This window comes from Ovis canadensis, chromosome 2 (genome assembly GCF_042477335.2).
Source record: "Ovis canadensis isolate MfBH-ARS-UI-01 breed Bighorn chromosome 2, ARS-UI_OviCan_v2, whole genome shotgun sequence".
Lineage (NCBI taxonomy): Eukaryota > Metazoa > Chordata > Mammalia > Artiodactyla > Bovidae > Ovis > Ovis canadensis.
Window position 1 is genome coordinate 132322616 of NC_091246.1, and position 72089 is coordinate 132394704.

General features: G+C 37.2%; 1 protein-coding gene across 3 annotated transcripts; it reads right to left on the minus strand.

The window, feature by feature from the left end:
* Positions 1-3203: 3203 nt before the first annotated feature.
* DNAJC10 (DnaJ heat shock protein family (Hsp40) member C10) lies at positions 3204-49816 on the minus strand. Of its 3 annotated transcripts, none has more exons than XM_069577045.1 (24): positions 49399-49816; positions 48665-48719; positions 47149-47498; positions 45448-45610; positions 43905-43955; positions 38520-38602; positions 38156-38287; positions 37547-37640; positions 36456-36533; positions 31392-31435; positions 30606-30743; positions 26363-26452; positions 25468-25581; positions 23914-24028; positions 18132-18259; positions 17709-17825; positions 13762-13863; positions 12135-12290; positions 11054-11187; positions 10022-10075; positions 9592-9739; positions 6159-6278; positions 4421-4525; positions 3204-3324 (listed from the first exon to the last, which is right to left on the minus strand). In XM_069577045.1, the coding sequence occupies exons 3-24, from the start codon at positions 47350-47352 to the stop codon at positions 3313-3315; spliced, it is 2382 nt and encodes a 793-aa protein (XP_069433146.1). In that variant the 5' UTR covers positions 47353-47498; positions 48665-48719; positions 49399-49816; the 3' UTR covers positions 3204-3312. The 3 variants fall into 3 exon arrangements, with proteins under 3 accessions (XP_069433146.1, XP_069433147.1, XP_069433148.1); XM_069577046.1 differs by having other exon boundaries at positions 49291-49776; XM_069577047.1 differs by having other exon boundaries at positions 49372-49750.
* Positions 49817-72089: the final 22273 nt, after the last annotated feature.

Consider the following 72089-nt stretch of genomic DNA (forward strand, 5'->3'; position numbering starts at 1 on the left):
ATTCTGGACTTCTTTCAGAGAGCACTGTTCTGTATGCAGCTATTATTTAATTTGTCCATGGGAGGAGGTGAATTTGGGAGTCATCTTGTACTGGAACCTACTATTTTTCCTACTGAGCTATTTTACTTATCCACTTTTGAATCTTAGGCAAACAAACTAATTTAGAGCAGAACAGAACTTTTCAAATATGATTACAAATTTTCAGAGCAGGCTGCTAAATCATCCACTCCAGTGACAAGATAATGCAACCAAATGATCAAGACACCACATTTCGGGATTTATTATTGAAATGGCCCTGTTTGACATCAGCCTCCATCCATTATTCTGGTGAGTTACTGCTCATAAAATATACCCATCAAGGAGACAGCTGTCCCTTGAATAATGTGGGGGTGAGGAGTGCCAACCTCCAGCAGTCAAAAACTCATGTATAACTTCATAGAGTTGGCACTATGTATCTGAAATTCTGCATTTCTGGATTCAGCCAACCATGGATTACGTACTGTAGAACCTATTTATTGAAAAAGATCTGTATGTGACTGAACCTGTGGTTTTGAAAGGTCAATTGTTGTTGAGTCACTCAGTCATGTCTGATTCTTTGCGACCTAAATGCAAGTCGAATGTTAAATATATATATATAAAAGACTCAAGTCAGTAAATCACTAATATTTTTTACATATGATCAATAATTTATACTCAGCATGGTAGCTGACCTACAAATGTTGCACTGATGTACAAGCACTGAAGTGACTTCGTACTAAGTCACTTCAGTGGCGCTCGTGTGACCCTACGGACTGTAACAGCCCACCAGGTTCCTCTTCCACGGGATTCTCCAAGCAAGAATACTGGAGTGGGTTATCATTTCCTTCTCCAGGGGACCTTCCCAACCTGGGCATCGGACCTGTCTCTCTTACATCTCCTGCATTGGCAGGTGGGTTCTTTACCACTAGCGCCACCTGGGAAGCCTGAAAATATGGAACACTTAATGAATTTGCATGTCATTGTTGTGCAGTTGCCATTAAAACCTTTAATTCTCCCCGCTGTCTTTAAATACCCAATGATACTGATATGATTGCAGACAGTTCTGATGTATGTTACTTTTATCATACATATTACTTAATATGTCTCCCAGGTAGCCCTGGTTTTTGAGCTAATTCCACAGGCACTTACTTAGACCTAATTATAAGATAGATAATATTTACTATTTCATTTACTCCAGTACTCTTGCCTGGAAAATCCCATGGACGGAGGAGCCAGGTAGGCTGCAGTCCATGGGGTCGCTAAGAGTTGGACACGACTGAGCATCTTCACTTTCACTTTTCACTTTCATGCACTGGAGAGGGAAATGGCAACCCACTCCAGTATTCTTGCCTGAGAATCCCAGGGACGGGGGAGCCTGGTGGGCTGCCGTCTATGGGGCCCCACAGAGTCGGACATGACTGAATCGACTTAGCAGTAGCAGTTACTACCTATAAGATGTTTTTCAACAAGTAAGTATGTAATTCTTTATATAGATAATAGTATAGGTGCCTATAAGCTTGTTTATGGATTCTGTCAGAACTGTGAACAGACAGACAGTAAGGAGACACGGCTAAGTCTTGTGTTTAGTTTACTTTTGCACACTCCTCAGTGTCCAGCATGGTACTTGTACAAGTTCAGTAAATATTAACAAAACCTCTCTAGCCATTCCACTTTGGAATTCTTGTAGAAACAAGTCAGTTTTTGAAAACCTTCTAGTGTTTGTAAATTTAATAAATGAAATGCACTTGCCATTACTAATCATAAGTTTAAAAAAAAAAGCTGAGTTAAGATTAAGGTTAGAAGTGGTGACTGGTATGTGCTTACATGCATAAAGTGGAATTCAAAAGGAGTTAAAAGATACACAAGAAATAATATGGGAGAGTATATGAAGAATAAGGTTAGACTTGACAATGAAAAAAAAACTGATCACTTTTTGGATAAGTTGCAGTTGTAAATTAAACCTTTATGAGGACATTTTGGGGAATGGGGTAAAGTGCTATTAAAAAAAACACCAAAAACTCTCCCAATATAATAAAGCATAATTCAAATAGGTTTATGGGGAAATTTTAAGTTTTTAAATAATTTGTTGACCTCTGGATTAACTGGGATTTTTACCATTTCATATACTCTGCAATATAACTAAATAATTACATGTTACAATGTTTTGTTAACGTGTAAGGAAAAAGTAATTGGATTCTTTGAGTATGAACCACCAAGAAATGAAAAGATCGCATTCTTAGATGTTTATACTTGATGTTCTTATAGAAATAACTTCAGTTATGCCAATATTTACCTGAAAATGGCAGCCTCCAACAGTAAATATTTGAAATAACCATAGTATCATTATGAGTTATAGTGAAACAAACAAAATTTTTCCTTCTTGACTAATAAAGTTTGGAAGAGTGAAAAACCACAACTATGAAGGAAAAAAGGCAGATGTAAATGAAGGACGCACATCAAAGCCCCGGAGCTAAAAATGAATTATTAGAAAGACGCTTCAAAAAATCAATTACCATCACATGGAAAAACTACTATGAAAGTAGCTCAAAAAATAAATGGAACACTTATCTTTAAAACATAGAAATACTTGAGATACTTTACAATGCCCAGTTTACTATATATATATATATATATACATATATATTCCCCCCTTCAGGTATTTATGAATACTGTATAAGTCAATAGGATTTGTTGACTTACTGTTAGAAAAATTTCTCATATGTGAAAAATTACAACCAATTATTCAACCTTTAGAAAGATGGTTTCCCCACATTTAGAATGTTTTTTTAAATGAAGTGATACACGGTCAGGGCATCAATATTTTTTAGAACAGGTGACTGAAAACCAAGTTCTCTTTATAGGCCAGCTCCAAAATGTTAAGTGATAAAATACACTTTTAGCACTCAGGCCAGCCAGCCTAAACACCTTTCTGGGAGTCAGCAATGTGTGGCCCACAGGCTGAATGTGGCTTGTGGCCTATTTGTACACAGCCCTGAGTTGAGAATGGTTTTTACATTTTTTAAGGGGTTGTAAACAAAACCAAACCAGAGAATATGTAACAAAAAACCATAGATGGTCTACAGAGCCTAAAATATTTATATTTATGATCTGGCCGTTTATAGAAAAGTCTGCAGACCTTTCATTTATATCAATGTTGTACAGAATTCAGGCAGTGCAATTACAAGTCCAAGATAAGGTTCATTTATTCCCATCATGAATATAAGTAACTTTCTGAAAAGGTATCTTCTGATGTCATCTGTCGATTTCTCTTCAATTTTTTCTCCATTTTCAACATTACAGTTCGTCCTACAATAACAATGTAAAAGTGATTGAATTCCTCTCTCTTAAACATCTAATGTTAAAAGGTAAAAATAATTGACCTAAATTTTACTTTTTCAAAAATAATTACTTAATATTCTTATTTTATAGATCACGTGAAGTATACCTTGTCTAACAGTGGGAAAAGGGTATCTCACAATTCTCACTTGCCCATGGCATGTAATACCATTACTGTAACTTACCACACTTTCAAAGTCATCCTTTGGCATGCTCTTTAACTTCAGTTATTCTACTTTTGACTAATAATGTTTGATTTCAAATGTCTAACTTGAGCTAAAAGTCAGAATTCTAAAGATAAAACATTGTGAGAAAACTAACATAGCCAAAATGTCAGAAATTTTTGTTCATGAAAATGGAAAAAAATACTTTCATTTCTATCTTTTAGATAGAAAAGATAGAAATTTTAGATAAAATAGAATTCTTGAAGTAGGCTGTAAGCTTCATATGTGACGGTCTATCATTCTGATATGGCTTTATAAAGGCAGACTCTCTAGCCTTCTAGCAGCTGTGTTATTCTTTTGTCCTTTCACCTTATAGGGGAAAGAATCCAAGAAACCTAATATGTGAATGTATTAAATTCTACTCAGAAAGCATTCTAGCATTTGTAAACTTGCTGGTCTGTTTCTAAGTGTGTTTTACAATGATACTGATTTTAAAAAAGGAAAACATGAATAGCCCTCTTCAGAAGAGCAAGAAAGAGGCTGACAGATTAGTAATTCAAGGGGGTGGGGCAGGTCAAGATGAATATGGATTCTAATATATCCTGACTATACCAAGAACAAAACAAAACTTGCTCTCCAAAAGGTGTTTTAAGGCTCAAATCAATGCTTTTACATTTGAACAAAATTTATGACCATAGTTACTGTTTTTCTGTTAAAATGGTTTTACTTGTCCAAATTTCTAAGCATTTCAGAAGCTACATTCTGATTGTCATAGTTTCCGAAGAAAAAGTTTCTAACCTTACTGTTTTTTGAAGCTTCATTTTACTGTTTGATACATATAATGTACAGTAAGAACACATTTAAATAATGTTGTCAAAGTCAGTTCTAGATTTAGTCCTTACCTTATCTCTTTTTTCATGATTTTGGAGCTTTTCCAATTTTTCAAATATTAAGGTAGCAATCTCTTTTGCATCTCTGGAATCTATTTGCTCTCCCCAAGTATTTCTCTAAAATTGAAAATACTCTTCTTATAACCTTTTAAGTATCTTATCAAAACATGACATTTCCACCTAAGAAACTTGATTAAATGTTTAAAACTTAAACTTCTTCAAGGAAATGCTGCTGGCAAAAGCAATCAACCAATAACTTACCAGAAATAAACACTAACAATACTGTTATGGAAAAATGTAAATTAACTAATTGGTTAAAATGCATTGCTAACTCCAAATGCCTCAAAACATCTAAACTGTGTAAGAAAAGATGTCCCCAGAGGACTCAAAACATTCTGAAGTCACTGGTTGGCAGACAAAACTTTAACCAACTACAACAATGCAAAGCCATGTATTTCCTGGGTCAGGTCAGTACATCCAGGTCTGTTTATTCTGGATCTGGAGCCACCAGTTTCCTTCTTCCTGGTCGAACTTCAAACTGTATGCTAGCATTCTGTTTCTGTGAATAGCTGCTCACCTAGTTGGTACTTCTCACTTTGATCTTTATTCTGCTGTGGCCTTGTCTGCTAGACTTCTGGATTCTACCCCTGCCTTTCCATTTGGACATATGGTGACATCATGTTTTCAAACAGTTCCCTGTATGGCCTGGTTAATTCTGTGACTGCTCATTAATAAGACGCCTATTTATGTATCTAATTCTCAAGGTGTTCTGAGAACTCGGAAGCCAGAGGAATGAAGATTCAGGCTCTGGTATAAAGTCCTTTATTCTGAGTTCTGCTTACTCCAGACTGTTAAGAGTCCTTCCTCATAAATCAGAATCCTTGATTGAAACATGTAGGTGTCTGACAAGTCTAGAATTCTGAAATTTATCATCTAGTTTCTTTAGCTCTGTTTCAAAGTGTATTATAATCACAAATAAATTACACAAGATCTTAATCTTATATACTTTCTCAAAAGGTATGTATCAAAACATTTGAAATTATTTATCTCAATGTTTTACCAGAAAATGTATGCATAACAAATACTTGTCTATCACAGCTTTATTGTCAAAGTGTCTTAGTCTTTTACTTGGGAAGATAGCACAGGTCATGAATCCTTTCGGTTAGCAGTTACACTGGCTGAAGGGTATACACTTTTGTATCAATGACCATAAAGACCCAGGTCTAATGGGTTAGACTGTCTTTAAAAAAACCACAGTATCAGTGGCCCCAAAAAGGAAATTAATGAATCACAAAATCCTAACTTTAATAGTCTAAACCATTAATGCATATTCCTCAAGATAAATTTTCAGGTACTAAGGCTATTTCAGTTAGGACATCATTCTCTTTTTTTCTTTTTCTTTCCTGGAAGAACTAATCATAAAGGTAATATATGCTAATTCTATAAAAATAGGAAACACAAAACTTCCCAGAAAACAATTACCTTGAATTCCACCACCCACACAAAACCACTATTAGTGTTTTGGTATGTCTATTTAGTAGTTCCCTATTCATGAGTACAGAAACTTTAAGGCACTGGAGACCATCATCTCAATGGTGAGGCAGAAAAAAATTTTAAAATCACTTCGTGTGTATGTGAAAAGCAGCTGTTTCAGTGGCACGCAACACAGTGGGAAACGACAAAAGGAAAGAAACTAGGAAAAAAGTGTTACCTGCTAAAGAAAAGGGACACAGCGGAAGCGTGTACTTACCTTTGCCCTTTCATAAGGGTACAGTCTCACAGTCGGATAGGCTCTGATCCCAGCTTTCTGGCAGGTCTGAGCATAAGCCTGACAGTCTACTTTTCCAGCTTTCACTTTTCCTTTAATCGTCTGAAAAAATAACATGCTTTGCTATTATTCTCTTTGGTATCTACTACTCTGGCAACCACAGAGCAATATGATACTAAAAATTCTAAATATTTATAAATCCAAGGATTTGTTACTTTAAAAACCCCAAACCAAAACAACATAGTTTTAACCTTTTCAATTTAAACAAGACTGCTTCCAAATTCTTACTAGCTCTGAACTCTTATTTACCTAGTATGGCCCCTCCAATAGCAAATAAACTCTCTTTTGCCTTATCAAGAAAATTGAGACGCTTTACCCTGAAGAACCTCACCTTCTTCCTGTCACCCACAAACGTCTGAGATTCTGTCTTTCTGTTCCTATCTCTGGTCTCATCTGCTGAGGCGGGCAACTTCCTCCCATGGAAGGCTGACTATCTCAACATTCTCCCTCCCCGTCAGAGCTCTTACTCACTAGTGAGCATATACTGTTGTTGTTTAGCATATATACATATGATTAAAGAATCCCTTCCTTAATGGCACTGATTCCTCTAACTGCCACCATGCTGCTGTTTTTTTAAAAAATTTATTCCTTGACCATTTCCCCATCATCTACTTATTATCAACACATTTTGCTAGCTTCTGTTCTCACTGCTCCCTCTGCTGAAACTGCTGTCAGTTCACCAATGACCAAACTCAGTGAACACTGTCAGTCTTCTCAGTGAGTGTCTGACACGACTGGCCACTCCTTTCTCGCCTCTTTCCTTTCCCGGCACTTATCACTAGTCTCTTGGCTACCCGATTCCTCTGGTTACTGTTCTCCATTTCCAGCAAGGGGCACTCCTCCCACACCTGCCCCTCGAAATGCCCAACCACAGTTCCGTATCTCATCAGCAATTTTTTCCACTGTGAACAATCTCCCAGGGAGATTTTATACGTCTATATGCTGCTGAACCCCAACATTCCCTTGACTGCAGTCAACTATGTACTGGCCTGTCTCACCTAAAGCACCTTAAAGATACCATTTCTAAAATGACTCCTTTCCCCCTTAACCTACTATCCCTTCTGTCCTACTATTCACTTAATTCAGGCCAGAAACTAGGGCCACGCTAGACTCCTTTTTCTCCTACACTTATCACAAATAAACACTAACTAAATCCTCGTCATTCTTCTCTCTCCATTTGTTCCATTCTTTGTATGACCACTGCCATAATCCTGGTTCAGGTTATCATCTCTCACTTCAGGACAATTAAAATATCCCGGCCACCTCTAATTTTGCCCCCAAGGCTGGGGTACTAAAGGCACACTAACTTGTGCTAGGGCACCAGCAAGGCTGTGTGCAGAAGCACGCGTGCGTGCACACACACACACACACACACTCAGTGAAGGTCAGAGCAATCTAGCCGGCTTGTACTCCCAGGTACAGGAGGACACTATACTGTTTTTGGTGCTCTGGTCTTTCTCTTGTCTTGACGGCCCAGGTTCAGTCCGTTCAATGTGATCCTTCTACAACATAAAATGGATCCTGACATATCCAACAGTTCTCCTCCCATGCTTCTGTAGAATACTTTCTGAACAGTATGAGAGCAGTGAGGAAAAGTGTGCAGTGTGAAGAGTGCAGGCAAGCTGACCAAACCATCTTCTCCTTGCCTAAGAGCCTCAGTTCTGGCCACGCCCCTTTTGTCTTTATCCTCTGGTGACACTGGACCAACAGAAGAAAAGAACTTGCTCCACTGTCTGTCTGTCTTGCATCTCCGCAAATTCTGTCTTCTCTTTAGAGTACCCTTGAGTCAACCCTTCCAAGTGCCATAGTCCTAGCCATATTGCAATTCTCATCTCAAATACTACCTTTTCTGTGGAGCCTTCTGTCTCCTCGCGTGACTCTGATCTGCTCCCCATACTCTTGTTTTGCTCTAATTTCACTATAGTAAAGATCCTACTGATTTACATATATTTGCATTTTACCTTCCCACTAGATTAAAACCTCATTTAAAAAACATGCAATGTTCATCTTTCCATTTTTTCAGCCCTAATGTTTCACATAGTGTTTTTTACTTGGTGCTCAGGATTTGCTGAATGACCGTTTAAATAATTTTCTGCTATATTCAAGATACATCTGCATTACAAAATAGCTAAATTAAGTTTTTCAGTACTTAGATAAGGGAATAAAACATTTTTGTTAGGATTATCGGAGAAAAAGCAGCATAAGAGGAAAAAAGATATAAGTAGGAAAAAAAAAAGAAGAACCTTTTATTTCAAAAACCAGTCAATAACTAAAACAATCTCTTGTGATTCCATAGGATGTTTGAAATCTCTTTGGATGCTCAGCTTTTGCTTCAGACTGGTGGAACTAGTGCTGGCTTTCTCATTCTAATGAACGTTTTGTAGCCAAAGGCAAAATTCCTTGAGAATTCCAAAATTCCCCTTGAGTTGGGGAAGCTAACCATTTAGGACTTGTGACAGAAACACCAAAATAAACTGCATTTACTTTCATTTTGTAAGTGTTTATCGAGTTTAGACACCAGGGATATACAGATAGGTAAGGCATATACTGCTTTCAAGAAGCTCACACTTTATGGAGGAGATAGATATAGTTAACATACAATGTATAAGCATACTGAAGGGGATACTAGGAAGGGGAAATCCCACTGGAGGGATACAGAAATCCCACTGGAGCTGGGTTTTGTAGATTAGGAACAAAAAACAATCCAGATGAGTAAAGTAAGAAAAATGCATTTTAGAGAGGGAATAGCATGTCCGTAAAAGCACTTGTTCAGAGAACATGGAGTACCTTGTTCTGCCTGGAGTATAAGGTCAGGGAGAAGGAAAAAGCTAAAGAGGTCAGAAGGGTCAGATTACAGAGTTGTAATCAAGAACGCATGTCAAGAAATGTGGTTAACAGAAAGCTAGAGAAGGCAATATTTCAGAAAGATCACTAGGGTGGAACTGAAGAAGGAAGACTGGCAATATGAGACTAGTTAAGAGGTGCATATAACAAAGTCTAGATGATGAAGGCATGACCAAAAGGCTAGCAGTGGGATGACAGATTTCAAAGAAGTTTAGGAGACTGAACTAACAGGATCTAGTGACTGCCTTGAGGGCAGCAGGAAGAAAATAAAGAACAAGGGAAGAAGCGAGGTTTCTGGCTAGTTCGGTTAAGCAGATGTTTTCAATCAAGATAGGTAGGTAGTTACAAGCTTGAGTGAAGAAGCAATCTACTGCAAAGATTAAAATCACAGAAATGGAACAGAGTTTTTAAATTCAGAGGAAACTCTTAAGGAAAAATTATTATTTACAAATTCTTATTATTAAAGCATGAGTGTGACTACAACTTATTTAACTAGAAAGATAAGACTTACCCTAGCCAAGAGCTCAAACTCTGGAGCAAAGTTCTGGCAAGGTCCACACCAAGGAGCATAGAAATCAACCACCCAATGGTTTTTCCCTTGTAAAACCTTTTCATTGAAAGTCTGAGGTGTTAGATCTATAGATGCTTGAGGTAAAAATCTGTGACAAGGGATCAAAATTATTTATTATACAAGTCAAAGCAAACATCTAGAAGAGACTATTGCAAATCTTTATAAGTTAAAAATAGACTTCAAAGAATGACAATATAATAAAGCATAACCTTATCTTGGTAAATTACAGTCTTTCCTAAGTGCTAGAACTTTCCTAAGTTAAGTGTTACTTTAAAGTGCTAGAACCTTAACTGAGTAAATTTAGCCACAGACATAAGAGGAAGGTAAAGAACATTGAATATAATTTATACAATTATACATAATTACTCACCCTAGACCCCAGATTCTTAGGGAATAAGCATCTCTATTCCAACCATTGTAACTACTGAAAGAAGAAAAATATGTAAGTTGTAAACAGTTATTTCTATTGTTGGGTATGTTCAGAAAACCATCCTTTTGTAGCAATTTAAAAGTTTAGTTGACTGACTTTATCTGGCACCTCTTATACCTTAGCCGCAAATACTAAGCTTACAAGGTGTACATGGTTCTCCAAACGTATTTTTCTCTAGTATCGACGTTTTTGTGTGTGTGCATGTGCTCAAAACAGACCTAAATGTTTAGATGTCTGCTGGACATCTCCCACAGACCTACAGTAATGGCAAAACTCAAAACCTCCAAGGCTTTGGTTCTGAAACCTGTACCTTGGTTATTACAGTCTGTCAAACTCCTATCCACTTTTTAAGACACATGTCAAAAGGGACAGCATAAATGCAGCCTCATGATTTCCTCATGGCTGTAATACCTTTCTCTGAAATCCATGGTCCATTTTTACTTTTTAATAATATTTATTCTATTCTGTCTTGTATTTGAGTTTCCTACTTGAAATGTCATATGGTGCTGTTGAAACAGCATGGGTGATACCCATCTGAGCTCAAAGCCCAACCTCAAACCTTCGCAGCTGTGTGACTTGGGAAAGTTATCCCAGGTCTGTGAAACAGTTTACTTCTCTGTAATAGTAGGAAGGGTAATAATTCTTACTTCTCAAGAGTATGTGTGAAAATACAAGTGGAAATAATGCGAGCAAAAAGACTCTAGTACAGTACCTGAATCCAAAGAGGGGCTTAATAAATGTTCCTCCCCTCATCTTCTTTCCTAGACTGTCAACCTCACAATCGGTGGGCCCATTCAGTTAGTTCACTTTGTGCTTTGTAAATTCCTCATTCCCACACTATTTTAAATAAGGTGTGGGCTCTCCTAAAGCACTGGGTAGTTTAACTTTTATTTAGTTAGGATAACTTTAAAATTTTAACTGTATAAAAATAAATGATTATATTAATGCCTTCAAATTTTAGAGAATACTTACTGATATTCATAAGCTTTATTTGATTTTGGGGGAAAAAATCTTATCTCAGGATATCTCCGAACATTTTCTTGGGCACAAAAAGAATGGTACTGTTGGCAGTCTATACTGCCCACATTGATCAGTCCAATTAATGTCTATAAAAGAAAAAGAAATATGACTAGATCAAAGTAATTAAATTACCTCATAACAATTTTTTATGTTTACAATAGAGAAGTAGTTACTGTGAGATGGTTATTATATTATTTATCAGTGATTTTTGCCAAATACAAATGGTTAAGGGCTTAAAACATAATAGAACATTTACATTAATGAATTGGAAATCTAATTTTGTAGTCAAAAACTTACTAGAATTATTGTAGACTAAATAATTGATTTCATTCATCTATTACATGGGGAAAATTATGTATATCTAAAATCTGATGTGTCAGAAACCAAGAACTAATGAATTTCTTTGCAACAGTACTTCAAAATTATTTTTAAAATGGAAATGTGGATTGCAGATAGCATACTGAGTCATGCCCGAATTTGAAAATTTTATTGAAAAGAGCAGAAAATTAGTATGAATTTAAATACTAGAAAGAATGTTAACTCTTAGGTTTATTCATTTTTTACCTTATAAATAAATAAAATAATAATTGCATTTTCCATTCTGGTATTTAAATAATTTGTTTCCAATCTTTCATGATTTATAATGCTCTGTAGGAAATTTAAAAATCTAACTATTTCATTGATCAAGGCCATTTTTTTTTCTTTATCATCTTATAATACTGTGAAGAAACTATTTCTAAGCTCTAAAAATGAAGAAGTAGAAAAAATATTAATAGGAAACAAAAAGGATCTTTGTGTTGATGTTGGCAGAAATTTGGTCAAACCCAGTGACACAGAAAAAAGGGTCATTATTGTATACTATTCAGTTCCAGACAGAAGTAGAGTTGAAATCTAATTGTTTTATAAAAAAAACGATCAAAACTCTTATTAAGTGACAATCTAGAGGTAGGTTCATTCACTGCAGTTTCAAAGTAATTGTTAAATAAACATTCTTAGTAAATGTTAAAACTTAAAGTAAATTATTTTACTATACCCGGGCCATTCTTTTCCATTCTGGCATTAAGACTTGACATGGATGACACCATGGAGAATAGAAATCAACCATCCAGACTTCATCATGCTTTCTTTGTTTAACCAGTTCGTTGAAAGTGGTAGGTGTCAAAGAGATCACTGAAGGATTCATAAGATCCTAAAGAGAATACACCGTTCATTGTAACAGATATAAAAAAGACTAGTTCACGTATTCTTGGGCAAATTGTTGGTATATGTCACTTGGAAAAGTTTCTGCTTTTGAATAATCAAAGGATACATTAGAATATTTAAAGAGAATCTATAGTGGATTATCTTAAAAAAGGAAGAAATGATCCTTCATTTACATTTTAAGTTTGGATTCTGCTCGTCAGTCTTATTAAATCAAGGAACATTTTCTTATTTCTATGTATCACTAAAACCATCTTAGGCAGAGAAAAGTGGCAACATTAATTAAGGTTGTGGGTAGATGAGCCAAGAGTTTCAAGAGCTGCCCAGATGTCTACATAGGCCACATAGTTCTTTTTGGAACCAATAATTGGTTTGGAAAGGATCCTTTAATTATTAATGGAAAGTCTACTATCCTATTTTTCTGACATTCCCACTTGAGATACTGCACAATCTCAGATCACTTGCTCCAAATGTCGTCTTGTTAATAACAAGCTTCACTCTATCATGACTGGGTAATACTAATCATGTTAGCGTCCCTGGGGACACAAACAACACAAAAAGCTATTATTTTTCAGGAGGAGGAAAAGAGTAGGACAGAGGCTGGGAGGGCAACTGCTTAGATAATAAGCTATAATTGTTCATTTTTTGTTAGGAGTCCGCTGTTAACTATTTTAGTCAATTAAGATTAGTAGCGATTTAAAAAAAAGGGGGATGCTCTAGTAGAATACTTCTGGGCTAATAACACAGCAGGCTTGGCATAAGCTGTTAAGGCATGCAGAAGCCTTCCATTGGTGGCTGAGGTAAGACTGTCCTTAGCCACGTATTTCTTGGAATTATCCAAGAATGGGATTCAGTGCTATCTAATCTATATGGGACCAAAAAGAAATAATCTGTGGTAGATTAGAGAAAACAGGGGCGGGGAGAGGGGTGACAAGGCTTTATGTAAAATTTTTAATTTCACGTATTCAATAAATAATTGTGTCCACCAAGTACAAGGCACCATACTAGGTAACAAACAAAACACACACTGGCTAAGAACTCTGAGAATAAGTCTATTAATAAAAGAGTAGAGAATTTAAAAAATAATTTTGTCAGAAGATGTTTTTGGCATAAAAATCGCAGCACGCCAGGCCCCCCTGTCCATCACCAACTCCTGGAGTTCACCCAAACTCATGTGCATCAGGTCAGTGATGCCATCCAGCCATCTCATCCTCTGTCGTCCCCTTTTCCTCCTGCCCCCAACCCCTCCCAGCATCAGAGTCTTTTCCAATGAGTCAACTCTTCGCATGAGGTGGCCAAAGTATTGGAGTTTCAGCCTTAGCATCAGTCCTTCCAATGACACCCAGGACTGGTCTCCTTTAGGATGGACTGGTTGGATCTCCTTGCATTACTAAATACTCATATAAAGTATATACATACATGGAAGGATTTGTAACTATATAGGCTGTAAGTTAAAATACCTCTACGAACTCCAAGATCTGTTCAGCAGAGTGATGTCCTTCATATTCATGAATGTTGGACTGGTTGAATACCACTGTTGTTGGATAAGCCTGAATGTTATACTGTTTGGAATGAAAATACAAATTAAACATAAGGTTCTATATATTTTACCTATTTGCTTCAAATTTATAACCAGTTTGCTTTAAGCAACAACAACACGATTTTTAAAGACTCAATGCCTAACTGATGACTGAAAAATTTTAGCCTAGCCAAATATAACAAAGGAAATAGATTTACTGCTGTATCCTGAGCAGCTGATTCTTATGTACAGTTACTCAATTCGTCATAAAATCCATAGGCACTGAAACACTGAGAAGTGAGCATGGGCATTTGTGAGTGCAGTCCCCTCCTACTTGCCTGAACCAGGGTGGGTGGGTGGATGGGGATATGAGCAGATGGCTCTAGTTTGAGTGTTTTTTTTTTTTTTAAACCAAAATAAACACTCCAATTTGTTCAGAAGTAGAAGAAAATCAAGGACATAAAAATAGCAGAATAAGGAAAATAATAATCCATGTGTACACAGCCATTTTTAGAGAATTATGAATCATGTGCTAAAAATGAGGTCACTTTTTATTCTTTGCTCAGAACAGCTTTTATGGTATGTGTGTATATATGTATATATATATATAAACCACTATAATTTCCTTCCTCAGAATTAACATGAGCACTAATTCAGGAAGCACTTCTCAAGCTTTTTATTTTTTAGAAGGTTATAAACAGATCCCTATCTCTAAATTTGCTGTAGCTGAACTCTGCATCCTCAATGCTGACAAGCACTCATTAGCAAACTGAACTTCAAAAATAGTTTTAGAAAAAGCAATGCAAATATTTACCAAACTTTTGTAAATGAGCACAAATAACCCGTTAGATGGAAAAAACCATTTATCTAACATTTGACAAGTCCTTACTATGTGTTAAGCACCCTTTTAGCACTGAAATGTAGTTTCTCATCTGTTCCTCACAACAATTCTATTTGGAAGTTAAAATTACTGAATCAACTTTATAGACGAGGAAACTGAGGTACTGAGAGGCTCAGTGATTTGATGAAGGTTAACCAATCAGTGAGTAAGGAATCCTGGCCTCTATTCCAGGTGAATTTGATACAACAGGTTTAACTATCTACACTCTGCTTAATTATCTACAGACAATTAAAAACTGAGATGAAAAGTAGAAAAACTATAGGAATTCAAATTACTGTTGAATACAATTCTTCATTTTTGCTTAGCAACTTTTCAAAGTCCCATACAAGACATTTAAAACCAAAGGCCTTATTTATTTCATTTTTTAAACTCATTTTAATGAAATTTCAAACATGATATAGAGAGATTCATTTAACAAATACATATCTCTACCACTACATTTAAGGATGATTAACTTTTCTGCCGTTCTGGCAGATTTTTGGAGGTTCTCCTTTATGATCCCATTTCCTTCCCTTCCTGATGCTAGGAGTAACCAATATTCTGAAATACGCATGTCTGCAATCCACTGATGTTTTACACTTTTGCTACAGCCATGTGTATTCCTAAACAGTACACTGTGATGTCTGAGCACTTATAAACTTTCTATAATTCCTCTGTATACTATTCTACAGTCTGCTTTTTTCATTATAGTCTTGAGATTTACCAAACATTCTGGTAAAGACAGATCTAGTTTTAAATCCCCTATGATTATTCTATTGTGTGACTGGATACTTTATTTATTTATGTACTTGCTACTACTTGTCAGCTAAAATTTTTAAATTTGATGGAGGGAGGGTATATGATCACTGCAATGGTTTGTACTTTCTTGAGGACCAGTGAAGTTGAACGTTTTTTACATTTATTGAATTTCTGCCTTTATAAAAGGTAGAAATTTCTGCCTTTATAAAAGGTAGAAATTTCTGCCTTTATAATAAACCTCCTCATTCTTTTGTTATTTTAAAAAACTGATCTGTAGTCTTTAAACACTCTGGACAGTGAGGCTTTGTCAGCTGTATGTGCCGCAAATACTTCCTCAGTCTGTTTGTTTCGACTTCATGTCTTTTTCTTTGGCAACAGTTTTAACATTCAATGAAACTAAAAATCATTCATAACTTTTATCCTCAGTGTGTATGTGCACTGACAGGCATGAGGGTCTCTGTGGAATGAAATTCTTCTTCACATAGATGCATAAAGATTTCACCCTACATTTACTTATATTATGCTTTTAAAACACAGTGCTTTCTTGAAAAACTGAAGTATAGTTGATTTACAACATTGGGTAGGCTTCAGTTCTACAGCAAAATGATTTCATTATATATATATGTATTTCAGATTATTTTCCATTATGGGTTATTACCACATATTGAATATAATTCCCTGTGCTGTACACTGTCTTTGTTGCTTCTTTTATGTGTAGTAGTGTGTATCTGTTAATCTCATAATTGTAACTTGTCACCTCAGGCTTTGGTAACAATGTTTTCTTTCTTTGTGAGCATGTCTCTATTTTGTATACAGGCTGATTTGTATAATTTTTAACATTCCACATATAAGTGATATCATATCATATTTGGCTTTCTCTGTCTGACTGACTTCCCCAAGTATAATATTCTCTGGCCAAGTAATATCCCATTGTGCATACAAACACAACCCCCACATCTTAAGCCAACTGTCTGCTGATAGCCACTTGGGTTGTTTTCATATCATGGCTATTGTAAACAGTGCTTCTATGAACTGTATCTCTTCAAATTAGAATTTGTTTTTTTTGGATATGTACCCAGGGTTAGGATTGCTGGATCATATGGTAGCTCTATTTTTAGTTTTTTAAGGAACCTTGATATGCTCCATAGTGGCTGTACCAATTTATATTCCCATCAACAGTATAGGAGGGCTCATTTTTCTCTATACCGTCTTCAGGGTTTACTGTCTGTAGACGTTTGGGTGACAGCCATTCTAACTAATGTGAGGTGATACTGTTGTAATTTATATTTCTCTAATAACCAGAGTTGAACAACTTTCTATAGGCCTGTTGGCTATCTGTATGTCTTCATAATAATAATTACTGAAAATCATCAGAAATTCAGTGTTCAAGTTTCTCCAATTATCTTTTTTTGAGTTGGTCTGTTTGAATACAAGGCCTGAACACTGTATTTGAACAATAGTCTTATCAGTCTTTTTAATATCTTTTTTCCTTCTTTCAATGTGTATGTCCAGTAAACTGCCATTTTGTCCTAAAAAGTTCTCTACATGCTGGGATTTGAAGATTGTATGCATGCCCCCATATCACTTAATATGTCCCGTCACTGAATTTCTTATACACTAATATCTGTAGGCTTGATCTGATTTAGGATTCCCCCCCAAGAATATTTTATAATTTCTATTTCTTCCTAAACTGAAGAGTAAATTTTTATTAACCTAAGAAAGTACATTGTGTAAATAAAGGTTTAAAAAACCCTGTTTAATTTCTATTAACTACACTTAGAAGACAAAGAATAAAAACTATAGGTTGCCAAAAAGAAAGCATAATATAAGTGTTAGTTGCTTGATGCTGTCCGACTCTGCAACCCCATGGACTATAGTCCGCCAGGCTCCTCTGTCCACAGACAAGAATATTGGAGTGGGTAGCCACTCCCTTCTCTAGGGCATCTTCCTGACCCAGGGTTCAAACCCGGGTCTCCTGCATTGCAGGCAGATTCTTTACCATCTGAGCGACCAGACACGCCCATAGGTTGCAAAAAGGTAATATTAAAAAACAACAACAACAACAAAAAACCCACCTTATTTATGTTTAATTCAATCATAATTTTATATCATTTTGATGAAATTATTTAAGTAATATGTTACTACTCTAAATGTTAGATGTACTTTTGAAAGTTATTTTATTGGTTTAAGGTGAGGCTGCTGAAACATTTTACAAAAACATTAGAATAAATATTTGTACTTTGCCTTACCATGTTACAGAGTCCTTCGTGAACTGTACAATCTAATGTACCAAACTTAAGCTGACCATAAAGATGCTTTGATGCTTTTCGCAGCTCTGGCAATAAAGCTCGACATGGTGGACACCACTATTGAAGAAAAAAAATATTCATAAGCACCAAGCCAAATGAAACCGAAAAACCACGTATTTTTTGCAACAAGCAATATGCTAAGATAAACAATATTTATTACAGTGACAAATCTTAAGCATTTATACACTCAGTCCTTGGAAGGGCGAGTATGTCAGCCTTCCTTAAAAACAGTATGTGACAGTGGCCAAACTGAGTAACATGATTCTAACACACATTCTTCAAGGTTACCGAGAAAATGGTTTTTCTTTTGTCACAACAACAGAAAGCCTGAAAATGTGGAAATGACAGATAAACATAACTTACAGGGGCAAAAAAATCAACTAGCCATGGTTCTTTTTCATTGGCAGGAAAATTTTGAGGTCCAAGTGTGGTAACATGAGAGTTGACACTTTCCTTGGCAAAGGCAAGTATGTCATATAGAATCTTCTTTCCTTTGAAACAGAGAAAGAAGAGAAAAGTTAAAATCTACATTTTGTCTTTTTATCCACAGAAACACTTCAAAGCTTTTATACTTGAAATACTGAAGAGAAGATAAACTTATGAACCAGTTGATTTGGTGGAGGTTTTGGTGTTCTGTATACTATGTAACTTTGCTCTGCCAGAGAAACCTTTGCTTTACACTCTGCTTCTTGCAGGATCAGATATAACGTCAAGACCTCTTCGAAAAGTTCCTTCATCCTCGGAGGGAGAATTATTTCCTGCCAACGTTCTTGGAGTGCTTTTTGCTTGCCTGAACTACTGTTATGGCCTAACTTTGAAGTCTGTTTCTTCAACCTAGACTTCTCTTATGAATTCAAGACCTGAGTTACCCAGTGGAAATATTTACCTGGATGTCATATGAACATTTCAAACAAAATATCACAAATCAAAGTTGAGTTATTCTCCCCTAAACTCGCTCCTTTTCTCACCGTTCCTACCTTGACAATAGTGTAATCACCCACTAGGTGCTCAATAAGATTTCCTAGAGTGGTTCTTGCCTTCTCTCTTTGCCTGTCTGTCACAGCTCCAACCATTCTATCTCTTACCATCTCCAATCCCGATTTAGGCTACTGCCTAAATGTAGTCTAGCCTATTGAAATAAGCAAGCTGGTCTTTCTATTCTGCCTTCCTTAACTAATTCATTTTCTACATTGCTACCAGAGGCAAGTTACAAAAACATTAATCTGATCGTGTGGTCCCCTTGCTTAAAGAATATACTCCGTGGCTTCACAAATACTAGCTTTCTTAGGACCAGGACATAATCCATCTTCTCATGCGTCCTCTGATTTATTCATTCAATAGTTAAGTAAAGCACCTACTATGTGTCAGGTCCTGTTTTAAATGTCATAGCGCACGCAAAAGAAAAGATACATACTTTCTCCTTAGGGAGTTCATAGGCCAACAGAAAAGAAACATTTCATAAATATGTGAACAGTGATAAATGAAACCACATTGTCCTGCTTTTTCCTCACTCTTTACCTACTGCTGCTTGAATTGCTTCATAAATTATTCACTTTTGGACAAGGTCATCCTCACCTAAGGCTTCAGTTACCAACGAAAGAGTTTTAGCCCAGACTCTTCTCCTGAGACCAGGCCTATATTCAACTGTGAACGAGGGGTGTGCACTTCATGTCACCTCCTCCCCCAGTGTTCTTTCTTACAGAATGGTGCCATCAGTCACTCAGTCGCCAAGTCAGAAACTTGAGTTTCCTTTTCTTATCTCCCTACATTTAAACACAATCATCAAGTTATACTGATTTTGCATTCATTTAAAAACTGTCTACTTCTCTTCATCTACATTACCAATCTTGTCTTGGTAATGACTACATCAGACTTCTACTTGCTTCCTCTCCCTCCAATTCTAGGCAGCCAGTTAACTTTCTAAAACGTAGAACAGTTAAGTCACATCTCTGCTTAAATCCATGAAAGCCATTGCTCTGTCTCCAGGACAGAGTCCAAACTACTTTATTACCTGACAGATGAAACACACAGTTGGGACCCCAGTGCCATTTCCAGCCTTAAGTCTCATTCCTTTTCACACTCCACATTCCAGTTATCCTAAAAATTCTTGCCTTCTAAGAATAAATAAGGCTCTCTTATTTCAGAGTCTAAGAATACACTTACTGGTTCCTGTGCTTGGAACATATTTAACACCTCTTTGTATAACCATTACTTCTACTTAGATCTCGATGAAGAGACTGCTTTCTCTAACCTCAGAAAATTATTCCATCTATGTATTCTTCCTAAGTGTAACCCATACTCATTTTAGGGTAGGTATCTCCAAGATCGCCGTCAATGACCCATACCACTGTTGTACCACAGTTGGTGTATATAATCAATAGAATATGGTGAGTGTGCTGGTTTATACTGTCTGAGATCAGATTATAAGAGATATCATTGCTTTTGTGTATGTGTGTCTCTCTGATCATTCATTCTGGGATAAGTAAGCAGCCCCTCAGAGAGGTCCACCTGGTGGGGAGCCGAGGCCTCCTGGCTATGCCATAAGTCAGTTTGGAGCCAAATCTGCCAGCCACAGCCCAATCTTCAGATGACTATAGTCCTTACCCACTGGGGCTGCAACCTCATGAGTAAACCCAAGCCAGAACCACTCAGCTAAGCTGTTCTCAGCTTCCTGAACACTAGAAACTGTGTTGAGTTAATAAATGTTCATTGTTTTAAACTGCTCAGTTTATCAATGGAGAAAAGACAATCTTCTTTAACAAGTGGTGTTGGGCAAACTGGTCAACCACTTGTAAAAGAATGAAACTAGAACACTTTCTAACACCGCACACAAAAACAAACTCAAAATGGATTAAAGATCTAAACGTAAGACCAGAAACTATGAAACTCCTAGAGAACATAGGCAAAACACTCTGACATAAATCACAGCAGGACCTTCTATGACCCACCTCCCAGAGTAATGGAAATAAAAGCAAAAATAAACAAAAGGACCTAATTAAACTTAAAAGTTTTGCACAACAAAGGAAACTATAAGCAAGGTGAAAAGACAGCCTTCAGAATGGGAGAAGATAATAGCAAATGAAGCAACTGACAAAGAACTAATCTCAAAAATATACAAGCAGCTCCTGCAGTTCAATTCCAAAAAAATAAACAACCCAATCAAAAAATGGGCCAAGGAACTAAAGAGACATTTCTCCAAAGAAGACATACAGATGGCTAACAAACATGAAAAGATGGTCAACATCACTATTTATCAGCAAAATGCAAATCAAAACCACAATGAGGTACTGGTCAGAATGGCTGCTATCCAAAAGTCTATAAGCAATAAATGCTGGAGAGGGTGTGGATAAAAGGGAACCCTCTTACACTGTTGGTGGGAATGCAAACTAGTACAGCCACTATGGAGAACAGTGTGGAGATTCCTGAAAAAACTGGAAATAGAACTGCCTTATGACCCAGTAATCCCACTGCTGGGCATACACGCTGAGGAAACCAGAATTGAAAGAGACATGTGTACCCCAATGTTCATCGCAGCACTGTTTATAATAGCCAGGACATGGAAACAACCCAGATGTCCATCAGCAGATGAATGGATAAGAAAGCTGTGGTACATATACACAATGGAGTATTACTCAGGCATTAAAAAGAATACATGTGAATCAGTTCTAATGAAGTGGATGAAACTGGAGCCTATTATACAGAGTGAAGTAAGCCAGAAAGAAAAACACCAATACAGTATATTAATGCATATATATGGAATTTTATAAGATGGTTAATGATGGCTCTATATGCGAGACAGCAAAAGGGACACAGATGTATAGAACAGTCTTTTGGACTCTGTGGGAGAGGGCGAGGGTGGGATGATTTGAGAGGGTAGCACTGAAATGTGTATATTATCATATGCGAAGTGGACTGCTGGTCCAGGTTCAAGGCATGAGACAGGGTGCTCAGGGCTGGTGCACTGGGATGACCCTGAGGGATGGGATGGGATGAGGGGGGAGGTGGGTTCTGGATGGGGAACACATGTGCACCCGTGGCTGATTCATGTTGATGTATGGCAAAAACCAACACAATATTGTAAAGTAATTAGCCTCCAATTAAAATAAATAATTAAAAAATGTTTTGCATTTTCTAGTATGAACAAAAAAACAAGTAAATCAACTGCTAAGTTTTGGGGGTAATTTACTACTTGGAAGTAGATTAATGCTCCTCATGCCAGACATTTAAAAAGTTGCCCAGCTACTTGTCTGTTTTCTCTACCTCATAATGTTCTTTAAGAGAGAGATTAAGGTTAGTACCTATTCTTTGCCTACTCTCTAATATTGTACCTGGCACATAAATCCAAAGAAATAATACAAGTAATGCTGTAAAGTTAGTGACAACACACAAAAGGAAGCACTTGGGTATTCATGGTATATTCCATGGGAGGAAATGCTTTAAGTGAAGTTTCGAAGGGTGACTCGGAGTTTGCTAAATATCTTGAGGGTCAGGAAGTAATGATTACAATGCAAGAGGAAGAAAAATCTGTGTAAGGCACAGGAGTGAAAGAACATGCTATTTTCAATGATTCACAAGTAGCTAGAGCTAAAATTATTTGCAGGGGCAGAGGTGGGAGATGAGGCTGGAAAACCAGGCAGAGGCAGGTTAACTTTTAACTTAACAACTATTTACTGAATTCCTGTTATGCACAGCCATTCTAGGTGCTGGAAATACAGTGGGGACCGAGACAAAGTCATTGCTCCTACACTAGGGGATCTGAAGTTTATTCCTAACGAGATCAGCAGACTCAAGGCAGAAAAGAGACATACGAAGGCTCCACGTATTCTATGGTAATAAATCTGCAAAGAAAACAGTTAATTGCAAAGAAAAAATGCTACGAGGCAGATAATTATACTGGAGGATATTAGACAAGATGGAGATGATGGACCTGGAATAAGGCAGTAAGCACAGACTAGAGAAGGAATCTAAGAATTATGTCAGAGGCAGAAAAGAACAGAACAGTAAGAAACCTTAGGTCATTTCCAGCACTTTCACGAGGTGGCATAGTTTAGTGCAGCTCTAAGTCTAGGCTTCGGAGTCAGACATATTTGGATACAAAATCTACCTTCGCCAGTTATTTTATCTTTCTGAGCCTAAGTTTTCTGCCTTGTTGTGAAGATATACATGGATATGCACAATATGCAATTACCTTTAGGAAAACATCTCATTTATAAAAAACACTGAGTGAACAGTAGTTACTGTTAAATTTATCTTGTCATCTTTGCTCACATAGTTCCTTCAGTCTAGGGAACCTCACTTGTTTTCTTATATTTGCCTGGGGAAACTGAGTATTCAAATGTCACCTTAATTCAAATATCACCTCCTGATGCAAAGGTCTCTTTATTTGATCTTCTATTTATAATGGCTATTACAATGTCCTTCATATTTTCTTAAAAATCTCCCTTTTCTCACTATCCCCGCACTAGATATTTTAAACTTCCTGAGAGCAGAGTCCTATCTTACCATTTTGCATTCCTAACACCTATAAGAATGCTTGTCACGTTACAGGCATAGTCTCAGTATCTGTTATTTACTAACTGTTAGTAGTTTGTGTCTATCTTTTGCTACACTTGACCTTTTTCAGGACAGAGACAATGATGTAAACCAAACTTCAGGAATTGGAACTGCATGATGCAGGGCTAACGTCCTGAACAAGCTGAAATGCAGAAATACAAATTCAAAATTCAAGAATACTAACAACGCACTTAACGGAGATGTTTGGTCATCAAGTGTTGGAAAAACATCTAATAGACTACCTAGAAATTGCCCATAATGGTTGAGATGCTATATTAGGTACACTGAAATGGAAATAATAGGTATTGCTTATTTTTGTCAACCAGCAAGACCCTTAAATTCTTTACTAGCCTGACAAGTCACTAGAGTTCTTACTGAAACACTGATCAAAATATTAGGTAGAAAAAAGGATTTTAAAAAGAATAAAGAAGATAAAATAACTATATATAATTCAAAATATCTTTCCCTTCAAGCAACATTTACTAATAAATGAAAGCAAAGTTATTTTAAAATAATCATGTCCATATAAAACAAGGTAAACGGTAAAATTAAAAAATGAAGAAATTTTTAAATCATTTTTTCCCCTTCTTACCATGATGAATTTCAAATTCTTTGGTTCCCTGTCCTTTAAATACCGCTAGACATGGCTGAAAAACATAGAAGTTACTACAGACGTCTGGTGCAGAGGAACAGTCAAACTTGCCAACCTAAAGGAAAGAGAAAATTCAATATGTAGAAAAGAAAATCTTATCCATTCAATTAAATATTCGTAAGGATAATCCGAAAATGACATTTCTATAAAAACAACACAGCTTCTAAACAAGTTAATGGACCATGAAAATAAGAAACAGGAATCATTAGTTTACATTTAACACTGAAACTACATTTAGGATAGATAATGCCTCTTGGAGATCTCAAAAACCTGAGAGGAAATTACCAAGAAAATATTAAGTTGTTTATGAAGCCCATCCTTCTAAAAACTTAGAGGATATTTATATTATCTTGACAAGGGGGAGAGAAAGAACGTCTTAAGACCGTAGAAGCAGAAATATTTCATACAGTGTGGGAACAAACCTAGTATGCAAATGATAAACCAAGAAAAATATTTGCAGCATTTAAGATAGAGGATTTCTATTAAGAAATAAAGGATAAACATCCCATCAGGAGAAAGAAAATGGGGCAGAGACATACATAGAAAATAAAATAGAAAGCAAATATATAACAATGAGTATTATTAACATATCACTTTTGGCCTATCCAAACAGTGCTGATTATAAAGAATGGTAATACCAGGGCTGGCTCTGGTGCAGAGAAGAAATGGGTCACTCCCATGCTGTCAGTAAGAAGGAAGGCTCTGATAATGAGGATAAAAAACTTCTAAGAAAATATAACCTTGGTTCAAAAAATTCCTCATAGTGCATTTTTCCAGGGCATCTTTTTTGATATAAAAATGGAAACAACTTAAAGTCATCAGTAAGAGAGACTAGGTTAAACAATCATAGTGTAGCCATACAGTGAGATGACGACTGATACATATACCTACACAAAAATACACATATCAATATATATTACACTGGTATGTAGAAGTTTCTAATCACTAGATGGAAAATTTTACAGAAGAGAATAAGAGCATACATATAAATTTACATGTCTATGTCTATTACCATGGCCATTACAATATGCACAGAGGTGCACATGTACACGTATGTGCTAACACATACCCACGTTTAAAAAGCCTCAACAGTTGTAACAGTAAATTCTTAACAATGGTGAAAATACAGATAATTTTTAGAAATCTCTAACTCATTTTTGCACTTATTTACAATATCATAATTTAAAATAATGAACATGAATTACTTATATAAAGAAACAAGTACTTAAAAAAAAGCTATAGTTTTCTGCATTCCAGAAAAACTACGTCATATAGATTTATCAGATAACAACTGCTCAAGAAAAATGAAGGTTAAACTTTTTCAGATTTCATTTTAATTTTCAGTAGGAAAAAAATAGAAGAACAAAAGCATTTAGGGATTTCTAAATTTAGAATTCGACTAAACATCTTAATGTTATTTAAAACATAACTTTATGTACTAAATTAACAAGACAGCACAAAAGCAGAAGGGTAGGCAGAATACATTTTTCTTACTTGAATATGTTCATTTTTAAGCAGAGTTTTTAGTTTCTTCAACTCAGGATCATTTGAATTTTCATTTTGTCCAAAGTGAAAAAATAAGAGCCACCGATGATGAGCTAAACGATCCTTAGAAGTGATTAAAAAAGAAAGTGATAAAGGGAAAGAAACATCAGAGATGAGAAATCCTAAGAGTTCTAATCTTTATTTCTTTGACTTAATTTTAACTATCTTAACCATTACTTCAAAATACTGTCTAAAATTCAGACCCAGTCATGTTCTTATGTTGTAGTTTATTTGGAATAATGCTATATAAACCAAACATACAGTATTACAGAAAGAAAAGAGCCACTAAATCATGAAATCTTAAGGTGGATGACTGTGCTAAGAAAAAAACGCAGTTTTAACGACACAGAACTAAAAAGCTGAAAGGTAGAGAAGCCAGCAGATTGTTTTCAGGTTTAACATAAAGTTTCGTAGGGATATAGACTTAGAAAACCCTGGGATCAATAAGTAGAAGAAATCAATTGATTCTTCTACAAACTGAATGTTTCTAAAGCTGGTCTGTAATTCTCACTGAACAACATAATCTCTTCTGTAGGGAGGAACACAGAGCTCCAGACAGATTCAAAGTTGCTTTGTGATCAGTATCTTGCCTTTCCTGGTGCTCTTCCTGAACCTGCCTATAGGACTAGTTACACAAAGCTATAGATCCACCCTCAAGTTGCAATCCCAGCAAACCTGGCATTAGAGTTTGACCTGGAATCAACTGATAAAATATATATAAATAAGATCCTCTGAAATGGCTACTTTTCCTCTGAAATGAATAAAACAAATGCTGACTTTTAAAATGTTAAGATCTGAAATGTTATCAATATCTGTTATTATTTATTATTAAAGAAAAAATTACCTGCAGTGTATTTGCTGAAAGGAGTTCAAAATCTGGAAGATTATGCATTATTTCCAAATAAATTTCTTTAGCATCCAGTGAATTAAGAAACTAAAACAAGAGAATCATATTGTTATTTTTTAAAATCAACATTTGTGTATTTCAGTGTTTTAGTTTTTCAGTTTTCAGAGAAAGAAATTTTAAGAAAAAAACACAGAAGTAACATAGTTTTCAAGCTACATTTATCCTAAATGTTTTCCTTTTCAAAAAAAGACAGTATATCATATTTTGACAATTATTAAACAGTTATATAACTGGGTTGTTTCTTTAAAAATAGTGATGCAAAAATAAATTTCATTATGAGGTGTTTTATTACCTGGAATTTTCTGTTAACTGTGTTGGGTATTCTACAATAATCCTCTAAATAACCTTGAGTGACCTCTGGCTCACTGGTGGGAAAAGCTGCATCATATTCGATCTAATTTTAATGCTAACCATGTTTACAGGATGCCAGTGCTTTATAGATTGCCTAAACATTGTTAAAACAGTAGAATATTTGATGATCTAACAAGATGCTTTATGGGCTTCCCTGGTGGCTCAGTGGTAAAGAATCTGCCTGCAATGCAGGAGACCAGGGTTCGATCCCTGGGTTGGGAAGATCCCCTGGAGGAGGGCAAAGCAACCCACTCCAGTACTCTTGCCCGGAGAATTGCATGGACAGAGGAGCCTGCCAGGCTACAGTCTATAGCGTTGCACAGAGTTGGACATGACTGCAGCAAGAAAGCAGCAGCAGCAGTAGCAGTAAGGTGCTTCATATCCCAATTAATAATGGCAGAAAGTGCAGAAGAACTAAAGAGCCTCTTGATGAAAGTGAAAGAGGAGAGTGAAAAAGTTGGCTTAAAGCTCAACATTCAGAAAACTAAGATCATGGCATCCAATCCCATCACTTCATGGCAAATAGATGGGGAAACAGTGGCTGACTTTTTCTGGGCTCTGAAATCACTGCAGATGGTGACTGTAGCCATGAAATTAAAAGACGCTTACTTCTTGGAAGGAAAGTTATGATCAACCTAGATAGCATATTCAAAAGCAGAGACATTACTTTGCCAACAAAGGTCCATCTAGTCAAGGCTATGGTTTTTCAGTGGTCATGTATGGATGTGAGAGTTGGAGTATAAAGAAAGCTGAGCACCAAAGAATTGATGCTTTTGAACTGCGGTGTTGGAGAAGACTCTTGAGAATCCCTTGGACTGCAAGGAGATCCAACCAGTCCATCCTTAAGGAGATCAGTCCTGAGTGTTCACTGGAAGGAATGATGTTGAAGCTGAAACTCCAATACTTTGGCCACCTGATGAGAAGAGCTAACTCATTAGAAAAGACCCAGATGCTGGGAAAGATTGAGGGCAGGAGGAGAAGGGGACAACAGAGGATGAGATGGTTGGATGGCATCACCGACTTGATGGACATGGGTTTGGGTGGACTCCAGGAGTTGGTGATGGATAGGGAGGCCTGGTGTGCTGTGGTCCATGGGGTTGCAAAGAGTCGGACAGGACTGGTGACAACTGAACTGAATTGAAGGAATTAAGAAAAACTTACGGGAAAACTGGAATGGACCTTGTTTATTATAGAGGTTTTTAGAAATAACGTCCCTGAATCAAACCAATGAGGAGTTTTGCAGGGTAAAATGTATATATGTAAAATATGTATTTTAAATTAAATACACTTTAGATCTAGGTCTCTTATTTAAAACAACTGAAATAGACACATCTCAATTCTAACAACTGTCTATTTCTGTCCATATTTTATCCTCAGCATATTTTTTTTCATGGAACTCTCTTTGCTAGTCTAATTCTCATCGAAGCAGCTGCTATTACCAAAAGTGTAGCAATAGTTACACCAAGAAAATGTATACAGGGGTTGATCAGTTTACTGTCTATCTTTAAACTATCTTCTTGACAATTCAAATATTACCTCAAAGATATAAAACTATTAAAAAGCCTGTAGAAACTATTACTGTATTCAGTTTAACTATGTTCAACATGAGAACACAATCAAATGGATAGAAACAATGTCTCTAAGAATAGAAAACTTGGTTTTTCCGCTTAAAAATAAAAAAATCTGTAGCATACTCTCAAAAACCTATGAAATAATTTATTACCAAAGGGCTTAACAGGTCAAAACAGAAAGCTTTCATGTTTCAGTACTATAAAGCTCATTCACTTCACTCACATTCATCAAAAATTTTATATGATTTATAAATTTTTAAATTTATAAATTATAAATCGGTTTTAGAGTAAAATTTGGTAGTTTTATTTACCAAGGGTATTGTGCAGCCTCTAAATTCCACCTGCCAAACATATTTAGCTAGCATAGAGTTTTACATTTTTTAAAAACTTGAATGCTTTTAGGAGGGACAAGGACTTTAATTCATCAGCCTGTGTTATCACACTTCTAATATCACTTATTCATGTTTCCTGAGATCATATCTGAGCTTGCTGTTTTAACCAAGAAGTCCCAAGATCTCACTGAAAAATGGGATTGTTGTACTGAAGGCAAGAGCCTACGTTCAGCATTAACCAGAGTCCAGGTAATCTTCATGAGCTAACGGCAAAGTGTAAAATACACCCAGGTTTTCTGGGGAATTCGGCAACATGAATTGAACTTGCCATTGCTACAGCCATCTCATTCTAAATAGATAATGGAAGAACTGCACAAAGGTGAGCAAGACAGTACATTATAACACTGCTTGTGATCATGAAAAAGTAGAAATTTAAGTATCTATCCCGAGAGGACTGGTTAAACTCATAATGTTACATTTAGTCAATGAATTAGTTTCTAGGAATTGTTGATGCACATATTCACAGGAATTATTGTATATACTACTATTCAGGGACACACACACATACACACACAGTATAAAGCACTTAAGCAGGCACTAAATGGGCTCCTCTTGTGGCTCAGCTGGTAAAGAATCCGCCTGCAATGTGGGAGACCTGGGTTCAATCCCTGGGTTGGGAAGATCCCTGGGAGAATGGAAAGGCTCCTCGCTCTAGGATTCTGGCACTATATACAGTACTTACTTATGTGCCAGATATTCTTCTAGGCCCTTAGGATTTGTCAGTGAAAAATTCAAACTTAAAATTTACTGCAAGAGAAAAATAATGAAAGAACAAATATAGTATATAAGGTGATAAGTACAATGAGGTGGATAATGAAAGATTTTAAAGAGATCCAACTATTTTCCTGATGAATAGAGTATAGGTTATAAGATATGAGAAAAAGAGGGGTCAAGAATGACTCCAAGGTATTTGGCCTTAATCATAAAAGATGAAGCTTTCATTAACTGAGATGGGGAAAAAACTAGGTAGAACAGACGTATGGGGAAATATCAGTATAGTTACAGACATCTAAGTTTGGAACGTCAATTAATATCCCAGGGGAGACAATAAACAGGCTGGAGAATAACCACGTCTGTAGTGGAGGGCAGAGGTCTGGGCCAAAGGCAAAACTAGTGAGTTGCCTGCATGAAGTCATAATTTCATACACATATAAGCAGAGAGCTGGAAGGGTATGTCCCAAGACTTGATGGTGCTTGCCTATGGGTGATTTACTTTTAATGAATTTCAAATCTTTCTTTACACATTTATATATCAAATATGAATTTCTATAATGAATGCATGTAATCTGTATCAATATCAAAAAAAGAAAAGTAAAAACAGAAAACTACAGGTAGTTTGTCTTACATTAGAATCTTTTTTTGTGGATGGGTTCTCTAGAGACCTATCTGATATCCCAGTATTTGTTTCAGCTCCTTGACAGCTATCTTGAACCTCAGCTTCTTCATAAAATTAGGAAGGTGAACCAGACCAGTAGATCATCAAACTAAGTTTCTATCAGAGTCAAACAGGAGGCTTAAAAAAAAAACCGGTACCAGATTCCAGCTAAACCTATCAATAATCTATATTTTAACATGAGAACATATGGAAGTAAATGGAAACCAGTAAATATTCATTTAACCTAAGAATATATTCTTTACCTTTGGGATTGTTAAAAGTGCAGTTTAGAAATAATCCTTACAGTTTAACTTTTTAAACTGAAGTATTAAACAGAATCCCAAATATTAAGTATTTGTTCTAAATAAATTAAGTGTTCCATAATCATATGATATAAACTGGTTCATTTTTTTTTTGCTCGGTTTATAAAATGATATATTTGAATACATGTGTTATGTATTTATATGTAAAGAAATTAAAGGGATTCATACCAAAATACCGTTTTTCTCTTTGTTATTTAAAGTGGCTCCAGGAGGAAAATAGGCAGTCGTACTTGTTGTAATATCCAAACTTTTACAAAGGTTATCCTGGGTGGCACAGTCCACCCATCCCACATTAACAAGACCATCCTAAAATGAAAAGAAAAAAATAATACTGTAAGTTGAAAAAAGTTAAAAAGGATTTATAGTTCACAAAAATACAACTGCACTACCATAAAAATTAAACTTTTAAAAAGAACACAAAAAATGAGGCAGATTTGAATAACATGATTAATAAATTTGATCAAAGATATAAAAATTATACCTCACCTAGGAAACATTTTAAAGCATACATAGAACACTAACAATCTTTGTAAAACAAACAAACAAAATCTTGGCAAATGCCCAACCCACAAGGACAGTTTTAATAGTGTTAAAGTTTCAACACACAGACTGTACTCCCTGACCATAATGATGAGAGCTAAGTAAGTAAAATAACAAAACAACAAAAAATTAAGGTTTGGAAATGACAAAAACATTAACTCCCTGGTTAAAGAGGAACTCATAATTAAATTATGGAATATTTAGGAGTGAATAAAAGCACTACATGTTAAAATATATTGAACACAGCCAATCAGAAAGACGCTTATAACTGTGAATATATTGATCAGAAAACAAGGAAGATTACAAACAAGGGAGTTAAATGTTCAAGAAACCAGCAAAGAAAATACCTGGAATCAGTTTTTAAATGTGTCTCTTAACATAGTGATACAGTTTTGCAAAATAATTGATGCTTACCAACATACCACTTAACCTGAGACGTGTCTGTGAGGTCAAACAATCTGAGGGGGGGAAAAGAAACTTATGAGGAACTTTCAGCTATTAAGTATGAAATCTATACTTTCATTTGCTGCAAACCATGATGTTGATTCTAAGGCAATTAATTGGGCTGTGCTGGTAAATACTGAGACCTTTATTTACTAGGTAGACACAGGGGTCAATGCCTCATTCTCCCTCCTGACCTTTTCTCCCTCTCTTTCTTTCCCTTCCCTTTCCTCCCTCTCCTCTTCTCTCCCCTTAGTTTCTCAGGATTTCTAGGCAAGGAAGAAAGAAGGCACTCCCTCTCAAGCACCTCCTCAAGATCTTATTCTAAAATAGCTCCTCCTATCAACAGCCCCCTTGAACCAAGGGATCTCATAATTTGGGGTAATAAAATGTAATGGACCTATCTGATTAACATATACAGCAAATTCTTAAAATACAGTACACTCTTAAATAGCTTCTTCACTCTTTCTTCACCCTTATGGCAAAAAGCAAAGAGGAACTGAAGAGCCTTCTTGATAAAAGTGAAAGAGGAGAGTGAAAAAGCTGGCTTAAAACTCAACATTCAGAAAACTAAGATCATGGCATCCAATCCCATCACTTCATGGCAAATAGATGGGGAAACAACTGCAACAGTGAGAGACTTTATTTTTTGCGCTCCAAAATCACTGCAGATGGTGACTACAGCCACAAAATTAAAAGACGCTTGCTCCTTGGAAGAAAAGCTATGACCAACCTAGATAGTATATTAAAAAGCAGAGACATTACTTTGCCAACAAAGGTCCATCTAGTCAAAGCTATGGTTTTTCCAATAATCATTAATAGATGTGAGAGCTGGACTATAAAGAAAGCTGAGTGCTGAAGAATTGATGCTTTTGAACTGTGGTGTTGGAGAAGACTCTTGAGAGTCCCTTGGACTGCAAGGAGATCCAACCAGCCCATCCCAAAGGAGATCAGTCCTGGGTGTTGTTTGGAAGGACTGATGTTGAAGCTGAAACTCCAGTACTTTGGCCACCGAAGAGTTGACTCATTAGAAAAGACTCTGATGCTGGGAGGGATTGAGGGCAGGAGGAGAAGGGGACGACAGAGGATGAGATGGTTGGATGGCATCACCGCCTCGATAGACATGAGTTTGAGTGAACTCCAGGAGTTGGTGATGGACAGGGAGGCCTGGCGTGCTATGGTTCATGGGGTTGCAAAGAGCTGGACGCGACTGAGCAACTGAACTGAACTGAACTAATCTTTGCTGAATATAGGTGCAAAAACCCTCAACAAAAGATTAATAAACTGAATCCAACAATACTGAAAAAACATCATATATCATGATCAAGTTGGATTCATTTCAGGGTCACAAGAATGTTTTCACATATGCAAATCAATCAATATGATATTAACAAAAAAGACAAAAACCACATGATCATCTCAATAGATGCAGAAAAATCATATAACAAAATTCAACAGCCATTCATGATAAAAACCTTCATAAAAGTGGGTGTACAGGGAACATATTACAACATAACAAAGGTCATTTACCACAAAGCCACAGGCAAAAACATGATACTCAACAGTGAAAAACTGAAAGCCTTCCCTCTAAATTTGGGAACAAGATGAGGATGCCCCACTCTCATTGCTTCTATTCAAGTATTGGAGGTCCTAGCCACAGCTACCAGACAAGGAATTGTTCAGAGCAATCCTAAAGAAAAATAAAGCAGGAGGCATCATTCTACCAAACTTCAGACAATGCTACAAAGCTACAGAAATCAAGAGTGTGGTACTGGCACAAAAACAGATATATGGATCAATGGAACAAAATAGAGAGCTCAGAAATAAACTCAAACACCTATGGTCAATTAACTTTCAACAAAGGAGGCAAGAATATACAATGGGGAAAAGATGATCTCTTCAGCAAGTGGTGTTGGAAATGCTGTTAGAGCCACAGGTAAATCAATGAAGCTGGAACACAGCCTGTCACCATATACGGAAATAAATTCCAAATGGCTTCAAGACTTAAATAGAAGATGTAACACCATAAAACTCCTAGAAGAAATCACAGGCAAAACATTTTCTGACATAAATCATACCAATGTTTCCTTAGGTCAGTCTCCCAAGACAATAAGAATAAAAACAAAAGTAAACAAATAGGACCTAATCAAACTTAAAAGCTTTTGCATAGCAAAAGAAACTACAAACAAAACAAAAAGACAACCTACAGAATGGGAGAAAATATCCACAAACAGCACAGCCAACCAGGGCTTAATTTCCAAAATGTACAAATAGTTCATAAAATCCAACAGCAAAAAGTCAACCCAATCAAGAAATGACCAGAAGAGATAAAATAGACATTTCTTCGAAGAAGAAATACCGACGGCCAATAGACACGTGAAAAGATGCTCAATATTGTTAACTATTAGAGAAAGGGAAATGATAACTACAGTGAGGTAGCACGTCATTAAAAAGTCTACAAATAGCAAATGCTGGAAAGGGTGTGGATTAAAGGGAACCTCTGACATTATTGGTGGAACGTCAGTTGATACTGCCATTATAGAGAACATTATGGAGCTTCCTCAGAAACGAGAACTAGTATTACCATACGATCCAGTAATCCCATCCCTAGGCGTATATCCAGACAAAACTCCAATCCCAAAAGATACATGCAGCCCTATGTTCAGAGCAGCACTAGTCACAATAGCCAAGAAATGGAATCAACCAAAACGCCCATAAGCAGATGAATGGATAAAGATGCACATATACACAATGGAATACCATTCAGCCATAAAAAGAGCGACATACTGCCATGTGCAGTGACATGGATGCAATCAGATCATCATCCCAAGTGAAGACAGTCAGAAGAAAGAGGAAGACAGCATACAGTACGGTTTTTACATGAAATCTAAGATATGACACAAATGAGCCTATCTATGAAACGGGATCACGGATGTAGAGAGCATACTGGTGGCCACCATGGAGGAGAGGGTTTGGAGGAGGGACAGAGGAGGAGGCTGGGGTTCCACAGAATGAATAAACAGCAAGGTGCTACTGTACAGCACACAGAACTAGATTCAGTATCCTATCATAAACCATAATGGAAAGGAATAGAAAAAAAGAATGCATACACACATATAACTTAGTCACTTAATTACAGCAGTAGTTAACACAACAGTGTAAAACAACTATACTTCAATTAAGAAAAAGCTTTAAAGACCTAAATATAAGACATGACATCATAAAACTCCTAGAATAAAACACAGGCAAAACATTCTCAGACATAAACTGTAGCAATATTTTCTTATATCAGTCTCCCAGGGCAAATACAATAAAAAAGCAGAAGTGAAGAACTTGGGCCTAACCAAACTTACAAGCTTGGTTTTATAAGTATGCACAGCAAAGAAGTCATCAATAAAATGAAAAGACAACTTAAGAAACAGGAGAAAATATCTGCAAATGATGTGCCCGAAAGGGGTTAATAACTAAAATAGTAAATAGCTCACATGACAGAAATAATGAAAAAACAGACAACCCAATCAAAGAATGGGCAGGGACTTCCCTGACTGTCTAGTGATTAAGAATCCACACTTAGAATGCAGGGGTCACGAGTTCGATCCCTGGTTGGGGAACTAAGATCCCACACGTTGTGTCATGCAGCCAAAAAAGAGAAAAAAAGGCATAAGACCTAAACAGACATTTCTCCAAAGAAGACATATACAGATAGCCAACAAACCACATGAAAAGATGCTAAACATGGCTACTTATTACAGAAATGCAAATCAAAACCACAATGAGGTATCATCTGACACCAGTTAAGTATGGCTATTATCAAAAAGTCTACAAATAAATGCTGGAAAGTATGGAGAAAAGGAACCTCACCAAACTGTTGGTGGGAATATAAACTGGTACAGCCATAATGGAAAATAGTATGGCAGTTCCTCAAAAAAACAAAAAATAGATCTACTGTATGATTCCACTCCTGGGTATATCCAGAAACAAAAAACACTCTTAATTTGAAAAGACATATGCACCTGTGTGTTCAAGCAGAGCTATTTACCACAGCCAAGACACGGAAATAACCCAAGCGTCCGTCAACAGACAACCAGCTTAAGAAGATGTGGATGGATACAAGGAGTAGTACTTGGCCATAAAAAGAATGAAATGTTGCCATCTGCAGAAACATGAATGGACCCAGAGAATATTATACTTTGTGAAGTCAGACAAATATATGATATTTATATGTGAAATCTAAAAAATAATGCAAATCAATCTATACACAAACAGAACCAAACTTAGACACAGAAAACAAACTAACGGTCACCAGAAGGGAGAGAGATGAGGGAAGGGACAAATTAGGAATGTGGGATTAACAGATACAAACTACTATACATAAAGTTGATACAAAGGACGTACTGTTCAGTACAGGGAATTTTACCCAGTATCTTGTAATAACCTATAATGGAAGGTATCCCACAAAAAATCAAACTGAATGCTGTATACCTGAAACCAACACAATATTGTAAATATATACTTCAACTTAAAAAAAGCAATTAATAATTTTATAGCCTTATGTGTAAAATAATAAAAAGAAATATTCATTAAATAAAAATTATAACATTAAAAAGTATAAACTGTACTTTGAAAATAGACAATAATCAATTATAGTAGCATACTTAAGATTTTCACCTAGTCTAAGAGTACATACTTCTAGTTATAAGACTAGTAGCTTCTGGGGACCTAATATACAGCATATAGTGATTATATCTAATAATACTGTATTAAATCCTTGAAACTTGTTCAAAGAGCAGATCCTAAATGTTCTCATGGCAAGAAGGAAGTGGTAATTATGTGACAGGATAGAGGTGTTAGCTAATATTATGGTGGTCATCATCTTCTAACATATTAAGTGTTTCAGATCAACAAATTGTACACCTTAAAGTTACACAATGTTCTATGTCAATTATATCTCAATAAAGCTATGGGAAAAAAAACGCTGTCACCTAAAAATCAAATGTCATGGTCTATTCATCATAACAAAATAACAAATAATATTACCGCTTCCTTCGGAACAAAAAGTGATCAGCCAGCCAATACCAGCAGCAAATGCAGTTTGTATGGAGTTAACAAAATTTCCTTAAGAGAAAAATAAAGAAAATTTCTGATCACTTACTACTCCACAATGGAAACCATTTTCTAAATGGGATTTCCCATCTAATCTCACCCATTTCTAATCTACTCTTGAGTAGTTTTCAGGATTCCTAAAAATCGTCTTGAGCATGTCAAATTCCTACCCTTTTTTTTTTTTCCAATCATATAAAATCTAAATTCATTATTAAGAAAGAAACTCCAATTGACAAGTTAGGCCCCTTGTGATCTGAGCTTTGTCTACCCATTCAGTTGGTCATTCCTTCCCCAAACCACTCTACTTTTTACCCATCTTTTGTCAGATACATGAAATATTGCCAGCTTCCAAATACAGTGACCTTTTAACAATTCCGCTTCACTTTCAAGACAGATTGGATCTGATTTCATTCAGGAAGAATTTCCTAACCCTTCCTCCTTTCCCCACCTGAATTCTTTCATATCCTTTATGCTTCCCTAAGCTTACCTCTATCATAATAGTCACTATTCTGTATTTTAATGGTTAATAATGGGGTCCCGAAGGCAAAGATTATACAGTTTATGGCTGCAGCCCTCGTACTTAACAGCTTTGGAGACATAACTGGATTCATTGAATGATATGAGCATCCCTTTAGAAGTAAATATGATCATTTCATGGGTAGTACAGAGTAATTACATTAACTCCTCTAAAGCCACTTGATGAATTAAATGCCTGAGATTAGAAGAGTTCTTAAACTTCAAAATTTAATTGAATAGGCATAAATTTACACTTGATATAGTATACTTACGAAAGCACCTAGCCCCATCTCATATTTATATCCTACATCAAACTTGTTTTCGTTTCTGTATAAATTAAATTTATGAAAGGCCTATTATTTAGCAGAGCTCAGAACAAATGACATAATTCCCTTCTAAGAAACATGGAAAAGATAATATGATCAGAACATTAATATTACTACTGAAAAATCTGAAATACCAATTCAAAGTATCCTTGAAAATTAAGCAAATTATGAAGACAAAATTACCTGTCCATAATTCTGTCACTGTGCTTCTAACATGCTGCATGGCGAAATTCATTAAACTTTCCTTTGATCTGTCGCCATAGTATTTCACTGCAGCCTACATTTTCATTTATAAAAAGAGAAACATCTTTTACTTTTTAAGACTCAAACAAATACCTTGATTCTCCATTATTCTGAATAAGTAAGATATGTCTTTCAATGGTAAAGTGTTTTTCTAAATGACATGCTAAGAATTTTGACTGCACAGATTCCCTATCAGATATTTGAATAGCATTATTTATAATTGTTTTAGTTTCAGACTAACACTGGGGAAAGAAAGGGAAATTAGAACTTTATATTCAATGAGAGAAAACACCTGTAAAATACTTTGTAAATTATAAAGTACAACATGCGTATCGGTTATCATTATATTCCTTAAGATGGAAACTGAAATTGGCAAACATTTCATTTTGTTAAAGTAATGGCATCTGAAAGTATTCATAGTATAATCAAAAATGTTTATTATAAGAAAAACCAAAAGATTCTACAAATTCACATATTGTGTTTTCTCTAGTATTTCTTTTGTTATAATGTTCCATCAAATAAAAAACAGAAATGTCAATTTTATCTTACCATTCCAGACCTAAAAATGAAAAGGCTGGGATAACTGTTGACTCCTTTCATTCGGCAAAGCATTCTATCATCGCCACAGTTAACTGCTCCAATTCGAAGCAATCCATCTACTTCTTTTGCAAAGTCTCTCCACTATGAGGGAAAAAAAAGTAGTTCTCTGATAAAATAATTTACGTTTCCTTGAACATTCTTCAAACTATACTTCCTTAAAGGAGAATATATTCGTGAAATAAAACCATAAATGTGAAAAAATATGATAGCTATTTCTGATCGTTAAATCCTAACCTATTTTTAAAAACACTCAAATAATAGATACACTGTAAAACAGTAAAACTTTAATAATCAGGACGTAAAAAATACTTACTGTGGGAGCTAAATCATGGCAATGTGAACACCCTGGGGAGTAAAAGTTCACAAACCACAGTTCTCCAGAATTAACAGCAGCATCTAAAAATACATAAACCAAACAACTTATGATTATTTACTAAAGGTTTGAACATGTTTTAGTTCAAAATTTTCCTTGAGATCAAAATGAAAAAAAAAAATAGTCATATATCTTTCATATTGCCTTTATCATTTTCTATACATTTTTTTTCTATTAGAAGAAAACATACTATTTCAACTGTCAAACAATCCCTTTAAACAAAAAAACAACAAAAAACCTCTTCCAAGCTCTACTTCAATAAGATGCAGTCTTGAACTGCATGACCTATGCCACCAAGAAGCTGTAAAGATAAAGGGAGCGACGTAAGGAAGCCACAGTCAAACCGCACAGGAGCGGCTGTGTGGACGGCGGAAACGGAGAAACGGCCACAGAGCCTGCGGCGTAAGGCTCTTCTACTATCCGCAGCACCGGTTAAGCACACAGTCAAATTCTGACAGCTATGCCAATTACCAAAAAATGCGGTAAGGGACCTACATGACAGTAAGGACCATGGAGATTAACCTTTGCTCTTAACAGGGGCTTCCCTCGTGACTCAGCTGATAAAGAATCAGCCTGCAATGCAGGAGACCTGGGTTCAATCTCCGGGTTGGGAAGATCCCCTGGAGAAGTGAAAGGCTACCCACTCCAGTATTCTGGCCTGGAGAATTCCATGCACTGTATAGTCCATGGGGTTGCAAAGAGTCAGATATGACTCAGCAACCTTCACTCTCACTTTTTGCTCTTAACAGGACATTTTCCTTGGAAAACTGCGTTATCTGAAGTATTAGATCAAGGTTTTTAACAATACAAAACATGAATACATATTTCCTAAAATAATAGACCAAACACTACATAATATCTACCCCACAATTACATTACACGTTATAATCTAACCTATAAAGGACCTGATACAAACAAAATCCATTCATTTAAAAATTTTATGATTGTAAGGATGTGCTCTAACATTCAAGACAAAAAGTTTAAGACAATTTGCTTTTGGCTAAAGAGTTTCTATATAATTCTACACTAAAATCAGCAATTTTAAAAGAAAATTCCAAAAGTCATAATAAATTATACTAAGACATCAAAACATGCACACTATTCGAAATACATATAACTGATTCAGTTGAATTAGTAATGAGTGCAGTAATGTTCACCTACATTTCAATGCCAAGACACATGGATCTGTGGGAAAAATTATAGGCAAAGTGTAAAGTGTGTACATTAGGATTTTATTGGCTGTTCTTTGGCAAAGTGTAGAAAGTCTGATGAATGGACTATATCTAGGTTGTCAAAATAACTGCCATGCTGCCTTGGACCACCAACTGGTAGGAACGGAGGTAAAATCGTACATGTTCTCAGCCCCATTCTTCTGGGATCTCTATAATGCGAGTGTTAGTATGGACGATGATGTCCCAGAGGTTTCTTACACTGTCCTCATTTCTATTCTGTGTTCATTTTCCTGTTCAGTTTCAGTGATTTCCACTGTCTTCCCCTGTATCATATAATCTATTTGTTAACTTCTTCCAGTGTGTTTTTTACTTATTGCATTCCTTACCTCTGTTTTAGTTGCTCTTTTTCTAACTCTTTATTCAAAAACTTGTAACTTCTCACTCTGTTCATTCAATCTTCTAAGTTCTTTGAACATCTCTAAAGTGATGAAAAGGAAAACCTACAGCTAAGAATACCCAGCAAGGCTGTCACTAAGATTTGAAGGAGAGATTGAAAAAAGAAAAGACCCCAACTACAAACATGAAAATTATGGAAGGAAAAAATCTCACGGTTAAAGCCAAACATACAATAAAGGCAGTACATCTGTCATGTATAAAGCTAGTAGGAAGGTTAAAGGACAAAACAGAAAAATCATCTCTATCCACAGTAAGTAATTAAGAAACATACAAAAATACATAAAATATGATATGAAAATCTGTGAACGTGGTGGTGGGGGGAGTAAAATACAGGGCTGTTATGATGGGTTTGAACCTATGAGATCAGAAACTTAGTATAACCCTACACACATATACAGACTGCTATGCAGTGTGAGGAGTATCCTCAGTAACTATACAGTTTCTGTGTATGGTGACATATTGTAATTAGACTTACTGTAGCGATCATTTTTGAAATGCATAGAAATGACAAATCTCTGTGCTGTGTTAACAGGAGCTAATATAGTGTTGTAGGGCATTACACCTCAAAAACAACCTCACAGAAAGAGAGATCAGATTTGTGGTTAGCAGAGGCAGAGGTGGGGGAAAGGGGTAACTGGATGAAGGTGGTCAAAAGAAACAAACTTTTAGTTACAAGACAAATAACTACTTGGGATATAATGTACAACAACATAATCAACAATGCTGTATATTATATATAAAAGTTGTTTAAAGAAAATCCTGAGACTTCTCATTACAAGAAAATTGTTTTCCACCTTGGTACTCTGTTTTCATAGAGTACTTCTAATCTGCCCAGTTCCCACTATTGTTGACAATATTTGTAAAACTTTATTATCAAAGCTCAATGCGATGTTTTTGTACAACTCAGTGACCCAGGAAAGAACAGGTATATTTCAAAATGTGATTTTCAATTTCTAAACTATACAGCTAATGTTTGTTAATATTTATACAACTATAGCTAACAGCTTCTGTTAGCCCCAGAAAAATGTTTTTTAAAAAAGCTGAAGTGCTTTGAGTTCCTCTTTCATTTCTTGAGTTTGTCTTCAAAAGAATGCACATATTGTGTGGGTAATGACTAGTGTTAAGTGCAGGATGTTCTGTTTTCACAGATACTATCTAGAACTTGTTTTTAGTAACGATGTAATACTTTTCTGTGACTTATAAAAAGATATACAAATCATGTTTAATGGGAAGGATAAGAACTTCAAAGTGAAGTGTATTAATCACATTTTCTCTTCTGTATTACAGCTGAATTTTACTCCTGATAAAAGTGAACTATGTAATTCGAAGAATTGATGCTTTTGAACTGTGGTGTTGGAGAAGACTCTTGCGAGTCCCTTGGACTGCAAGGAGATCCAACCAGTCCATCCTAAAGGAAATCAGTCCTGAATATTCATTGAAAGGGCTGAAGCTGAAACTCCAATACTTTGGCTACCTGATGTGAAGAACTGACTCATTTGAAAAGACCCTGATGCTGGGAAAGATGGAAGGCGGGAGGAGAAGGGGACAACAGAGGATGAGATGGTTGGATGGCATTACCAACTCAATGGACATGAGTTTGAGTAAACTCCAGGAGTTGGTGATGGACAGGGAGGCCTGGTGTGCTGCAGTCCATGGGGTCGCAAAGAGTCAGACACGACTGAGCAACTGAACTGAACTGACGTAATCTGGATTAACTCTCCCACAATTGCAGAATTGGACAAAATACAGAAGAGTTCTGTTGAAAGCATCAGAGTTACCAATGTAGCTGAAGAATTACAGGACCCCTAGGAACGGGAGGAGGTAGAAATCAGGGGGCCAATGCTTGCCACCTCTTGATAGGCAAGAAACTAAGCGGAGCTTTCAATAGATTCATGAGACAAGAGACAGAAAAATGAAGTTCAGGGCACACGTAGAGAGGGTTCTATATATAAAGGTGAACTGAAAAGAGACTGGTCTTGCATAAGTCTAAAGCTCAGCTTTTCAATCATTTCAATCCCTGGAAAAAAACGATCTAAGGTTGTTAGTGACTCTAGTCAAAAGAAAACATAATTTCTCTCTAGAGCAAAAGAACATAAAATACCTTAAAAATAACTTCATAATTACTTATTAGTTACACAAAAGACAAATTAAGTAATCCAAACCGATAGAAACTACTGGTAATAGGAAGAGACCCACACCAAGTAGGCTACTGTGCTATCTACATAAGCACAGACTAAGGACTATCCCTCCTTATCCTCCTCCCTTGGCTTCTTCAACTGAAACGCTGGGATCACCCTGTCTTAGGCTAGTCACACCAGGGTAGCATTAGAGTTCAAACGGAACACTGGCCACCGCGCACTGAACCTGCCGACGTCATTTAATTATTTCTGAATAACCATCTCTAAGATTTTGTGACTGTAATCTATTTTTAACTACTATTTGGAGTTCTACATGAACTATCAGCAATTCTTAATTTAACCTTTTCTCTGTAATGACTAATCTAAAAAGTCTGAACCCACGTGCAATACAGCCATCAGGAAAGTCTTTCATTCTGGGTAGATTCATGGATTAATCAGCTTGCAGGTTTTGTTCAGTTCCTCTCTCTCTAATTCCAAAATTTTCTGTTCCATAGGACCACAAGATACTGATAGACTACCAGATGAGATAATAACGACATAGAACGCAATAGGTTCATACAACTACCTGCCAGTAAGTTATGATTCTGCCAGCCTGTAACATGAGTATCAATTCTGTCTACCAATAATACAAACAAATAAAATTTTCTTCCTTTTTTTATAGAGAAGATATTAATTAATGTTTCTTAGAACTTATTCAGGTATTCACTACTAGACTTTAAACAAAATAATGTTATAGCTACCTTGTAGACCTGAACTCACTATATTGTAGAAAATACGAATATGATGCAAGTTTTGCTTAGAAGGAACTGTACAAAACTCACTGGTTTTAACATATTGTTTATTAAAATGAGACATTATATATACATTTTGCACCTAGTAAGTTATTTTAATTAATGAAACTGTAACAAAGCAAAATAAAATTGAAATATGATATAAGGTAAAATATAGTTTTAAAGTAGAATATTTTAAAGTGTACTAGTTTGAAAGTATAAGAATACTGAACGTTTTCTAAAGTACACTGCAAAGTACAGAAGTATATTTTTATATCCATTTTCACACAAATCACAGATCAAAGTAAATCTACTTGCAAAAGTGACCACATACTTAGTTAAAACTCTGAAACACAAAACCAGAAGTATTTCTACAATTTTTAATAATGTGAAAAAATATAGAAAAATAGAATAGATATTGGTTCATTATCTCAAATATGTCAATTATATACAAACACAAGTATAGACTGTCGAGGATGTTGCTAGCACTTCTATGGTTTCCTCAACTGCCAAATAAGAGGAATAACTGTAGCTAATAGATAGGAATGTTCGAAACGTTCATTAACATAATAGAAGGAAAGTTGATGATATGCTAAAATCTACAATAAAAGAAACTATGTTAAAATCTTGACGATGATTATAAAAATTATTTAAAATATAATATATACCATTTACCTTGCTAAAATTAGAAAAATTTCTAAATTCTAAATACATTTGTCTTTGAGGGAATTTTAGTTAAAGAGATTGGTCTTAAACTACTTTTGGAAAATCATAAATGCACAAACTCACCAAATTCTCTTCTATCCAATGTTATGATTTCAGGATCATCATCATAAATACCTAATTTTAGAAGTAAATAAAATTATAAAATTAAAACTTCATCATAAAAATAAGCACATTAAAAATGTCATTTTCTTTCAATCATCAAAAATCAATTATTCTAGATCTCAAGTTGAAGAATATGGAACACTAAGAATCTATTCTATTTTTCTAGGAGTAAAGCAAAGAATATATAGTAACAGTGGTGATACACTCATTAGAGTGATCGAAAGACATTTCCTGATATGTACTGTCACAATTGTGTGTGTTGGGGGGTGTGGCTCCTAACAGTCACACAATTTCATCTCCACAGAAAATTTTTATGATGTTTTTTTTGAAAAAGCTTTTATTTGAAAATAGACTTTTATTAAGTTGTAAAAACAGTTCAGACTCCCATGTACCCAGCTTCCCCTAATGGTGACATACCATATAATTTTAGTACAATATCCAAACCAGGAAACTGGCAGCAGTACATTATTTTCAGAGCTCATTCACCTTCAGATTCCATTTTTTTCTTTTAATGTGCTATCATTTAAAAATGTTTTATATCACTAAATGTCTTATATACTTAAGAGTATTTGCAGAGGTAGAAGCAAACAAATATAAATTTATTATAATAACACCAAGTTTCTCATTACTATATAAAATATCAATGAATAAATATCAAGTGATGGATATATACAGAGGTTAATATTTGATTTTCTGAGACATATGATTTCTGTCACAACTCTGCAACCCTGCCCTGAAGTGTGAAAAATAATAGGTACATAGATGAGCAAAACTGCATTCCAATAAAACTTTACAAAACCAGCTGGCAGGCCAGACTTAGCCTGTGAAACACTGACTACCAACACTTGTTATAGACTATCAAACGGTAGTGAATATACCTGAAAATACTATGTTGAAAAGTCAGTCTCGAGAAATAAATACTCTGGATGTAAACTGCAAATATTTTATTGAGTCTAAAATAAAAGCATACTTCAGCTCTCAGCCTGCATTTGAAGCCAATAAACGACCACTGCGTATCAGAACACTCCCTCTTCGCTTGACCCCTGTGTTTACTTTCCCCGCCCTCCCTCTCTTACTTGTTTACTCTCTCTGCTCTTGCCTTCTCATTCCTGTCACACCTCAAGCCATTATTCATTACCAATTAAGAAGGATGGTATTTCTACTGACGTGACCTCTATTAAAGGAAATTTCAATCTTTCCTGGAAAATATGATGCTCTAAAAATACTAGAAGGCTTCAATATTTAACTTCTAATACAAATACTTTAAAAAATTAAATACAATCATTATAAGTATTTAACAATATTATGACCAAAACACCTCCATATTTACTCAGGTATCTACACACTACTTGACTTTCCTCTTGAATTCCACTCCCATGCTGCATTAAAGAGGGTCTAGGGGATGCATATTAATTCCATAAATAAGCTAACTGGTGAAACAAAATTAATTTTCTAAATTTACTTGAATAAACAATAACTTCATAAGGAATAGCTATCATCTTACCAAAATCGTAACGGTAGTAATTCCAGCTTTCATACTGGCCTCCTTGATTATCTGCAAGTCCCTTTTCTCCGTATTTGTCGTATTTTTTCCGCAGATCTTCATCTTTGAGTACTTCATATGCTCTATTTATTTTCAAAAAATCACTATGTGCATTTGGGTTATTCTATTAAAAATATTAGATAATATTTGTTTCAGATACACAATCAACTGATTTAATTCTGAGAATTCTTTGAGAGTAGATATCAAGATAAGGAGGTGTAGTACAATATGAAATGGGCATCACACATTGAAATAAAAAAGTAAAAAAGTATTGGAAACAATATTGTAAATATGATGTGTGACCTTTAAAACAATCACAAAGAAAATTTTAGGTTACCTATTGAGGCAAAATCTAAAAAAGAGTATGTAACCCAATCTATCATATAATGACATAAGAACTAATACCAGAGTAATAACTCTAAACTGGATTGATATGTTTCATTTGTCAGTGTTTCACAGAATTGCTTTTTGAAGAATGCTTTCATTTAAATCAGCAAGCCCCAACCATTTTGGCACCAGGGACCCTTCTCAAGGAAGACAATTTTTCCACGGATGGGTGGGGCATGGGGTGTGGTTTCACAATGACTTATGCACATTACATTTATTGTGTATTTCTATTATTATTACATCAGCTCCACTTTTTCAGGCATTGGGAACTGGGAGATTGGGAACTGCTGAATTAAACACTTAGGTGGGTCTACCATCTTTCACACGGAAACTTAAAAGAAATGACATTTGAAAATTTTAAAAAAATTTTGAAAAAATGAAAATCCTAAACACGACAGAATGTTGATCTCAGGAAAAGATTACCAATTAACAAGAGTTTTAGAGAAATACCAATTCTATTGCTTGGCTTTATGTGATGGAAATAAAATAATGCTACTTAAAATTCTATCTAGGGACTTCCCTGACGGCCTAGCGGTTAGGATTCCTTTGTTAGGATTCCTTTCATTGTGGTGGTCTGGGTTCAATCCCTGGTCAGGGAAGATCCTGCAAGCAGAGTGGTGTGGCCAAAAATAAAAATAAATAATTTTAAAAATAGTTACTGAAGTTAACAATAAAAACGACCTAGAAAATTATAATGAAATCTTTCTTCTTGATGAATATCAAATCTCATTAAGAAAAAATGAAATGAGATAAATTATAAAAATATCTTAAGAATTAAAAGTTTTGAAAGATTACATTATGGAATACATAACCAAATATTTATGATTGGCATTAACTGGATTTGGCTGCCAAGTTTTAATTTGTAATACTTTCCGACTCTGGTTTTAGATTTGTACATAGGAGAAAAAAGTGGAAGCATGCTATTAATAGCTATTGCTGCTGTTTTTAGCAAGACATACCCTCTATACGTTCTAAGCAAATAATTTTTCTTACTGTTCTAAAATACTTGATTTTAACCTGCTTTGCAAAGAAAACTACTTCTGCTTTGTGATTAACATCTGTAATAGAACCGCTGGAAATTAGTTTTCAAATTGAGAGAACTGCATTTTGATATCGACATTCCTTTAACTCCTCTAAACTTAGAATATTTAGCTTCCTCTGTTTTTAGTACAGATGCTGAATTATGATTCTTGACTAGTAGTGGTTGCTCTTAAGAATTCTGAGCACTAATTTAAAACATTAATCAGATATGTTTAAAAAGAAATTTTTACCTACCGGGTTTTTATCAGGATGTAGCTTCAATGCCAATTTCTTGAAAGCTTGTCTTATTTCTCTACTGCTTGCAGTTTTGGATACTCCAAGTAAACTGTAAAAGTCCTGATCTGTACCCACTAAAATGGCCATATACATTATTAGAAAAAAGAGCATGAACCTTTTCAAGTCTCTGACATAGTCATCTTTATTTAACCAGACTCCCATTGCTTTTCTTGTACAAGTTCTGATTTAAATAAACATTAAGATAATGCCACTGGTTCCAGTTGATGTAATATGCAAATTTGAGAACTTCTGTCCACATTACTCCAAAAGCGAAACAGCCATCATAAATTGTCTCCCCAAATGTTAATCTAAAGAGAAAAAAATCAGGTAAAATACATTAAAAACAAACAAAAAACCAGTAATATAATCTCCAGTAAATAGCAAATCAGGGTGAGTGCCTCAGGCTCTGTTCTTTGGGGGCCCCCGCTACCTTCCTTCCATTTCTAGGCAGCCAGATTCATGCGATCATTCGTGTCCAGATAAAGGTTTAAAAAAAAAAAGGGAGCTAGTGTGGCTGCAGAACGTTTTACAAACAAATGCAGCAGTCTGCTCTCTCAGCATCACAACAGGGGAGGGGGGTGGTGAACAGGAGGTGAGGAGCTACTTCCTTCCTTCTTCTACCCAGCTTAAGACTGGCCCTTTTGATCTGCTTCCTTTTGGGTTATTTCTCCACCCATTTACGCCTATCCAGTTTTCATTTCAATCAAATTTCACTTGTAGGAAACATCCTTTGGGGGGGGTACAAGAAAGAAGCACCAGATCCTTCCAAACAGTCTATATTTTTCATAAAACGATGCAAGAACGGCAGTGAATGTCTATCACTGTAACAGACAACGTACAAAGTCGCCCGTTTTTTCTTCTGAATTTTCTCTGAAGGTGCTTTTGTTCTACTTGGGGCTTCTGCTAAGTCGCTTCAGTCGTGTCCGACTCTGTGCGACCCCACAGACAGCAGCCCACCAGGCTCCCCTGTCCCTGGGATACTCCAGGCAAGAACACTGGAGTGGGTTGCCATTTCCTTCTCCAATGCAGGAAAGTGAAAAGTGAAAGTGAAGTTGCTCAGTCGTGTCCGACTCTTTGCGACCCCATGAACTGCAGCCCACCAGGCTCCTCCGTCCATGGGATTTTCCAGGCAACAGCACTGGAGTGGGTTGCCATTGCCTTCTCTGTTTGTTCTATCTAAGCAGTTACTATTTTATATAACGAGCAGAATAATAATGGCAAGTTAAGTGTAATTTCATTACAAAGTTTACATTTGGCATAAATAAAAAAAGAAAACAAGAAAAGAAGCAGAGCGATCAGTCATTCAGACACGCTAACCTGGGCAAGATAAAAATAAAATCAAATCACATGCAAATTTGTATATATTTTAGTTCCAAAGATCTCATAATGTTTCGAAAAACCTAACTTTCCTAAACATTCTCAGTTCCTCCTTTCGTCATTTAATTCTAAATGCCTATTTTAACTTTTTTCTCACCTGTGAACGGTTTTCGATTCATTTCTAATCCTTCCTTCTCATGTCACCTAAAAACCTTTGTAAAATAGAGCGATGCAGATTAATAAACATCCAGACTAGAAAACAACATTTAGAATAAAACAGATCATATTAGCAAAGACCACTTGGCAAGTGCTATTTGTTCCCTGCCCAGCGGTGGTTCTCAAAGTCGGCGTGGGCGTGCCTGGCTTGCTACGCGCCGAGGTGCGGGGACAGGTGGAAGCTGCAGGTAAACGCAACACGAACTCCTTGCTGCCACCACTCCAGAATGGGTTGCGGCGAGTGAGAAAAGATGGAGACATTGGGAGTCAAGGGTTGCTGGTGTGTGAGACCTCAGACCGGGTTAGTGAGACAGGAATCTGGATAACTGAAGCTAAAGGGAGAAACTGGAGCAAAAAACCGGCAACAGCTGAGCAGGAACCGCTGAAGAAAGGATGGTGTAGCTAGCAAGGGGAAAGACGACTGGGAGAGAGAACACAAAAATGCAGCCACAAGAGCGAGGAGCGTGGCGGAGGATTCCAGCGCACAGGCCATTTCACCTCTCCCTTTCCGGAGAGCCCAGGCCGCCACCAGCTCCAGCAAAGCCCCGGCCCCGGATCCAAGCCCACCTCGGTGCTGCGGGGTCGTCTCCTGCAACTACTTCCCCATCCTCAATCCCCGGGGTTAGACCCCACACCGCCAATCACAACCTATGCGTTCCGGAAGGAAGCACGTACTCTCTGGCCGCTGGGCCGCCGCGCCTGTGATGGGGTTGGACCAGCCACACCGGCAGCTACCAGCGCGGCCGGCTCCGGTCTGCTCCTCGCGCGGCGGTCTCCTAGGCGAGGCGGGGCGGGGCCTGGCGCGGGGCATTGTGGGAAAGGCGTGGAGGCCGCTGCCTGGGAGGATTCGCCTAGGGACCTGCGGGCCGAACAGGGTGGGGAGGGCGGTGTAGGTTTAGGTTGACGTGGCCCTCGGCGCGGAATCCGGCTCCGGCTCCGGCTCCGGTATCAACCCGGAGCTGAAGAACACGCTGTAACCACGAAGCCCCCGCACCCGCACCATAGCGGCTGCCGCGCGCCGCGGGCCGGACGCAGGACGACGTAGCCCGCCCCTTCCTGCTCCCGTTGCTGTGGTTACGGCAACTATTCGGAGGGCTGGTTGAGGCGTGCAGTTTCTCGCTGACCCTGTTCTTAAAGGGAAAGGCAGACCCATTACAGTACTTTTCTGTTTGGTGGGTGAGTGGGGCAGAAGGGTGAAATTTTGAAGGAAAAAGGAAACTTAACTGAAGTGACATTGATAGCAAGCAGTGTCAGTCTAGAGTGAAGAGATAGTAGGAAATTTGGAAGAAATAAAAATATTTATGAATGTGTGTGTAGGCGACAAACCTGAGTGTTCTACTGTTTTGCCCGACTTCCTGGTCATTCAAGCTGGAAACTGGGGAGTTGTGCATACTCCTCTCCCACATTTACATCTAAAGGATATGATATAGAAACTGCATTTTGATCTACAGCATTATAACTAGGCTTCCCGGAGTGGTAAATCAGCCTGCCAGTGCAGGAGAGGTAACAGACACAGGTTCAATCCCTGGGTGGGGAAGATCCCATGGAGTAAAAAATGGCGACCCACTCCAGTATTCTTGAGTGGTGAATCCCATGGACAGGGGAGCCTGGCGAGCTAGTTCATGGGGTCACAAAGAATTGGACATGACTGAGAACACTGGTTTTTCCAGTAGTCATGTATGGATGTGAGAGTTGGACTGTGAAGAAGGCTGAGCGCCGAAGAATTAATGCTTTTGAACTGTGGTGTTGGAGAAGACTCTTGAGAGTCCCTTGGACTGCAAGGACATCCAACCAGTCCATTCTAAAGGAGATCAGCCCTGAGATTTCTTTGGAAGGACTGATGGTGAAGCTGCAACTCCAGTACTTTGGTCACCTCATGCGAAGAGTTGACTCATTGGAAAAGACTTTGATGCTGGGAGGGGTTGGGGGCAGGAGGAGAAGGGGATGACAGAGAATGAGATGGCTGGATGGCATCGCTGACTTGATGGACGTGAATCTGAGTGAACTCCGGGAGTTGGTGATGGACAGGGAGGCCTGATGTGCTGCGATTCATGGGGTCGCAAAGAGTCGGACACGACTGAGCAACTGAACTGAACTGAACTGAACAGAGAACACTGAGCGCGCACAGGGTATAACTAGAACAGTTGAAGTAGATGCATTTGCAACCATCAAAAGAAAAAACATCCTAATGAAAAGAATACCTTACTTATGACAGCAACCTTTATATGTGTGTGTGTGTGTGTTAGTCGCTCAGTTGTGTCCGACTCTTTGCGATCCCATGGACAGTAGCCTGCCAGGCTCCTCTGTCCATGGGATTCTCCAGGCAAGGATACTGGAGTGGGTTGCCATTTCCTTTTCCAGGGGATCTTCCTGACCCAGGGATTGAACCTGGGTCTCCTGAATTGCAGGCAGTTTCTTTACTATCTGAGCTACCAGGGAAGCTCTTTGAAAGTGATTACTTAATATAAGTAACTTAATATAAGATTAAGTACTTATATTACTTAAGAAATTAATATAAGTAATCTTATATTAATTACTTAATAAATTAATAAAGTATATTAAGTATATTAATTACTTAATATAAGTAATCAATATAAGATTACTTAATATAAGTAACCTTAATGTAAGTGGTAATAATTTCATGTGTAGTAAATCAAATGTCAGCTTGTTAAAAAATGATGAGCATGTAGGATCCATAGCTAAACTAATACCTGACCAGAAAGAAGAGAAAGTAGCAAAGGCGGAAATATTAGAAGTAGCCTCATGTAACCCACTCCAGGGTTCTTGCCTGGAGAATCCCAGGGACAGCAGAGCCTGGTGGGCTGCGGTCCATGGGGTCGCACAGAGTTGGACCCGACTGAAGCGACTTAGCAGCAGCAGCAGCAGCGTGTAATAGTAGCTAATGAGTGCCATGAACTGGTCTAAGAACACATGTAATTCAGTCCTCCAAGTTCTCTGATATGATAGGGACTATTATTATATCCATTTCACAGTTGAGGAAAACAAGGTAAATACATGATAGAGCTGGGGTTCATACCTGAGCAGCCTTGCTCCAGAGACTGTAATGTTAATCATTATGCCACACTGTGAGCCACCAAAATCTTTAGAGTAAATTGAAAAGCAAAAAGGAAAACGAGAATCAAGCAGGGACCACATTACAGTGGGTTTTATGCCATGATGAAGACATAGACTACCTTTCAGGTAATAAGAAAGCTACTTAAACCTTTTAAGTAAGGGAGTGAGGTTGTATTTTAGATCATTCTGGTAGCTACTGGAGAGTGAATACAAAGGGGCCGTGACTGGAGAAATGGAAAACAGAAAAGTAAATTTGGCAAGAAATGGTAATAGTTGGACGTGGGAGATAAAGACAGGATCTAAGGTTAACTTCTGGTTTCGGTGGATGAGTACCACTCACTGAATGAAGATCTATTTAGGGAAAAGATAAAGGTTTCTGATGTGGACATATCTATTTCATGTTTTGTAGATCATGTCCAAATAAAAACAGAGAGTATAAAATTCATGTAAAGTGTCTGGACTAGAGAAAAAAACAGGAGATTATCAACTAATCTGTGGTAGTTGGACACATGAGCATGAATAAGATTACTCAGAAAAAGTATGCAGAATAAGAAAAGTTGTGGACCAAGGATAAAATCTTGGGAAACTCTAACATCAAGAATGTCTTGCAGTCAATGAAACATCAACAAAATGATAAGGCAATCCATGGAATGAGAGAAAATGTTTGAAAATCATGTATTTGATAAAATATTTATATTCAAAATATATGAAAAGCTCATACCACTGAATAGCAAAAATCTCACAAAACAAATTTTAAAAATATCCAATTAAAAGATGGGCAGAGGATCTGAATAGACATTTTTTCCTAAGTACAGATGTCCAATAGGTACATGAAAAGATTGCTCAGACTCACTAATTGTTATTGAGTCTGGGGTCATACTTACTGCTTCCTGCACAGCATGCCAATAAATTGAGACACCAGCTTTTAGCAACTTTATTCAGAAAACCATCAGACTAAGAAGATAGCAGATTTGTGTACTAAAAAGCCATTTTGCCTGAGTTAGAATTTAGGCTTCTTGTATACTAAAAGCGGAAGGAGTAAAGTCAAATGTTTCCTGGTTCAGGTCAACCTCCAGAGGGGTTGTGTTAATTTTGTCCTGCCTGTAGACTTTCACAGGTGGGCCTGGTCAGGATGTTACCTGTGAGCTATACAAAGGAATTGTAGCTTAATGCTCATTACTCGGGAGGCAGGGTTCCCAGAGATGGATATTATGAATAATTTAAGCTTATAGGCACCATCCCTTTAGTGATTAACTTGTAATAGAATACAAAGTTTCTTCCCTATTACATAATCATCAGGGAAATGCAAATCAAAACCACAATGAGATACCACTTCACACCTGTTAGAATGGCTGTTGTTATAGAGATAAATGCTGGAGTGGACATGGAGAAAAGGGAGCCCTTGCGCACTGTTGGTGAGAATCTGGATTGGCATAGCCACTGTGGAAATCAGTATGGAGGTGCCTCAAAAAGCTAGAAATAGAACTATCACAAATCTAGCAAGTCTGCCTCTGAGTATTTATCAGGAGAAGATGAAAACACTAATTATAAATAAAATATGCATCAATATGTTCACTACAACATTGTTTACCATAGCAAAGATATGGAGACAGCCTAAATGTTCACTGAAGGGTGAATAGATAAGAAAAAAAAATTTATATATGTAGTGGAATATTATTCAGCCATAAAAAGAATGAGATATTGCCACTTGAGACAAATGAATGATCTTTGAGGGAATTATGCTAAGAGTGGAGAAGGCAATGGCACCCCACTCCAGTACTCTTGCCTGGAAAATCCCATGGACGGAGGAGCCTGGTGGGCTGCAGTCCATGGGGTTGCAAAGAGTCGGACACGACTGAGCAACTTCACTTTCACTTTTCACTTTCCTGCATTGGAGAAGGAAATGGCAACCCACTCCAGTGTTCTTGCCTGGAGAATCTCAGGACATGGGAGCCTGGTGGGCTGCCATCTATGGGGTCGCACAGAGTCAGACATGACTGAAGCGACTTAGCAGCAGCAGCAGCAGAACGCTAAGAGTAATGAGCTTGCAGACTGTCATTTCACTTATATGTGCATTCTAAAAAAAACCCCAAAGCAAAAGACCAAGCTCATAGATATAGAGAATAAATGTGTGGTTGCCTGAGGCTGAGGGGAGGAGGGTGAAATGGGGAAAGGGACAAAAGGTTACAAACCTCCAGTTATGAAATAAGTTCTAGGGATGTTAAACACAGCAGGGTGACTATAGTGAATAACACTGTTTTGCATATTTGAAAGTTGCTAAAAGAGTAGATCTTAAAAGTTCTTATCACAAGGATCAAATTCTATAAAATTCTTATTATGGTGATAATTTCACAGTATATACAAATATCAAATGTTATGTGGCACAGGTGTGTGTGCTCAGCTGCACCTGATGCTTTGCAACCCCATGGTCTACAGCTCGCTAGGCTCCTCTGTCCATGGGATTTTTCTGGCAAGAATAGTGGAGTGGGTTGCCATTTTCTCCTTCAGGGGATATCCTTGAACCAGTGTACGAACCCACATCTCCTGTGTCTCCTGCATGAGCAGGTGGTTTTCTTTTTTTTTTTTTTTTTTTTTACCACTGTGCCATCTGGGAAGTCCCTATGTTGTACACCTGAAGCTAATATAATATTGCAAGTGAATTCTACCTTAGTTAAAAAAACAGAAGAATGTAGTTCCACAAAGAAACGGATTTTTGTTTAATTACTATTGTATCCCCAGTTGTTCCTGGCCTATGGTAGTTATTAAATAAATATATTTTTGAATAAACAAATTAATTTGCGGAGTAATCTGAAAAAGAAGAGCTCATCAAAGAGTCAAAAATGAGATAATTAGAGATATTAAAAATGAACTAAACATCAAGGAAGTTAGTGAGAAAAATTTAAGGTAAGATAGTGACTAAAATCTGTTAGTTGGGTCTAGTAGTTTGGATGTTATAGCCACCACAGAAAGCACAATGTTAGTGGGTGAGAGGGTGGAATTCAGGTTGCAGTGGGCTGGAGATTGGATGGGAGCTGAAGAAATGGAAGTTTAAGTCTGCAGGAATCTACTGAAAGTTTGAGTGAAGAAAGAAACAGGTAAACTTACTGCAGTTCAAGGAGGATGTGGATTCAAGAGAGGAAATGCTGTAGGTCTGAAAAGACTTGAACATGTTTAAATCTGATTAGGAGCCAAAAAAGAGAGGAAGGCTGAGACATAGGAGAGATTCAACGACCCAAATGAATGGATCTATCTTAAACAGTTCATTTATCCACTAGTATTGTTTATTGTCTTCTGGGCTAGGTCCCTGGGATAACATGGTGAGCAAAGGTATAACTCTACTCCAGAGAGGTAGGATAACGGAGGACACATTAATCTTTTATTCAAGGAAATCTGTAATTATGAAGGGAAAATACACAGCACTGTGAGAATAAATAACGGAAAACTGACCTTGGAGAAGCAAAAGTTTTGTAAGGGTATTACCAAAATAAATAAGATAAAAATGAAATTTAATGTATATGGGCAATGAATTAGAGAATGTTTTAGGTAGAGGAAAGACAAGAACATGAACTTGTACGTCAAAAGTCCATGGGTTGTTTGAGGAACAAAAAGAAGAGAATGCAGTGAGCCTAATGAAGAGTCAACAGGTGACAGGATGATTATGCAGTCTTATAGGTAGTTCACTTTAAGGATTCTTATCTTTTTTCCTAACAGCAATAAAAAGTCAGATAAGTTTTAGACTATAGAATACCATCATAATCATCATTGTTATTGTTATTATTTTACTTAAAAAATTTCAGAACAAGCTCAAGTTTCCAAAACAATTCAAAGTGAAAGTGAAATTGCTCAATCACGTCCAACTATTTGCCACCCCATGGACAGCAGCCTACCAGGCTCCTCTGTCTATGGGATTTTCCAGGCAAGAATACTGGAGCGGGTTGCCATTTCCTTCTCCAGGAGATCTTCCCAACCCAGTGATTGAACCCCAGTCTCCTGCATTGTAAGCAGACTCTTTACCATCTGAGCCACCAGGGAAATAAAAATGTAATGCAAATAGCTTTGTTTTCTTCAACCATTTGAGACTAAGTTGCTGATGTTTTCCCGTTATTTCCCAAAACTGTGGTATGTATTTTTTACACACAAGGGCAATGTTCTATATACCCACAATACAGTCATCAAAGTCAGAGAACTAACACCGGCACTGGTTATCCCCATCTAATCTGCTGCCTAATCCTCATATCCTTGTAGGCTTTACCAGTTGCTCCAATAGTGACTTTGCAGGATCCAGCACAGAACCGCTTGTTTAACTGAGTTGTCGTAACTCCTTAGACTCCTTCAGTTTGGAATAGTTCTTCAGTTTTTCCTTGCCTTTCAATACTTTGATACGTGTGAAGAATACAAGCCAGTTATTTTATAGATGTCTGCCCTTTTTGGCTTGTCTGATGTTTCCTCATGACTAGCTTTAGGTTACACATCTTTATCGGAATACAATAGAAGTAACATTATGTTGTTTTCATTTCATGCTATCATTTGGTCTGAAATCTTAATTTGTTTCATCGCTGGTAGGTTAAACTGGACCATTTGATAAAAGAGGTGTCTGTGAAGACTTCCCTTTCCACTGTAAAGTTACATTTTTCCTTTTTGTAATTAAGTTGTGCCACTCTCTGAATATCTTTTTTTTTTTTCAGTCACTAAGTCATGTCTGACTCTGTGACCCCCATGGACTGCAGCATGCCAGGCTTCCCTGTCCTTCACTATCTCCCAGTTTGCTCAAACTCATGTCCATTGAGTTGGTGATGCCATCCAACCGTCTCATCCTTCTCCTCCTGCTCTCAATCTTTCCCAGCATCAGGGTCTTCTCCCATGAGTCAGTTCTTTGCATCAGGTAGCCAAAGTATTGGAGCTTCAGCTTCAGCATCAGTCCTTCCAGTGAATATTAGGGTTGATTCCTTTAGGATTGACTGGTTTGATCTCCCTGCAGTCCAAGGGACTCTCAAAAGTCTTCTCCAGCACCAAAATTTGAAAGCATCAATTCTTTGGCATTCAGCTTTCTTTATGGTTCTATGCCCCTATTCCTCATCAAACTTTCAGTTTATTCATTAATTTATGTTATGGATTCATATTTTATTTAAAGGGTTAAAATATATTACTATGGATTTTAATGCCTGATAAATTATTTAGATGCCTAAGTTGTTCTGGATTTGACTATTTGGAATTCTTTCAAGCTGACTTTCATGTTTCTTTGTTAATCTCCATTATTTTTTGAGTTTGCTTATTTTAGTGCACAGTAAGACATTCTAGACTTATCCAGTACTTTTCCTGCCTCAGCCCCGATACCAGACATTTCTACAAAGTCCCGATTCTTTAGGAGAGCAGTAATTAGATAGCAAGATCTTGGCGCTAACCATGATACATGCTTTTGATGAATTGGTCATGGTGGGAAAGAAAAAGATATCTGAAGACAGATCTCTACTTCAGACAATTGATGCCCACTTGCTTCAGGGAAACCAAAGCTTTGCCAGCTTCAGTATATTACTACATCAAAATTTGATACAATAACTTTATCATATATACATGAAATGTATTATAATGAAGGGATTGTTTTATTTAATTTTAAGTTCCATCTAAGGAACTGCTATTCATCTTTTAAGATCCAGTTCACGTGTCTTTTAGACATTAATTTTTTGTGAGCCATTCAAGCATATTTGATTACTCCATCCTTTATTCCATTTGTCATACCATATTGTAATTACATTTCATTGGTTGGTCTATCATAATGAATTCTTTGAGATGAAGAATCAGATAATATTTACTTTTTCCCTCAATGTCTAGCTGAAACAGTTCTTGGCACTTACTCAATTCATGCATTACGATGGAATGCAGAATCAATATTTATCATGTGCAAAGAGGAAAGAATGGCCCTTTGTCTCCAGTCATTATTGTCTGTCCTGGGAGGACAGTATGAAGAATGCACACTTACTTGTAGAAATACAGTGAAGGCTGGACGAATGATATAAACAATGTATTCCATAAGTACTCAGTTTGGGGCTCAAGTGAACAGAGTAGAATGAGAGGACATTCCCAGGCTTCCCAGGTGGTGCTAGTGGTAAAGAACCTGCCTGCCAATGCAGGAGACGTAAGAGACTCAAGTTCGATCCCTCGGTCGGGAAGATTACCTGGAGGAGGACATGCAACCCACTCCAGTATTCTTGCCTGGAGAATCCCATGGACAGAGGAGCCTGGAGGGATACAGTCCATAGGGTCACAAAGAATCCAACACGACTGAAGTGACTTAGAACACACATACATGTACAGAGTAGAATGAGAGGACAGTATGGGTGTTTCCAAATTAAAAAGAAAAATTCTTTAATAAATTTGGAATTTTAGAACCAGGTTGAATCTTTGAAGTTGTGAAGTTTATTCCTCAGATTCATAGGGGAGGAAACAGAGGCCCAGGAAGGTTGATGAGTGACTTGCATAAAGACTCAAATGAGTCAAAAGACCCATTATTCAAGCATGAATGAATGAAATAGGACTATAATCTGTGTTTCCTGATTTCCTAGCCAGTATGAAATGATAAACATAATCATAATAACTGAAACTTAATGTACATCTTATGTCCCAGGCACTATATCAAGCACTTTATTTACAGTAACACATTTAATTGTCCTAATAACTCTCTGAGGTAAGTGCAATCATTATGTCAGTTTTATAGATAAGCACACTGAGGCTAAAAGAGGTTAAGCTTACTTGCCCAGTGTTGCACAGAGTGATGCAACCCTGCCCAGTGTTGTCCAGTGAGTGATAGAAGTTGGATTCCAACTTGGGCAGACTTGATTTGGAGTCCATAATCAGTTAATTAGTTGAAATATTTTTGACAGCATTTATTTAATAAGGTGTTATTTTCTTTCATAATAACCTATCTAAGTGGTTGATTTTTGGGGTATTGTAATACTCTATTAGATCAGACTTAATTTGTAAAGACCAATTGGTTGACATCTTAAAATCATTTATAGAACCTACTGATAGAATTGACATTCATTCAGTTCAGTTCAGTTCAGTCATTCAGTTGTGTCTGACTCTTTGCAACCCCATGAACCACAGCACACCAGGCCTCCCTGTCCATCACCAACTCCTGGAGTCCACGCAAACCTATGTCCATCGAGTTGGTGATGCCATCCAACCATCTCATCCTCTGTCATACCCTTCTCCTCTTGCCCTCAATCTTTCCCAGCATCAGGGCCTTTTCAAATGAGTCAGTTCTTCGCATCAGGTGGCCAAAGTATTGGAGTTTCAGCTTCAACATCAGTCCTTCCAATGAACACCCAGGACTGATCTCCTTTAGAACAGACTGGTTGGATCTCCTTGCAGGCCAAGGGACTCTCAAGAGTCTTCTCCAACACCACAGTTCAAAAGCATCAGTTCTTAGGCGCTCAACTTTCTTTATAGTCCAACTCTCACATCCATACATGACCACAAGAAAAACCATAGCCTTTACTAGACGGACCTTAGTCAGCAAAGTAATGTCTCTGCTTTTGACATGCTATCTAGGTTGGTCATAACTTTCTTTCCAAGGAGTGTCTTTTAATTTCATGGCTGCAGTCACCATCTGCAGTGATTTTGGAGCCCCCCAAAATAAAGTCTGACACTGTTTCCACTGTTTCCCCATCTATTTCCCATGAAGTGATGGGACCGGATGCCATGATCTTCGTTTTCTGAATGTTGAGCTTTAAGCCAACTTTTTCACTCTCCTCTTTCACTTTCATCAAGAGGCTTTTTAGATTCTCTTCACTTTCTGCCATAAGGGTGGTATCATCTGCATATCTGAGGTGATTGATATTTCTCCCGGCAATCTTGATTCCAGCTTGTGCTTCTTCCAGCCCAGCGCTTCTCATGATGTACTCTACATATAAGTTAAATAAGCAGAGTGACAATATACAGCCTTGACATACTCCTTTTCCTATCTGGAACCAGTCTGTTGTTCCATGTCCAGTTCTAACTGTTGCTTCCTGACCTGCATACGGGTTTCTCAAGAAGCAGTTCATTATATGTGTTGAATTCAGTTGAATTTGCATGTGCTTATATTTCTATGGTAATTATAATTTCACATTGTAATCTCCAATAAACAGGTGTACTTTTAGCTGTAACTGATCTTTCTTTTATGCTTATTTTCCTATACCCACCTTTTTTTTTTTTTTTTTACACTTTTTAGTGGTAAAGATTCTACCTATAATGCAGGAGATGCAGGTTTGATCCCTGGTTTGGGAAGATCCCCTGGAGAAGGAAGTAGTTACTCCAGTATTCTCTTCTGGAGAATTCTATGGACAGGGAAGCCTGGTGGGCTACAGTCTATGGGCTATGGGGTCAGAAAGAGTCAAACATGACTGAGTGACTAACACTAATGTTAAAAAAGTTATGTGGTAATGAAATAAAAAAGTTACAATAAAGCATACATGAAATGTATAATACATAAATATACATGTGTGTATATACACATTACTGTATATATATATTTTGTATTAATATTTCTCAGCACTAATTGCTCAGCACAATAATTGCTAAGTTGAATTGAAAGCACATCCCAAATATTTAGAGATGATAGAGAAGTTTTTTTTTTTTTAATCCAAATCATGTTGCAAAACAACAAGTGCTCTCACTGGACCAGAAAGTTTTTCCTTTTTTTTTTTTGTTTTAAACTTAGAAATTTTTTATATTTTTCTTAATTTTTTTTTGAGACTTGACTTTTTTCCTGTTTCTTTATTTTAAAATTTATTTATGTTTTAATTGAAGGATACTTGCTTTAGAGAATTTTGTTGTTTTCTGTCAAACCTCAACATGAATCAGCCATAGGTACACATATATCCCCCCTTTTGAAACTCCTTCCCATCTCCTGCCCCATCTCACCCTCTAGATTAATATGGAGCCCGTGTTTGAGTTTCCTGAGCCGTGCAGCAAATTCCAGTTGGCTATCAATTCTACATATGGCAATGTAAGTTTCCATGTTACTCTCTCCATACATCTCACCCTCTCCTCCCCTCTCCCCATGTCCATAAGTCTGTTTCTCCACTGATACCCTGTAGACAAATTCTTTAGTACCAGTTTTCTAGATTCTGAATATATGCATTAGAATTCAATACTTATCTTTCTCTTTCTGACTTACTTCACTCTGTATAATAGGATCTAGTTTCATCCACCTCATAAGAGCTGACTTGAATGCATTCCTTTTTATGGCTGAGTAATATTCCATGGTGTATATGCACCACAACTTCTTTATCCATTCATCTGCCAGTGGACATCTAGGTTGCTTCCATATTCTATCTGTTGTAAATAGTGCTGTTATGAACAGTGGGATACATGTGTCTTTTTCAATTTTGGTTTCCTTGGGGTACACGACTAGGAGTGGGACTGCTGGGTCATATGGTGATTATATTCCTAGATTTTAAAGGAATCTCCATACCATCTTCCATAGTGGCTGTATCAATTTACATTCCTACCAACAGTGCAAGAGCGTTCTCTTTTCTCCACATCCTCTCCAGCATTTATTGTTTGTAGACTTTTTGATGATGGCCATTCTGACCAGTGTGAGGTAATATCTCACTGTAGTTTTGATTTGCATTTCTCTGATAATGAGAAATGTTGAGCATCTTTTCATGTGTTTGTTAGCCATCTGTATGTCTTCTTTGGAGAAATATCTGTTTAGGTCTTTCTCCCACTTTTTGATTGGGTTGTTTGTTTTTCTGGTATTGAGCTGTATGAGCTGCTTGTATATTTTGGAATTAATTCTTTGTCAGTTGTTTCATTTGCTATTATTTTCTCCCATTCTAAGGGTTATCTTTTCACCTTGCTTATAGTTTCCTTTGCTGTGCAAAAGCATTTAAGTTTAATCAGGTCCCACTTGTTTACTTTTGTTTTTATTTCCGTTACTCTAGGAGATGGGTTATAGAGGATCTTGCTTTAATTTCTGTCATCGAGTGTTCTGCCTATGTTTTCCTCTAAGAGTTTGATAGTTTCTGGTCTTACATTTAGGTCTTTAATCCATTTTGAGTTTATCTTTGTGTACGGTGTTAGGAAGTGTTCTAATTTCATTCTTTTACATATAGCTGTCAGTTTTCCCAGCACTACTTACTGAAGAGGCTGTCTTTGCCCCATTGTATATTCTTGCCTCTTTTGTCAAAAATAAGGTACCCATAGGTGCATGGGTTTATTTCTGGGTTTTCTGTCTTGTTCCATTGGTCTATATTTCTGTTTTTGTGCCTGTACCATACTGTCTTGATGACTGTAGCTTTGTAGTGTAATCTGAAGTCAGGAAGGTTGATTTCTCAATCTCCATCTTCTTTTTCAAGATTGTTTTGGCTATTCGAGTTCTTTGTGTTTCCATATGAATTGTGAAATGTTTTATTCTAGCTCTGTGAAAAATGCCATTGGTAATTTGATAGGGATCTCATTGAATCTGTAGATTGCATTTGGTAGTATAGTCATTTTCACAATATTGACTCTTCCTACCCAAGAACATGGAATATCTCTCCATCTGTTTATGTCATCTTTGATTTCTTTCATCAGTGTATTATAATTTTCTGTGCACAATTCTTTTTTCTCCTTTGGAAAGTTTATTCATAGATACTTTATTCTTTTTATTGCAATGTTGGAAGTGACTACTTCTTTAATTTCTTTTTCTGATTTTTCATTGTTAGTATATAGAAATGCAAATGATTTCTGTTTGTTGATTTTGGATCCTGCAACTTTGCTAAATTCATGGATTAGCGCTAGTAATTTTCTGATAGTATCCTGAGGGATTTCTATGTACAGGATCATGTCATCTGCAAACAGTGAGAGCTTTACTTCCTTTCCAATCTGGATTCCTTTTATTTCTTTTCCTTCTGCAACTGCAGTAGCTAGGACTTCCAGAACTATGTTGAGTAATAGTGGTGAAAGTGGGCACCCTTGTCTTGTTCCTGATCTTAGAGGGAATGCTTTCAGTTTTTCACCATCAAGAATAATGTTTGCTGTAGGCTTATCATATATGGCCTTTACTAAGTTGAGATAGGTTCCTTCTATGCCCATTTTTTGAAGAATTTTAATCATATATGGGTGCTGAATTTTGTCAAAGACTTTTTCTGCATTTATTGAGATTATCACATGGTTTTTATCTTTCAATTTGTTAATATGGTATATCACATTGATTTATTTGCATATATTAAAGAATCCTTGCATCCCTGGAATAAGGCCAACTTGATGATGGTGTATGAGCTTTTTAATGTGTTGTTCAATTCTGTTTGTTAAAATTTTGTTGAAGATTTTTGCATCCATGTTCATCAATGATATTTGCCTGTAGTTTTCTTTTTTTTGTGTTGTCTTTGTCCAGTTTTGGTATCAGGGTGATGGTGGCCTCATAGAATGAGTTTGGAAGTGTTCCTTCCTCAGCAAATTTTTTAAAGAGTTTTAGAAGGATAGGCATTAGCTCTTCTCTAAATGTTTGATAGAATTCTTCTGTGAAGCATCTGGTCTTGGGCTTTTGTTTTTTGATGATTTTGAATCACAGCTTTGATTTCAGTGCTTGTAATTGTGTTGTTCATAATTTCTAATTCTTCTTGGTTCAGTCTTGGAAGATTGAACTTTCTAATAATCTGTCCATTTCTTCCAGGCTATCCATTTTATTGCTGTATAGTTGTTCATGATAGTGTCTTATAATCCTTTGCATTTCTGCATTGTCTGTTGTAACCTCTCCTTTTTCATTTCTAATTTTGTTTATTTGATTCTTTTCTCTTTTTTTCTTGATGAGTCTGGCTAAAGGCTTGTCCATTTTGTTTATCCTCTCAAAGAACCAGATTTTAGTTTTACTAATCTTCTTTCATTTCTTTTTCATTTATTTCTGCTCAGATCTTTATGATTTCTTTTATTCTGCCAATTTTTTGTTCTTCTTTTTCCAGTTGTTTTAGGTGTAAAGTTAGGTTGTCCATTCAATATTTTTCTTATTTCTAGAGGTAGGACTGTATTGCTATAAACGTCCTTCTTAGAACTGCTTTTGCTACATCCCATAGGTTTTGAGTTGTCATTTTTTTCATTGTCACTTGTTTCTAGAAATTTTTTTATTTCCCTTTTGATTTCTTCAGTAACCTGTTGGTTATTTAGAAATGTACTGTTTAATCTCCATGTGTTTGGGTTTTTTACAGGTTTTTTCTTGTAGTTGATATCTAGTCTCATAGCATTATGGTCAGAAAAGATACTTGATATGATTTAGATTTTCTTAACTTTACTGCAGTTTGATTTGTGATCCAAGATGGGGTCTATCCTGGAGAATGTTCCATGCGCACTTGAGAAGGTGTATTCTTCTGCATTTGGATGGCATGTCCTGAAGACAACAATGAGATCCATTTCATCTAATGTATCATTTAACACTTGTGTTTCCTTATTAATTTTCTGTTGTGATAATCTGTCCATTGGTGTGAGCAGGGTGTTAAAGTCTCCTGCTATTATTGTGTTACTGTCAATTTCTCCTTTTATGTTTGTTAGTGTTTGTCTTATGTATTGAGGTGCTCCTACGTTGGGTGCAAAGATTGTTATTGTTATGTCTTCCTCTTGGATTGATCCCTTGATCATTATGTAGTGTCCTTCCTCATCTCTTGTAACATTCTTTAAGGTCTATTTTGTCTGATATGAGGATTGCTACTCCAGCTTTCTTTTGCTTTCCATTTGCATGAAATATATTTTTCCATTCTCTTGCTTTCAGCCTATATGTGTCTTTAGGTCTGAAGTGGGTTTCCTGTAGACAGCTTATATATGGGTCTTGTTTTTCGTATCCATTAAGCCAATCTGTGTCTTTTGGTTGGAACATTTAATGTGCTTACATTTAGAGTAATTATTGATATTTATGTCTCTATTGCCATTTTCTTAATTGTTTGGGGTTGATTTTGTAGATCTTTTTCTTCTCTTGTATTTCTTGCCTATGTAATTCCCTTTAACTTTTGTTGTAAAGCTGGTTTGGTGGTACTGAATTCTCTTAACTTTTGCTTGTCTGAAAAGCTTTTGATTTCTCCATCAATTCTGAATGAAACCCTTGCTAGGTAGAGAGATCTTGGTTGTAGATTTTTCCCTTTCAGGTCTTTATATCCTGCTATTCCCTTCTGGCCTGCAGAGTTTCTGCTGAAAGATTGGTTGTTAAACATATGAGGTTTCCCTAGTATGTCACTAGTTGCTTTTCCCTTGCTGCTTTGAATATTCTTTCTTTGCATGTAATCTTTGTTGTTTGATTAGTATGTGTCTTTGTGTGTTTTTCCTTGGGTTTATCTGGTGTGGGACTCTTTCTGCCTCTTGGACTTGATTGACTATTTCCTTTTCCATGTTGGGGAAATTTTCAACTATAATCTATTCAAAAATTTTCTCATACCCTTTCTTTTACTCTTCTTCTTTGAATTATAGTGACCCCTATAATTCAAATGTTGCTGCATTTGATATTTTCCTAGAGGTCTCTGAGACTATCCTCAGTTATTTTCTTTCTTTTTACTTTATTCTGCTCTTCTGAAGTTATTTCCACCATTTTATCTTCCAGCTCACTGATTCATTCTTCTTCTTCAGAGATTCTACTATTGAGTCCTTCTAGAGTATTTTCAATTTCAGTAATTGTGTTTTTTGTCCCCATATGCTTATTTTTTAATTTTTCTAGGTCTTTGTTAATTGAATCTTGCTTTTCTCCATTTTGTTTTCAAGATTTTTGATCATCTTTACTATCATTACTCTGAATTCTTTTACAGGTGGTTTACTTATTTCTTCTTCATTTATTTGGACTTCTGTGTTTGTAGTTTGTTCCTTCATTTGTGCAGTGTTTCTCTGCCTTTTCATTATTTTTTTTTAAACTTACTGTGTTTGAGGTCTCCTTTTCCCTGGCTCCAAGGCTGAATTCTTTCTTTCTTTTCATTTCTGTCCCCCAAGGCTGGTGCAGTGGTTTGTGTAAGCTTCGTATAGGGTGAGACTTATGCTGAGTTTTTTTGTTTGTTTGTTTTTCCTCTGATGGGCAAGGCTGAGTGAGGTGGTAGTCCTGTCTGTTGATGACTGGGTTTGCATTTTTGTTGTTTGTTGTTTGGATGAGGTGTCCTGCAAAGGGTGCTACTGGTGGTTGGGTGATGCCTGATCTTGTATTCAAGTGATTTCCTTCATGGGAATTCTCACTGTTTGATTCTCCTTAGGGTTAATTCTCTGGTGGTCTAGGGTCTTGGAGTCAGTGTTCCCACTCCAAAGGCTCAGGGCTTGATCTCTGGTCAGGAACAAAAGACTCCACAGGTGGTTTGTTTTGGTGTTAAGTGAGATTAAAACACATATCCAAAAATGAGAAACCAAAGGTGAACCCCAGACAAATGGCAGTCACAAAATCAGGCAAATAATAATTAAAATAATGGCATATATACATATACGTCTATAATAAAAATCAAAACAGTCTAACAAAAATAATATACAGTATATTGACCCAGTGAACAAAGGAAACCAAAAATTTTATCTACCAGTTAAGAACAAAACTAACTAAAGCAAAAACTAGAAAACAAACTTCAAGCAAGCTGCCAAGTGGGGAATAAAGCGATGAAAACTAAACTAACAAATATGTTGAGAGGGAAAAAAAGAATGAAAAGAAAGAAAGAATAGATATGCAAAGTCAAATGGGGTAGGTAAAGAAGTTTTATATACATTAAAGATTAACTGCAAGGGGAAAAGAACAGTAGGAAAAGCAAACAAAGGAATAAATGTAGAAAAAATAATAATAGGTTTTAAAAAATTAAAAAGAGAAAAGAAAAAAAAAAGGAAGAGGATAAAGAAAAAGAATAAAAGGAGAACTCCACAGAAGCAGAAGTTTATAACAACAATAAAAAGTGTGATTAAAAACAAAACTCCAAAGCTTAATTAGATTTCATAGTGCCAATAAAATCAACAACTACAACTGAGAGGGGAAAATGAAAGGAAAATAAAAAAAAGGAAAGAAAGAAAGAAAAAAGTCCAAAAGAAACTACAGAACATGTCAAAACATAACAAGAATAAATATTTTTCTTGAGTCACTGTGGTCTGGGTCCTTTCCCTCGCTGGGAGTCACAGTCCACCTCACCTCCCTAGGATACCCTCTAACACTGTGTTTGTCTCTGGACCTGCTGTGGGGACAGCTCAGATTCTAATCTGCTCCTACTCCTGTGTGTTCTTGCCTCCAATGTCCACAGCTATCAGAACTAGTGTGTTTTCATTTGTGAGCGCTCTCAATGTCTTTTTGTATATTTTGTAGACACAGAGTCTGCTTAGTTGATCATGTGGATTTAATCTGCAGCTTGTACAGCGGGTGAGAAGCTTTTGGGTCTTCTTCCTTGGCCACACTGCCCCTGGGTTTCAACTGTGGTTTTACTTCCACCTCTGCATGTGGGTCGTCCACTGGAGTTTGCTCCTGAGGCTGCCCTGGAGGACTTGGGGCTGCCCTAGTGAGGGTCAGGTGTGGAGGTGGTGCAGCTGCTTGGGTTGCAGGTGTTTTGGTAGCACCAGGTACTCAGGGGAGTTAGTGGCTAGGGCAGTAGGAAATATCGTGCTCCAGAAGGGTATGACAACCGTATTGGCCAATACACTCCAGTATTTTTGCCTGGAGAACCCCTCTGACAGAAGCCTGGCAGGCCACAGTCCACAGGGTTGCAAAGAGTCGGACACAAGTGAGGCTACTCCATGTGCATAGACTCTTTTATTGCTTGTGGCAGCTCTGCCCCAGTGAGGGTTGAGCTTGAAGTTGGCACAGTTGCTTGGGTTGCAGGGACCCTGGCAGTACCAAGTGTACAGGGACACGGACTGCCTCAGCTGCAGGAGTTATGGCCCTATGAGAGCCTTTTTTCAAGCCTCTGGTAGCTGAGGATCGGAAGTCTCTTTGGCTAGACTTTCTCCACAGCTCTGCCGTTCAGGCACTTAGCGGGCTCCCTTGCCTGGGTTCCTCTGTTGTTCGGTGTGTCAGGCACCTAGAGGAGCCGTCCTGGCTGGGGTCCTACTCTGTAGATTGGTGCAGCAGTCACTTAAAGGAGCACCCTGGGTGGGGTCCTGCCCCGTTGTTTGGTGAGTCCGTTGCTTGATGGACCAGCCTCTGTATTGTTCAGCTGCTGATGCTGTTGTGTGGGGAGAGAGAGGTATGGTGATGGCTCCACCTGCCACGTGTGTCTCAGCAGTATCACCTTGCTTCTGTAGCTGCCTGGCTTTCCTCCACAGGGATATCCCACCACAAGCTCCTCCCTCACATCCCCTTGGTCTGTCTCTTCACAGTCAACAGCAGCCCTTGCCCTGGGATTGGTCCATGATTCCTAAGCTCCAGCTCCCACCCACTGCACCTTCTAGGGGACCTGCATCCCTGTCTGGGGTATGTATGGCTGCAGCAAGGACTATCTGATTCTCATTCCATTTAGGCTGCCATAGACCAGCTGTTTCACTCTCAGCCTTAAATGTTTCTCCTCTGACTCAGACAGTTGCCCAGATGTGGGGACTGGACCCCTGCTTCCCCCACCTGCCAAGGGCAGGTTCAGTCCTAGTAACACTCCTGTTTTCCCCTAGTTCCTTTGTCCTACTGAGTTTTGAGTGGTTCTATGTGTTCTTTTCTGCTGGTCAGGTACTTCTGTCTGCTCTCAGCTGGTGTTCTGCCTGCACCCCTGTGTCTGAAGGTGTATTCCTGAAGTATCCATGAAGAGAGATGCACTCCATGCCCACCTACTCCTCTGCCATCTTGTTCTCTGGACCAGAAATTTTGAGGTGCAGAATTAACAGATGAAATCACTGAGCAAAGCACAAAGGAGAATAATGTTACAAAATCTGAGAATGGCTCTGGATGTTATTAAGAAGAGAATCATGTGAGAATGAAGGAATTTGGAGATATTAGTTGGCTGAGGCACTGAATTTAGGGTGGCTGTATAGGTAGGCCCCTGGGCATCTTTAAGACAATCCCCAAGTTTGACGATTCATTAGAATGACCCATCTGACTAAGAATATAATTGCACTCATGGCAAAGATTTACTACAGGGAAAAATTACAAAGCAGAAATAGTGAAGGGGAAAAATGCATGAGTAGAGTTTGGAGGAAACCAGTGGAAGCTTCCAAGAATTCTCTTCCAGTAATCACAGAGTCTGCACAGCTTCAGCAATGAGTTGTGATAACATATGCAAAGGGCTGTGTGCATAGAAATTCATTAGAGATTGGCTAAGACTGGTTCCAAATAGGAAAAGGAGTAAGTCAAGGCTGTATATTGTCACCCTGCTTATTTAACTTCTATGCAGAGTACATCATGAGAAACGTTGGACTGGAAGAAACACAAGCTGGAATCAAGATTGCCAGGAGAAATATCAATAACCTCAGATAGCAGATGACACCACCCTTATGGCAGAAAGTGAAGAGAATCTAAAAAGCCTCTTGATGAAAGTGAAAGAGGAGAGTGAAAAAGTTGGCTTAAAGCTCAACATTCAGAAAACAAAGATCATGGCATCCGGTCCCATCACTTCATGGCAAATAGATGGGGAATCAGTGGAAACAGTGTCAGACTTCATTTTTCTGGGCTCCAAAATCACTGCAGATGGTAACTGCAGCCATGAAATTAAAAGACGCTTACTCCTTGGAAGAAAAGTTATGACCAACCTAGATAGCATATCAAAAGCAGAGACATTACTTTGCTAAGGTCCGTCTAGTCAAGGCTATGGTTTTTCCTGTGGTCATGTATGGATGTGAGAATTGGACTGTGAAGAAGGCTGAGTGAGGAAGAACTGATGCTTTTGAACTGTGGTGTTGGAGAAGACTCTTGAGAGTCCCTTGGACTGCAAGGAGCTCCAACCAGTCCATTTTGAAGGAGATCAGCCCTGGGATTTCTTTGGAAGGAATGATGCGAAAGCTGCAACTCCAGTGCTTTGGCCACCTCATGCGAAGAGTTGACTCATTGGAAAAGACTCTGATGCTGGGAGGGATTGGGGGCAGGAGGAGAAGGGGATGACAGAGGATGAGATGGCTGGATGGCATCAAGGACTTGATGGACGTGAGTCTGAGTGAACTCTGGGAGTTGGTGACAGACGGGGAGGCCTGGTGTGCTGCGATTCATGGGGTCGCAAAGAGTCGGACACGACTGAGCAACTGAACTGAACTGAACTGAACTGAAGGTTTTTATTTGCAACCAGGCATGTAACCATCCTCTGCTTAGTACGTGCCACAATTGTACACCCCTAGAAGGAAAATGGGGCTTCCTTGGTGGCTCAGATGGTAAAAAATCTGCCTAGAATACAGGAGACCTGGGTTCAATCCCTGGGTTAGGAAGATCCCCTGGAGAAGGGAATGGCAGTGGGTTGGTGCACATCCAGGTGGCACTGGGCTTCCCAGATGGCGCTAGTGGTAAGAAACTTGCCTGCCAATGCAGGAGACATAAGCGACGTGGGTTCGATTCTTGGGTTGGGAATATCCCTTGGAGAAAGACATGGCAACCCACTCCAATATTCTTGCCTAGAGAATCACATGGACAGAGGAGCCTGACAGACTACAGTCCATAGGGTCGCCAAGAGTCAGACACGACTGAAGCCAATTAGCTCTCAGAAGGAAAATAAATGTTCAGCACAACTCACATTGTTTTAGAGTTTAGGTACAGTGAGTAATCTCACCATTTAAGGAAAGTTTTGTATCAGGAAATTGCTTACCTGCCAAGTTTCCAGACCTCCGACAAAGACCAGCTTCCCAGCAAGAATTTCCAAGGATAGCAGTTTCAGGTTTGCTATGTCAACTCTTTTTTGCACAGTGTCCTCTAATTATTCTCCTCCAACCAGTCCAGCAGCACACTGTAGAGGCATCTGCTGCCAGGCAGGTACACTGAGAATGTGATATTTTTCAAGGTGTCAAGGAAAGGTCCTGGCTTTTCTAAGAGGGGGAAAAGATGGCCTACTCAGAAAATGAATGAACGGCCACACTCATCTTAGCACATTTTCTCTTTATGAACACAGAGGAGATCCTACTGTACAGAAGAACAGCATATATATATATATATATATATGCTATCCAAAATATTTGCAAAAACAAAGATAGCATACCTAGGAATCATCAAAGGTTGAGGATCAACTCAACAAAAAAAGGCACAAAATTAAGAAACAGAAAACAAAACAAATAAAAATAGAACTAACAAGAGTTAATAGTGCATAGAGAGAGCTACATGTACCCCAGGAGACACACAGGTAATCTTTTGGGGGTAGGGAGGAAACTTTTTAACTCTTTATTTTTAAAAAATAACTATAAAAACTTCAACTTGACTTATATTACTAAAATGTCAGCTGAGCAGAGTCAAGGAATATTGTCTGCATTCCCTATATATTTAAGAGGTTTCTGTTAAAGAGTAGATTTTAGTATTTGTTGAAGGGATAGATAGATAAATTTAATATGTGAATTAAGAGTAGCAATGTTATAGCATTTATAAAGACATATACTGATAAAAGTACAACCCTCATCCTTGTCTGCCCTGCTCCTTAAAAAAACACACAAAAAAAACTGGAGACCAGGACAGGTTGTTATAAAAAAGAAGTGAATTCATTGCAAATACAAATGAAAAGTATAATTATTAAAATAAAAATCTCAAAGATGGACTGAATAGAGCGATGGTCACACAAAATGAGCAAGCTAGAAGATCAAATGGGGGATTCTCTAGTACTGTAGGACACGAAGATGGATCCATTGATTTGAGAAGCTGGGAACTTAATAGAGATTCCAAGAAGGGCTTCCCTGATAGCTCAGTTGGTAAAGAATTGACCTGCAATGCAGGAGGCTCCAGTTCGATTCCTGGGTAGGGAAGATCCACTGGAGAAGGGATAGGCTACCCACTCCAGTATTCTTGGGCTTCCCTTGTGGCTCAGCTAGTAAAGAATTCACCTGCAATGTGGGAGACCTGGGTTTAATTGCTGGGTTGGGAAGATCCCTGGAGAAGGGAGAGGCTATCCACTCCAATATCCTGGCCTGGAGAAATCAGAGTCGGACATGATTGAGCAACTTTCACTTTCAAGAAGAGACAGAGCACAAATGCAGTGTAAGAAGTTTCAAAGACATGTTTCCTACAGTGGGAGTCTCAACTTTTCAGACTAATAGGACACACTGTACTGAACAGGATGAATGAAACACAAATTTTGCGATAAAACCAGAGCCTCAATGGAAGGAATAAAGTGTTAAATGCTTCCAAAGGAAAAAAGCACACATGATTTTCAGATTAAAGGCAAACTAAATACAAGAAGACATTTTCTCAAAATTCTGAGGGAAAATAATGCTGAACTTTATTTTTTGATGCTACTATAAAT

Coding starts and splice junctions, on each gene's coding strand:
- DNAJC10 (XM_069577045.1), bottom strand. CDS start 47,352: ATGGGAGTCTGGTTAAATAAAGATGACTATGTCAGAGACTTGAAAAGG. Junction 12,291..13,761: donor AGATCTTGGAGTTCGTAGAG/GTATTTTAACTT, acceptor TATTCTCTTTAG/GATCTTATGAATCCTTCAGT. Junction 6,279..9,591: donor AGTTTGAGCTCTTGGCTAGG/GTAAGTCTTATC, acceptor TTATTTTTTCAG/ACGATTAAAGGAAAAGTGAA.